Genomic DNA, 72,089 nt, shown 5'->3' with positions numbered 1-72,089 from the left:
AGACATTTCGACTGCAAGCTAGAGACTGTCTTCCCCATCAGGGACATATATCAGAGTATAGGCAAAGAGAAAGGGATAGGGGAATCCCAAGTGAAAGACCTCCTCCTGTAGAGTTTTTTAGATGAATCTAGAGCAGAAACTGTTGCTAAAAAGGGGATAATTGGTAGGGAATATCAGAGGAGGTCAGAAAAAGAATGGGAAGAGACTGGATAAGAAATCCACAATGAAACAATGGGAGGACATATGTATGGCTCCAAAATATGCAAAAGATTCTAGAAGATTCATAGGTTGGTTCTAGGCTATCGGCCCTAGGGCCTATACAAGCCTAGCCATAACAATTCCCTGGCTATTTCTTCCCACACTATTTATTTCCCTGTCTAGCAGGGCGACTGACGTGATCCCCGGGGTGAATTTCCTATCTCCCATCCAATTGTCAAGGTTCCTTTTGAAGAGGGCCAATGAGGTGCTCTGCTTGACATGTATGGGCAGTCTATTCCAGAGTATGGGGAGTCTCTGGGACAGGAACCTATCCCTCCAGCACGTTTTGTTTATTGTGATGACAAGGTTTAGATCTCTGGAATGTGTGGCTCTGAGGGATTGGGATTTCTTTAAGGGTAGCATGTCCAACAACTTTGGGTTTGACATGGCCTTGTATGTTAAGCAGAGATCACCTCTGAGTAGACGATATGCCACAGAGTATAGCTGGAGTTTTTTAAGGTGGTCAGCATAGGGCATCTGCTTTAGGCCTGTGATTCTTTTAGTGAGGTATTTCTGCGGCCTTTCCAGTTGTTGCAGATGTCTTGAGAGGTACATACCAAATGGGGCGCTGTACTCTATGAGGGGTCTAATGAGGGATGAGTACAGTGGGACAATGATCTTCTTTTTTCTGGATGAAAAGCCCTTAGTGATGAGGTGTGCCACACAGAAGGATTTCCTGACTGTTGTGGTGATGTGGTTATTGTAGGTGAGACCACTGTCCACCTATGTCCCCAAGTCTCTTATCACACTTTCGGTGTTTAGTGTACTGCCACCTATGTGGTAATTCATGCATACATGTTTTTCCCAAAGGGGATAACTATACATTTCTTGGCATTGAGCTTGAGCCCATGGCTCTGGCACCAAGTATCTGTTTCTGTAAGGTCCCTTTGTAGAGTATCCACATCATTTGGGGATTCAATAATGGCTCCCAGTTTGCAGTCATCTGCGAACTTTGTTAGCCAGCGTCCCTTAGTGCTGGCCTGTACTTCAGAGAAGTAGATGCCAAACAAGAGAGGTCCCAGGTCTGAACCCTGAGGTACTCCACTTCTCACTTGTCTGGAGCTGGATCTGGAGTTGGCTACTTTTACAGTGTGGGTTCTGTCAGTAAGCCAGTTGGCAACCCATCGAGTGACGTAGGGATTAATGCGCAGCTTAGTAAGTTTATCTATGATTCCAGAGTGGGGGATGGTGTCAAAGGCCTTGGCGAGGTCCAGATAGGCTGTGTGGACTGCCTTACCCTCGTCCACAGCTCTGGAGACTGATTCAAAGAAGTCAATCAATTTCAGGAGACAAGATTGGCCCTTCACGAACCCAAACTGGGTGGGGTCCAGTGTTTTAAGGTTGCCAATGTCTTTGTTTACAAGTTCCATGATAATACGTTCCATGGTCTTGCAGATCAGGCTCGTCAGACTGATGGGGCGGTAGTTCCCAGGATCCAAGTTGGATCCCCCCTTGTGCAGTGGGATAACTGTAGCTGTGGGCATGAAGCCTGAGGTGAGGGTATGATTAAACATGACACTTGGGTGAGGTGCCAGTTCATTTTGCAGTTCATGTAGTATACTGCCCGGGATGTCATCTGGTCCCATGGATGATGTATTCTTAGCTTTGTAGAGTGCGTTTTTTTAACTGTGTGGCCATTATTACCGGAATTTGGCAATCTTCCAGTATTGAGATGGGCCATTTAGGGGGTGAAGTTGGCACTGAATCGATCTGCCAGGATACTGGCAATATCCTTTGGATCAGTATATTTAATGCCATTCTGTTGTAGCTCAGAGCAGATCTGAGCATTGCCATTTATTAGGATTTTTGCTTGAAAGGTTTTGCATAGATATCTTTATACCCCAAGCAGACCCCAAAGAATTCTTTATCAGGTAGAATGTCAAATGTAGGAGGTGTGATGGTGCAGAAAGATGTAACTGGGAATGTAGGTTTTGGGAGTATGATGAGTTGGCAGACTTTAAAAACAGAGTACTTTGTTATAAATATTGGGTGAGATTGGTGTAGCTAAGGAAATATTGTTTTTCTGAGCTGGTATACTACATCTGAATTGCATAAACATAGAAAGGCCTTGTTAAGTTTAATTCTAGCAGCTGCCAAAAAAAGCAATTATGAGAAAATGGAAATCAAAGGTTACACCAACTATATTTAAAGTAGTGAATATTGTAATAGAAATAAAAGAACCAAAGTTGGATCTTTAGAAACAGTAGGAGTGAATTACATAGAAAAAATCTAAATTTTGGGGGATAATACGTGCAGAATAATGTTTTATAGAAGTAGTGTAGTTTAAGGGAAGGCAAGAATAGAACAACTGATGTAATGGTGGATTGACAATTGTATAAAAGAATGCATGTGATGTATAATGTTTGCAATGTAGCATGGTTTGTTTTCTTTTATATAAATGTATGTTTGTCTGTGTTTTTAGTAATAATTCAATGTTGTTGTTGTGTCTTTCGGCTTTTCCCGGTTAAGGGTCGCCACAGAGGAACTCCGGTCCGCTAATGATTGGCAGTAGATTTTTACGTGCCGAGTTGCCAGCCCTGACACACAACCTTCAACGAAGGTACGCCCATTCACACATGTCGCCACACAGAAGACGCTCTAGCTGAGAATCGAACCGGACAATGTCTTACTGTGAGGTGACAATGCTACCGCAGCACCACCACCGCAGTTTTAGTGATAATTCAATAAAGGTTTAAAAACAAGAGTAATAAGGCTGTTTGCCATATTTATATCCATATTGGATGAAATAACTTATGCAATGTACAAATACCAATAAGGGGTAACTTGACACTTTTCCTTTAGTTTTCCTGGAACTTTTTGTTTCTTTTTCAGGATACCAAGGCATTCCCAAATCTGAAATGAATTAAGGAGATAAGCTGATTCAAAGGTAGTGAGATTTGGGGTGTATATTATATCATCAAATGCTTAAAAGAGCGAACAATGAATAATCGACCCCATGTAAGCGAAAGCTTACAATCTCGAAAGCTCAGAACAGCGATTTTTTTCCAAGGGAAAAAAAATCGCTGTTCCAAAAAAAAAAAGAAAAAAGAAACAAGAAATTGAAAGAATACATAAAGTGGGTGGCTTCGCCCCCACACCCCCTACTTAAATAAACCAACTCCGAGATTGCACTACAGTGCTAAAAACGGCAAAGTAATGGAAGCGGCCAAGCAAATTCTTTCCCTGGGAAAGAATTCGCTTAAAAGCCGCTTCGCTATTTTGCCTTTTCGTTGTTTTAATTTCGACCAAGACGCATTCCATAGAATGCGTCTTCGGTCATCTAATAGGAACCCAAGATTTGTACATCATTCCTATCAGTTTCTTCACATACTATATCACGCAGTCATATTCCAAGGGCTTCACCTCACCAAATCTCTAATTAGGCAATCAGAAAATGTTTAATAGTTTTCATTGTTTTTGTGTTGGCTAGTGTTTACACCACTTGAAAAGTGTTAGAAGTTTTTTTCCAAGCTGGCTGATGGCCTGGTAATAAGAACAAGTTATGGAAATGCTATTCTGCTGTTATTTTCAATTGAAATGCTATTTTTCACTTGCTGGTAGTTGTGCCTTTTAGTGATCTGGTTGGTCATTTTTGTGTTGCATTTAAGATATATTCGTAACATAAAAAGTTATCATGCACAGGATGCATGATTTTAGAGAAGAATTTTCTAGACCTACTATTTAGTCTATTGGTACTATAGTTCAAGGTTTGGTATATTCTCTGTATAGAATTTTTCATTTTCCAGCAAACAAAATGGTATCCCCCTCATGTCTTCATTCAGATATAATAAAGGAATGGATAAGATTAGGGGCCACATTATTTCATGGTAATAATCATATGCAAATGTCCATCTCAAGTTTGGCTATTTACTACTGTAGCCTTCCTTATACTTCCTGCTCTGTACTTTAGTTTTATGATTCTACGAGACAAACTTTCTACCAACAGGATCACCAAGTAGAATAAACGGGCTGCTGGAGACATTTTTGTCCCTTAATAGTTTTAAGGGAGACAAGAGCAATGGAAGAGGAAAAATATACAAGATGGGAATCAAAACAGTGTTTTTCAAAGGGTAAAGAAGAATATTGTACAAAATTGTCTGGCAGTTAATGAGGAGGATTAATGCTATGTGATTTTAATGAACTGCTTCCTGCAATCCAGGGTTTGATCCTCAGCCTCCAACTGGCTACGGTGTGACTCTAAGTCACTTAGTCAGTACTCCTGTGTGACCCGGATAAGGGATACTTGTGTCCAGCGGGCTTAGCTAGTTAATCTCCTTCTTCTTTTGGCTTTTCCCAGTTAGGGGTCGCCACAGCGGATCACCTGTCCGCTCATGATTGGCAGTGGAGTTTTACAGTGTCGAGTTGCCAGTCCAGCGCCCAACCTTCCACAGAAGGCACAATCATGCACGCACTCATGCCTAGGGCCAATTTAGAGTGTCCAATCCACCTACAGCATGTCTTTGGGTGGACTTGCCTAGTTAATAAATAATATTAAAATATTAAAAAATCTGCATAAGCTACACAAGGAATCAAACCAAAGATTTTTAATTCTGCTGTTCCAGATGTGTTTCTTTGAGTTTGGTTCATATGAAAACTTTGGAAGTACCAAAGATTTCCTAGAACAACATTTATACATTTTAGAGTAAGCAAAATGATCCACTTTTGCATCCCTCATAAAATCATATTTCTATACAATATAAGTACAGTGTTAGAATAGGTATTTAAATCAATAGTTCCTTTGCACAATGAAAACAAGCTTCAAAACTGCAAAACAGTGTTTTTTATTTTAATTTGTTAATTTGGTAAGTAGGTTGGTCAAGTGACCTTTTCAGCCATATCCCAAGTTCAAATTAGCATCAAACAGAAGGTTAGCATGTTTTTCAATACAATAAGATAACCCCATGTAAATAAATTCAAATAATATCATTTATAAAATGTACATGAGTTAATACTGCTGTGCTAAAATATGTTCCTAACACAAAGGCATACAAAAGTAAATATTTAAAAGATATACATGCACACATTATATATATATATATATATATATATATATATATATATATATATACACACATACATATATATATATACATACATACGTATACATATATATAGGTACGGCTATAGATATTGTTGCAGGAATTTTGATTGCTATTGCAGTGTTGCTATCAACAGTAAAATTGTTGTCACGGTGAATGTGCGAATAAGTAAGTGAAGCAGATTACAGCAAATTAGCCCGTGTCTCTGATATTAGAACTATTGAAGTTTCACAAATGCCATCATGCTCTCCTGTTCATACGGTTCTACTTTTGATTTTTTTCTACTTTAAACAGTGACTGGGTAAATATGAAGATTATAATTTTCATATGTGTGTCAGTGTAAAAACCTTGAGAATATTGCACTGAAAATAATACCTGGTAAATTTCCAGTCATGAAACAGTGGTTTAAAACATTGTGGGATTATATTAGCATTATTCTTTCAGTCTGTAACACAGAAAGTAAAATTGAGGTAATTAACGTCCTTGTGAGGAGAAATTAATTACTTTTATGAGTAGCTGGAGTCACCTATTTAAGACAAGTTGCAGTTTGAGTGTAAGGTTAAACTGGGTCACTAGATGGCAGCATTTCCCTACTAAACAGCCCTTAAATCTTCCCCTAGCTCTGCTGGCTTCATTACTGTGCTGGTGAGGTGTGCTTTAAAAAATAAAGTATATCTTACAGTCGGCTAGCAACTGAAAAAAAAAGTGCTTTGCCCCCAAATCCACCCTTTAGATGATGCATTACAGCAAACTGCGTGATAATAGAAATATTCCACAGTGTGATTCACTTGGAAGTAATGGTGATGTAAGACAAATCACTAAGGCAGTAAGAGAAGGCAACCAGTGATGGCATGCACTGCTGTGAGCAGCAGGGATGAACTTTGGAAAAGAAGCTCATTTGAACATAATCTAGCTGAGAAGACCAGGGAAAGAGGTACTCACTGAAAGCTACCTTGATATGTGGTGGGCCAAGGACATCTGTCGCAGGGTCACATTTATTAATTTACTATATATTAAGCAGGCAGGAAAACAGTTTTTTTTGGCCCTTATCAGCTATGACCTAAACTCTAATATAACAAGTGCAAGTGGTATATATATTTACAGAATAATATACAAGACATACCATCGTGCAACAATTAATATTACAGAATAACATAAAAGTCACAGCATACATGTAGGAATTCAGACACGCTATGAATATATCTATATATATCATGGGATCATAGGATTATAGGAAATCCAAGACAGCTGAGTCTTGCAACCATTTACATCTTACCAGTACATACACCCTTGACACAGCCAGCTTTAGGCACCAGCAAACCCTGTGGACACTGGGGGCCCCCTGGGCATGGGGGATCCCAACCACAGCACGTCATCTTATCTTGATATTTCTACTATAATCTGTCAAACCAACAAAAGCTAGTACACTACTCTTCCATACTTAATAAACCATCTGGGTAATAATTCTTATTTGTATCTCCTTTAAAATACAAAGATATCTGTGGCTATGGTAACAGCGTTTTAAGAAGTAACAGGCTTCACAATTCCATTAAATATTTTACCACTGACATAGTGCTACTGGCTTAGTTAAAGCCTGCCAGTGGACATTCTCTCCACTAAAACTAACAAGATAGCCAGCTTTAGGTACCTGCAGGTTTGATTCTCAGCTGGAATGCCTTCTGTGCGGAGTCTGCATGTCCTCCCTGCATTTGTGTGTTTTTTTTCTGGGTACTCTGGTTTCCTCCCACATTACAAAGACATGCATCTGTGTTTCTCTCCGGGCCTCCACTGAAAATTGGCTTTGTTCCAAGTCGGACTTTCCCAGTAAACAAATGTTAAATAAATACTGTTGCATGCAGGGGGTGGGGCTTAATGATTCTTGACTGTGTGGGAGCTCCACAAAAGCTGCTGATGGTTGGGGAAAATGAGGAGAAAAAATGTACCGATTCCTGATTACACTCTTTAACCTGAACAGGGCTGTGATATGACCCTCTTAGGATAAAGTAAGTAATGAACATAACCAGGGTAAGCACTAGAGATCAGCAGCCCAGAGTGCCTGATCTCAGTGCATTCCTTGGATTTTAAGAAGGGATGCTTCCGATCGTCAGGGATGGTTTTCTCTTTGAGAGAATTTACAAATACTGGCAGAACACCAGATACTGTAACACTCAACTTCTTTGTTGAAGAATTCTGGCAATACCAAAAGTAATAGCAGAATAAAGGCTCAAAATTCGGAACATGTTTTAAGTATTACTCTAAGTTAATAGAATAACACCTTTTGCATCAAGATACATTTTTTGAACAATAAGAAGTTTAAAACTCTAAAGTCTGGATTTATTGTCTAAATATAATGTTGAATGATTTACCAGCAAATCAAACTTTTTGCAAAGGATAGAGCAAAATTATGAGGCAAATTCAGGAAACGTCTCTGAAATCAGAGACAGTTATTGGTATGCATTACTCCTCAATGAGGTAAATAAAAAAGAAGTTATGTATTCTCCATAACATCCATCTGTGTACATTTTCATTCTTCAACAATCTATGGGTTCGGATATGATCCCTCGGATCTGACTCGCCTGTTACTAGAACTCGTGGTAACAAAAAAACTCTCGAGTTCTCCCTTACCCATAATGCATCCTTTCTAAGTACCTCAGATCTTGTTTGCTAATAGAAGTAAAAGAAAATATTAGAAGTATCCAGAGAGACTACATCTGGAGCTCATTACAAGGTAAGATGTGCCCTGGTAAGACTACTGGCTCATCTAGAAGTTCAAAGGTAGGGCGCTGGTGGGTGGGAGTTGAGGAAGAATGAAAATGGACAACAAGGATGGAGCATTACAGTGAGTAAATAACTTCTTTATCTGATGTTGTCAATTTTCATTCTGTCCTCAATATGGGGACACAGTCCCCAGCTACCTTAGATCTTGGGTAGACTCAAGAAAGGATGTTCCTTAGCACCATTGTACAGAATGATGCTCTACCCCTGGAGACCAGATCCAATTTGTAATGAGAAACAAAATTATGAAGAGTTGCCCAAGTTGCTGCTACACAAATGACGTCCATAGAGGCTCTAGACTGGAAAACAGATGAAGTTGCTATTGCTCTAGCAGAGTGAACTTGCAACGATTTTGGCAAGGCCATGCCCAAATGATCATAAATGAAAGTAATACAACTGGTATGCTATCTAGACAAGGTTACTTTAGTGACGGGTTTACCCAATTTAACCTCTGATAAGTCATATTTCCTGAAATCTTTGGTTCTATGAAGGTAAAATGCAATTGTTTGTAAACATCTAACAAATGTAACAAGTATTCAGTTTTGTTCTCAAATTTTGGAAAAAATACTGGTAAACTGATGGACTGACTGATATTTGTTTCTGATACCACCCTTAGTAAAAAGGCTGGATTAGTATGGAGAGTTATTCTGTCTTTTTGAAAAATCAAATATGCTGGTTTGGAAGATAAGGCTTTAATTTCTGAAGTTCTTCTTGCAGAAGTTATGGCTACCAAGAAAACAGTCTTCCAAGAGAATAATTTGAGGTTGCACTTAGCTGCTAGTTCAAAAGGGATGTGTATAATGGCCTGCAGCACTAAATTTAGGTCCCAAGGGGGAGTAGGGTCTTTATAAGGGGGGCTTTAAAAGGAGATTTCCTCTCAAAAATGCTTTGCAGAGTTTATGTGAAGCAACTGAGGAACCTTGGAAACCAATGTGAAAACTGAATATTGCTGCCAATTGGACTTTGATAGTCAAAGAAGGTGACCCTTCTTTGAAAAGCAGAGCTAAAAAATCAAGTATATCATGAATCAGAGCAGAGAAGGAATCACTGGTATTTTATAATGCCCAGTAAACAAATGCTTTTCCTTTACTGGAATATAGTTTATGTGTAGATGGTTTGTAAGCAGACAGGAGTACATGGCACACTGGGGAGGACAGCGTAGGTTTTCTGGCAATTAACAGAATTGGAGAAACCAGGTCATCAGCCTGAGACTGGGAATGTCTGGGTGAATCATTCCCATTGAGAGAGACAGGAGGCCTGGAGTTGGATCGAGAATCCATGGTTGGTGAAGTAGGTGAGGCCACAGAAAGGGAATGAAAATCTGTTGAGGCCAATATGGTGCAATGAGGGTCACTTTGCTCTTCGACTTGGCCACTTTCTGCAGAAATTTCAGGATTAATGGAGTCAGGGGAAAGGCATAAAGGAGACTGGGGGCCAATTGTGAAGAAGAGCATCCCTCGGTGACTCCCCACTGTGGGGATCAGGGCGAAGTAGTTGCTGCACTTGTTGTTTAAGGGAGAGGTGAAAAGATCGCAGCAAGGCTGACCCCATCAATGAAATATATTTTCCATCACATTCGAATGCACCTGCTCAGCTTGTCTGCTATCACACTGGACTTCTCCCGAATATGCATTGCTATAAGAAAGCGGTTGGAAGATATCACCCATTGCCACACTCTGAGAGCTTATTGACACAAGGGATAGGATCTGGTTCCTCCTTGTTTGTTGATGCACCAGACCACTGACATATCTGTTTGAATTCCAATCATTCCTAAGGGAAGAGCATCTTGGAAAGCCTGCAATGCTAAAAGCACTGCTCTTATCTCTAGGATGTTGATATGCAAGTTGGCCTGTGGGGGGACCAAGTGCCTTGGACTGTTTTACCCGGAAAATGCCCCCCCCCCCAATCTGGGAAGCTTCCATGGTCATTGTGGCCTTCAGCTGGGGTAGAACAAATTGAGTGGCCGTGGGCTGGGTAACAACAAACGGGTGACCTTGTAGTAACTGATCTGATTGAATCCACCATTTGAGATCTCTTTTGCAAATATTGGTGATTTTTATTTGAGTTGAAATTGGTTGTAGAAGGATAGACCATATTGCTGATAACAGCCATTGCAGGATTCACATATGAAATCTGACCAGCAGGGCTAGCATTATTGTTGCTGCCATTGATACTAAAGTCTGAAGAACCAGTCGAGCAGAGATTTTGTTGCTGTAGATTATTCTTGTGACTTGCAATCTGATTGTTTCCACTCTCACAGGGGAGAGTGAGGCTATTGTCTCTTCCGTGTTAAGAATTGCTCCTGTAAAGTTTAAACTCTGAGTGGGTTCTAGAGAGGATAGTTATCCGTAAACGTAAACACATCTAGAAAACATTCTCTCTTGACTTCAAAAGTTGATGCCTGGTCGGGGCAGAAATGAGCCAGTTGTTTAGCTACAGAAACACCAGAATCCATGGAATCTCAGGTGAGCTGCCTCTACTGCCATGCACTTGCTAAACACCCTGGAGTCTGTGGTGAGACCAATGGACAATTCTCTGAACTGATAATAATGACTGGCTCCTAGCCAGAAGAGCAAGTACCTTCTAGATAATTTGTTCATTTTTATGTGATAATATGCATCCTGAAGGTCTGTCGAGCACATCCAGACATCCTTTTCCAGAAACAGAAGAATGATGACTTGTTCAAGTTGCTGAGATCCAAGACTGCTCTCCTGTCCCATTTTCTTTGGCACTAAAAAGAATTTTGAGTAAGTTCCAGATCCTCTCTGGTCTGGTGAGATCTCTTGGAAGACTCATTTTTCTATCAGCTTTTGTAGTTGAATAGCTGCTTATTTCCTCTGACTGGGAGAAACATCAGGGATTCTTCTGCACTGGGGAGGAGGAATGGAAAAGGGTATGATATATCCTCCGTAAATGATCCTCTGCACCCATGTATTTGAAGTTATTTTCAAGCAGGCTCTCAGGTGCAGGGAAATCGACTCCTGATTGCCTCCAGAAGTGGACAATCAGGTCTCTATTGAGGAGAGATTGAAAGGTCTGCCAAAGGAAGAATCTCAGGACCCCTGGTTCTGTGGGCCTCCTCTGCTGCGAGGGAGAGGTCAATCACTGGAGTTCTCCCCTCTGCCTGTGGGGGAACTACATCCAAGTGGGTCTTGAAAAGACCCTTGGGATTTTCTGAATAAATTTTCCACTGCTTCGCTGATTTCTGGACAAGGATCTCTGCAGAGTGGAGAAACATATGCCCACTGCAGATAGGGTCTTCCCACCTTTCTCACACCTGGAGAATGTGTCTTATTTTAGGGCCAAATGATGACATGCCATCAAACTGGGCATTAACGAACGTAGACTTGAAAGGCTCCGCAGAGTTGCACAAGCTCATCCATGCATGCCCCCTTATGGAAATGCTTGAACTCGCTGCTCTACTCATTCCTTCAGTACATGTGAAATGAGTTTCATGGAAGAGTTAGAAATAGACTGGACGGTAGCCAACTGGGAAGTGACTGAGGCTCACACTTCCTCAGATACGGATCCTGAGAGGGTATTTGAAAATTCTTTAATAGATCCCTCTGTAATCTAGTGAAGTGTGCCAAATAGTTCAGTGACCATAAGGAGAAGGTTGCTAAAGCATAGACATGCTTCCCCAACCTATTCATTGCCCGAGACTCTTTGTTTGGGGGATGGATAGAGGAACTTTACTCAGCTAATTTCTTCTTCATGGCCACTACCACAACCATGGCATCCACAGGCACACCTTTTATCCAAAATTGTTTGTCCTCAGGAGCAGTAATAATTTTGTCTGGTCCCTGGGGAATCAACTCAGTGGTGTTGGGGGCCTTCCATGCCCACCAAGAGATCATCTCAATGAGCTTGTCAGAGGGCAGTGTCACCCAGGAGGTAGATTGGTGGGTACCAAAAGCATCTAAGTACACAGACTCCTCAGATGAAGGATTGCTGGGCTTTCAAATCACCTCTCTGTTTTAAAATTTTCAGGATATCCCCAAAGGAGACATCATCAGGAGGTAATCTTGGGGACCCTTTGCCCTCTGTGTCTTCGGTGACAGATTCTTCCAGGGAATCCAAGTGCTTTCTCTTGCACAACTTCTTTTTAGGTACCTCCTCAGTGGGATGTTCTGGGGAGGTTGCAGAAGAAATCGGGAATGCCCTGTTGGGAAACTTGGGGTTTTGGCACTCACTGTCCCTGTGGAGATAAAGGTATGCAGATATGACAGGGTGGGGGACTAAAGATCTGAGGATGGAGGGGGCTGTCTGAGCTGCTAAAGCAGATATGCCTCTCTCCAAAACCTCAAAGGCTGACCTTCCCTGAGAGGGATAGGACTCCAGATCCAAGAGATCAAGCCTCTAGCTCTTTGTCCTTCCCTGCTCTAAGAAAATTCCTTCTGAGGCTGAAGCTGGAACTGCACTAACCCGAGCTGAAGCCCTTAAGTGTAGGGACAGCTAAGGAAACTTCAGAATCGATCCCAACACCTCAGAGCTGACTAGTCCTCTTCAGTCCAACTCCTTGAAGAGTAGGTAGACATTAGAGAAGGTGACTTTGGTCTTTCCAAAAAAGGAGAAGGGACTCTTACTAGGACCAGGCCAACTGAAGGAGAGTAATGGGTCCTTGGTACAGCAGGAAGGCTAGAAGTCAAATCAGTTGTCAGATCCGGTGAAGATTTAGTCTTGTCCAATGTCAGATCTGAATAAGTGGATGAATCTATATGTCTCTCTGTCTTTACTTTCTGATCCAAGGAAGTTGTAGGATCTGAAAGCTTTGGTCTTTTAACTGATGGGTCCAACAGAGAAGTCAGAGACAACAGAAGCCTCTTCATTGATTTTTCAGAAGTTTTTGATGAAGAAGATGGACTAGATGAAATTGACTTGCCCTTTTTGTGTTTGTTGCAAGGGGAAGCTCCAGATAAAGCCTCACTGAAAGCTGATGGAAGACCTTTTAGAATCAGCTTATTCTTACGTTAAACCAGAGCTCTCTGGGTGAACACGTGGCAAATAGAGCGATCGTCTTGGAGATGACGGGATCCCAAGCAATAGACACACAAAGCATGTAAATCACAATGAGGCATTTTCCTGACATTTTTCACATTTTTTGAAGCCAGCCGTTCCTATTTCTTTTTCTGCCATACTGAAGAGAAAAAAGGGTTAAATAAAAAGCTTTTTTTTTTTTTTTTTTAAGGAAGATAAAGTGGGGGATACCAACAATGGTGTAAGGGAAATATAGTAAGTGTAAAGGGTAAGAATACTGTCAATCGTACTTAGAGATACTTTCGTACAAAAGGACAGAGAAAATAACAGCATGAAAGTAGTCGTTAGCTAAGGGGTATGAGCTACTGTAGAAGCTAAACAGAGAAAATAACATTTTAAATTCAATTAAATAGTCTTATCAGCTTGACAGCAACTGGTCACCATGTCTAACGTGAATAGTGGCAAATGAGATCTGAGGTACTTAGGAAGGGTGCATTGTGGGTAAGGGAGAAGCTCGAGAGTTTTTGGGTTAGCACTAGCTATAGTAATGGCCGAGTCAGATCTGAGGGATTGGATCCAAACATATGGGTTGAGGATAGGATGAAAATTTACAACATCAGATAGTGACTTAACCCTGCTGCTGTTTTGACAACTACTAAACAACAGTCACTGATCTGGTGTGGAAGTACCAGTGTTGCCCAATGTGTTCCTATTTGTAGAAATAAGTGCAAAACTGCTACTGTTATGGCTTATGCGTGTGTGTGTGTGTGTGTGTGTGTGTGTGTGTGTGTGTAAAATACTACTAATCTTTATCTGTGCACACACCCAATGCCAGGACATGTACATTATTCTTCTGGGTATCAGTAAAAAAATGCAGTTAACAAGTTATTATATTTCAAAAGTAAGGCATAAAATATATCACAGAACATTCAGACACTTAGATCTTCTAGGACTCTGGTGGCCTCCACTCCCCAGACTGTATAAATGGATGCCACAAGGCCCCCTTAATCATCCTTGACTGAGTGGGGGCCCTACAAAAGCTGTTGCTGGAGGAAAAAATTTATTAATTTTTCTGATTACAATCGTTAATCTAAACAGGCTGTGTTATGACCTTGTTAGGATAAAGCTGATAATGGCCTCTGTTCTCAACCACACCCATTCTCAAACCAGCCCTGCTGAGATGGGTGTGTACAGAAAGTTTCTATAGGTTAGGTGTGTCTGTGTTGGGTGGAACTAGGGACTGTGTAGTTATTACTTCTTTAATTTTCATAATTTGGCATAATGGTTAAGCTCATTACCTCATAGACAGAAGGTACAGGATTAGATTTTGACCCCTGGTTATTGTCTAGGCTTGTACTAGTTTGCAGACTGATAGGTTATCACAGTCAAAAATTGGAGGTGTGCACAGGAGGTCATTCTAGCTTGTGTTTGGGCTGGGGACAGCGTGGTCATTGTTTCGTTTACTTTTCTCGCAGCTCTCAGAGATATATTACTATAGCCTGGCTAGGGGCAGAGTACTCTCTAGGAGTAACAAAGCAGAATACGTTACTGCAGTCAGTATTTTTTTCACTTTCCTCTTACGTAAGCTGTTGAAGTAATCAGCTATCCTTAAAAAGTCTGTTGTGAAATTCCATAAGAAAGTCTTCTAACACAAGCTGGACAGATTCATGAAGACTCTAGGACACAGCCCATTTGGTCCTTGTGTGTTAGTCTCCCTATAGGTGGCAAGTACCCCATCTGTCTCCTCTCTTCTATCCTAGTGTCTCTCTATTGTTCTCCCCACTTTGCTCTCCCAGCATAGTATCCTCCCCTTGGCTTCTTTGTAAAGACTACATCAATGCATTTGTTCAGCTTTACTCGGTCTTTAGTGATCTCTTTCTCATCTTTGGTCAGCCTGCCTTCATCTATCTCTCCCTTCCCTCCTCCTGTTATATAACTAAAATGTCAGTGGTCCCTTTCCTCCTCACTTATTGTCAACTCACATTCCTCTCTCACCTTGGTTGTCTTCACTTCCTTTTTTGGCTTGCTTATTGTACTGCGCCTCCCTTACCTCCACACCCTATTCCTTTCCACCCATTGTAGACCGTAGCTTTTGCTCAGTTTGCTAGCTTGAAATCAGATGTAGTTGCATTTGCCTTTTTCCTGTATATGCCTCTTCTTCAAACTCTTATCCATAAACCTGCATAATCAATTTCTCCATAATTTGCTTCTGGTCTCTTAACTCTTTCTTCACCCTCTCCTCAGAGCAGCATAACTCGATTGACAGTAGCTAACCCCCTCTCCATTTACAATCTCAAATAGCAAAGTAGATACTCACCTTTCCTACCAAAAATAATTGGAGTACCCCCAATGCTCATTTGTGGGCCCCCAAGGATCAGTTCAGATATCACTTCTCTTTAACATCTTCATTAATGACCCACACAACACATATAAACATGCCTATATAATTCAGTACGCTAAGATTCAGCCCTTACATGTTCTGCTCAAAATCTGTCCAGTCTTCAGCAAAACAAACAAAAAAAAAAACAAAACAAGAGTCATTCTCCTTAATTTAATTCTGGCCCAAATACTTTTAGCTCCTATTAAATCCAAAAAAAAAAAAAAAGCTACTTCTGTTCTTTCCTAAATTGTGCATTCACGAAAAAGTAACCTTTGCTGTCGAGGTCATCAACTATTGGAGTTTATCACCAATGGCAACCTGAAAAAACTATTAGAGTTTATCACCGATGGCAACCTGAAATTTCACTTACATAAACAAGACTATAAAAAAAAAACAGAAACCTTGGGACACTTTATTGAAAAAAATGTCTTCACTCGCAACAACAAAAAGATAACTGTAGCTGCTACCTACCCATTATTATAAGACTCTCCAAGCCTTACAAATCTATAGTCCATTCTTACATCTAGAAAACACTTTTCTCTCCACTCAATAGTGCTTCAGTCAAAATGTCTCCCCTCATTAGTGCTTCAGTCAAAATAATTTTTAGGAGCATCAAACAAGAACCACAAACAAAATCTTCATTTAAATATCAAATTCATCAACTGAAACCACTCCATTCCACGAATACTTAAAGTGACAGAAACACATAACTTATAAAACGACAGCATGTTAAAGTGTTTTCTACCTTTGTGCCTTTTCTTTTTTGATTGCTTTACATCCTTAGATGTAAACCCCAAGCAATGCTATAATACGTCAAAGTAAGTTTGCAGCCAGCCAAAAACCCAACATTGATTGCATTGTTTTTAAACAATTTAACTGTCTGCAACCACCTCAGTATCTCTCCTATGCTCAGGTACTGGCTATTCACAACATAGTACAGAAACCACAAAAATACCCACCCCTGACAAATATCCTTCAGCAATACTCACCATTTAGATCACTTTGATCACGAGACAAACTTTTCCTGGACTCATATATGTCTCACAATTCAGCACAAGATGCTCTATACTCAAATTCCATCACCAAACTATGGAACTTACACTAAGGCTAACAAATAACCTTGCAACTTTCAAAACTGAGCTAAAGCGATACCTGGCAAGGTGCTGGATCTGCACCTGCATAACTCCTGAAGAATCATCCTATGTAATACTGATATTATAAACCCATAACCACAGCAATCTATTTCTAAAATGTGTAAATAACTAAGCAGTGCCTTTACCTGGACATCCATGACCCCCTCCCCCTTTGCCTTGGTTAGTTGTGATACAGTACTACACTGTTTGGCTGAACTACTCATTGTCCAATGCTTCAGCCACTGCCCACTCCCCCTCAGAAGTGGTGATCAGATTCTTTCAGTCTGTTCCTGGCAGATCCAGCTTCCAACGCATGCTGCCCTATTCCACTACGCCTTCTCCTTTATTCTCTCGTCAAGTCTGTCATTCTCCTGTCTTGAAGTTTCTGGGGATGGTCTACTATATCAATCCACCAGAACTCAACCCTTCTGTCTGCACCAGCCCTTTCACCCTTGGCTTCCTTTCCACTGTTCTCCATTTCATGACTACATCTCCAGATTGTTCTCTTTACCTTACTCTTTCCTCTGTTCCTCAGATGACCCCTGGCTAAGCTCTGCTGTCCTCTGCCCCTTTTTCCATTTTTTTCTAGCCTTTCCTGTCTGCAGGCTTCCCATTTTTTCTTCCTCTCCAGCTCTGATCTGTCCATTCTCATCTTTCTCTGGTCACTTCACTACCATCTCTAGCTCATGCCTTCTTCTATGAAGTTCTCCTTGGTAGTGCAGATCCCACATCTTCTGGTACTCACATATTCCCAGAGTCAAACATTTACTACACATCCTGAGCATCTCACAAATCTTTGCCACACTCCCAGTGGCAACTGCTGACTTTAAAGTGGTGGGGGGCTTCAGGAAGCAACTAAGTGGATGGGGTCAAATGAAATGTGGTGAAGCTCTATTAAAGCAGGTCAATAACTGTTGCCTATGGTCAAACAACATATGTGGTCATTCACTTTTATCCACAGAGTACCTCACTATATACTTACTCATACTATTCACTTTACTGACCATATATACCTTACTTGTCTTGCACTCAGCAAGGCCAGCCTTAGGTAACACAGCCCTAGGCAAAGGATTCTATGGGTCCTCCTGTTACTGACTAGTCTCCCCTGCATCTCACCAGTGTCTTCCCTGTTTTCCCCTCATCCTGGCCTCTCACCATCCACATAGATTACTTCTTTCTTGTGTTTTTATTCTTTGTTTTACTTTTAGTTCCCACATGCTTTTAACATTTTTTAACTGGCCAAGAATCTATTGCAATTTAAGTCTGGAGGAAGTAACTCAGTTAAGCCAGTGGTTTGGGGCTGCTAGGCTCCCATAAGTCAGAGTGTTCTACATGCTCTGAGGTGCATCTTAGAAGTTTTTTTTTTTTTTAATGGTGATGACCTCACGAAAAAAAAAATCACGTGAAAGAAATATATTTAGTCTTATTTTTATATCTAAAGCATAATGTTCAAAGCTAAGAAAGTAGCAGTTCCCCAACAAACAGAAAATAAATGCAATGATACTTAAATCCTTTCTGTGGGTAGTGCCTGCCTTTCTACTCTTCCAAAGTTGGCATAGGAGTCTTCTAAATACCACTCTGGTATTAGATTGGGATGAAAAGTAAAAGAACAAATGGCCAGAGACCTATTCATAAAGTGGACGGTCTGGAAAAAAGAAACATAGCACAAAAATAAATCTACACAAAGACAAGAAGTACATGTAGACCCATCCTAGAAGGAATCGGACAAAAACTCAACTGGGGAATCAAGCACTGTCAGATGCCGACACTGCTCAGTGGAACACTCTGCCGTTTATCATTTGCCATTACAGACATCCTGCCTAGAGCACTACAGACAGCCACGTAATGAGCACAATGCTGAGGTTTAACGAGGATAGAAAGTGAAAAAATTATGCACAGTATGTCTGCAAACCCAGAGTAACGGGTGCTTATTTTGAACAAATGGTAACAATGTCAATTACTTTCATTCACAGACAACCGCTATACCCACCAATTAAAAATATCGGAGATATAGTCAGTCAATAAAGTTATCAGAAAGTAAAAAAACAGAAATAACAATTAGACAGAGTAATTTATTTTAATCCCACCAACACACACAGTCGTGACCCTTAATTACAGGCACTTGTATGACTGTGACTGTACACCGAATATGTTTGATTGCAATCAAATGAATGAATGAATACATACATAAATAACTGCCACACAGGAATTTATGTTTACTGCTGTCAAAATACGGGCAACCAACTGCAAATTTCCCAACCACATATGTTTCAGCTTCTTATTACCATTCGGGAAGAACACTAAAAAATAAAAGCAGACAAAGCACCAAAAATCAGCAAAAACTATTATTTTTATACACTTAGAATTTATTTATTTAACATCCGTTTACTGGGAAAGTCCAACTTGGAATGAGCCAATTTTCAGCAGAGGCCCAGGGAGAAACACTTCAGACACATCTTTGCAATGTGGGAGGAAACCCACATGAATCCAGGGAGGACATGCAGACTCCACACAAGAATTGAACTGGAGAACATCTTGTGTGAGGTGACAACACTAACCACTGCACCATCCATAGCAATGTTCTAGAATAACATGTTTTGCTTTTTTTAAAAGCTGTTAGATCTGAAGGTCAAATGTCTGTTCTCATTATTTAGTGAGTGCAATCTATATTGATTTGCCTGAAAGGACACACAAAAATATGATGTGTAAAATGAGAAACATTCTGCAAACAAAGGGGACAACTGAGAGCACAGAAGCATAGCTGGTTCAACCAATGCCCTGGGCTGGTATTATGAACAAGTGCCCTACCCCCTCCACTCTTCAAGTGAAAGGCAAAAAAAAAAAAAAAAAAAACAGTACTTCGCTCTAATAAGAAAATCCATACATTGTAAGCAATCGGTTTATTACAATTATATCTTTGCACTCCACAGAGGTGGCTGTGGTGGTGCAGGGGTTACTGCTGTCGCCTCACAGCAAAAGGTTCTCCAGCTCGATTCTTGGCTGAGGTGACTTCTTTGCAGAGGCTGCATGTCCTCCTTGCAATCCCATGGGTTTCCTCCGGATGCTCTGGTTTCCTCCCACATTCCAAAGACATGCAGTAGGTGGACTGGACACTTTCAATTGGCTGTAGGTGCGAATGAGTGGTATGGATGAACTACCGTGGCAGGGCTAGCCAGCCAGCAGTGGCTCCAGATGATTGTCACTGTTGAAGTGACACCCTAACCAAATGTCCAAAAATGGGAAAAAGGGATTGAGGATGGATGGATCTTTGCACTTTACAACTCTTACTTTGAAGAGCTAAAAAAATGACATTCCTTTTGCTGCCAGACCAACTAGCTGGCCAGATGCACGCCAACCCCCCCACCATTCAATCCCGATTCTGTGCCCTGTCCCCAACCCTTGCTCTATATTATGTCTTTTAAACTGTAGAAAACTGTTTGCTACAAATGTTTATACCTTGCCTGCACCGAGTGATACAGTGCTAAGGTTTTAGTTAAAACAAAAACAGATTTTTAGTAAACTGCTTGCAATGTAATTGCAATTACATTGTAATGCAGCAGCTGCTAAGGTTTAGGCCAAACACGGAGTGCTATTGTGCTCAGGTTTGATTCAATACCGGCTTTTAAAAGCTAGTATTGCATTAACAAAAGATCAGGATTGGCTAGTTGTGTCGCACCCCAACACTTTGTGCCTGGGGTGGTTGCCCCCCTTGCCCCACTCTAGCTACGCTACTGTAAGTGATCAACAAATGAATGAATAAATAAATGTATCTATGCCCCCCCCACACACACACACACACGTGACCATTGATTAAAGCCACTTGTATAACTGTACTCCTCAGATCTTTGGAATCAAATAAATGGATAAACATACATAAATAACTGCCATACAAAAATTTATGCTGCCAGCTCACTGCTGTCAGAATAGAGTGTACAGCTCACTGCACCTCCATACCACTCATCTTTTTACCCCATGAATCAGGGAGAGAGCTAAAATAATGACTGACAATGGCTCAAAATCACAGACAGCTACATATATTTGTAAAGCATAACAGACTTTACACTCACATACTTTTTTGAATGCTGTTAAATTTGAAACTCAGATGTATGTTACCACAATTTTCAGAAAATCCACAAACTTTAGGAGAAGCAGACCAAAAATATGAGGCAAAAAATCAGAGACATTCTGTGAAATCAGGATTAGTTGAAAGCATCTTCACCCTCTCCATATACATACATACATACATAACATACACACATATGCGAGTGCATGTATGTGCATGTGTGCACAAATGCAAGCACACAAACATATGTATGATTCCATGATAACACCATAACAGGTTGACAAACAATTAGAAAAATATAAATGGACATATACACTACTGGTTCAGCTTGAAATAATTCTGCAAACAAAATCTGTCTTATTTGATGTTAAAAATGGCCATGCAAAAATTGAAAAACTGTGAGATGTTACTCTCATTTCTGAGGTATTTTGACTTTCTTTTATATATTAAAATCAAATGATTGGTCAGTCTCAGGTTCTAAATGCCTGAGGGAGTTTGGAGTAGACTGAAAGTAACAAGCAAACACTATCAGGAAAAGCCACGCTGCATTCATATCATTCCAATGTCTAAAAGGGATGTGGGTGAGGTTTGGTATACAAAAGGGATGTGGGTGAGGTCTGCTATACAAATAACTTTCTGGTGTCAACAACCAATGGTGATATACATATTCAGAAACAGGAAAATATACTCACAACATATGAATGATACTTTACCATAAAAATACCCTATACAACTTCATGTATTCTTCTTTTTCAGCTGCAAACTGCATTATCATATCTTCTTTCAGGCCTGTTGAAGGTCTGGTCACCATCTATTCAGCAATCTCATCTTCTGCATCTCTGTATAGTTTAGTTTTCATCACTTTTTCTCTAATTTCTTGATTTAGACATGCCAAACCCACCGAATGCATAGCTCTCAGCTGTCCCTCATTTTGCCTTATCTTTTTGTCCTTTACCTCATAAAATTTGTGAATTTCTGGTAAATCACTTAGGATTACAGTCTGTCAATGATGCCAGACATTATAGATTTATGATTCTTATTCTTAAGATAATTCATGTTGATGCAAAACCTGTTCTTTTAACTTTCTGTGTGAATTAGAGTTGTTGTTGTATCTTTCGGCTTTTCCCAGTTAGGGGTCGCCACAGCGGAACTCCGGTCCGCTAATGATTAGCAGGAGATTTTCACGTACCGAATTGCCAGCCCTGACGTACAAACTTCAATGAAGGTACACCCATTCACGCATGTCTCCACACAAAAGACGCTTTAGCTGAGAATCGAACAGGACAACGTCTTACTGTGAAGCGACAACGCTACCGCAGCACCACCACCGCAGTATTCTGTATTTAAAATCCTGTCTCCAATTTTAGGTTTTCCTCCCCCATTATTTTAGCTCTGTCCGTGATCCTTCAGCTTGGAAGTTGAGACCTAATTCCCTTTCCGATAAAACTATTACTTAGGTTACAGGAACCCTAAAGCAGTGAAAAAACAAAAAAATCCTGAAACAAATAATAAATAAATAAATAAAGAAAGAAAGAAACTAACTTCTAAAAGATGTCTATATCTTCTAATTATACAAATATTTCCACAAAGTGACACAGATACAAATGTACTATTTTCACTTTTAGAGTGCATACTAGTATATGCCATGGTCACATAACCTTATTCCTTGATATTTTAATTATTTCAGCACTAAGAATTCTAGAACAGCAGAACCTGGCAGTACACCTTATCAAATAAAACAGGCAACTGTAAATGAACTATAACCTCTTGACAAGCCTGATTCCCACAACTGCTACATATACAATGCATGATGCTGGAAATATGTCATTTGTAATGCCTTTAAAAATAAGAAGCTCGGTCTAACCAATGTAAACAAGTGAAGGCAGAATCAGAGAAAGAAAACAGGAGCGTGAATATAAAATCAGATAATCTTCAAAAAAGTAGTCACACAGGCAGACAAAAGAAACTGCAAATGCCTCTCTGCAAAATGCCACAACACTGGACAATTAATGAATTGAGACTGCATTAACTGTACTATCTTCAATGAAGCATTCACTAAATATTCTACAACGGAAAGTCTCTGAAATGTTTTAGGCACTACTGCACACAGATACATCTGAATTAAAACTGCACTGCAGCAATAACTTATAACACATATAATGGCACTGCTTTAGTCTGTAATGCAGCTAAAGCTACTTATGCACTTGCTGGGTTACTACCAGGAGTAGCTTGTGGTACACACACACACACACACACACACACACACACACACACACACACACACACACACAGACACACACACACAGACACACACAGACACACACACACAGACACACACACACACACACACACACACACACACACACACACACACACACACACACACACACACACACACACACACACACACACACACACACACACACACACACACACACACACACACACACACACACACTTAAAACTAAGTACTTACATTCTTAAATGATGACCAAATCCAAGGAAATTCATCCCTGGCTTGGCACTTATGTCTCTAAGAGACACAGGCATCCTGTAAATGGTTCATCTCCCAGGCCCCTGCTTCTAAATGTTTGGTCTCCCAAGCCCCTGCTTACACTTATCAAGGATACCAGAACTTGTTAGAGATTTGGGATGCATGGCTAGGTTTAAAAAGGCTCTTGTGGTTGTTAGCCTAGTAAACACCTATGAACCTATGGGGAAAAACTTACAAAAAAAGACCCTTGCACCCACACTTGCTCCCAGGTTCCCTCTTTCTTTTACATTTGGTCCCAGGCAGCCTAAGGCTGTCTAAGTCACCTGAAGGAACCTGAACAGATAAGAAGGGTTCCTCAATGGTTTGTGCAGCATTCTGGTAAGGGGCTTGTTGAGCAACGTTTCTGATGTCCTAAATAAGACTGCTCATCAGAGAATTGAGTTTAGTGCCAGCCATTGCCAGGCGGTTTTCAAAACAGCCCAGCAAGAGAATGAAGCAGCTTTTTTCCCTTCTGTTTTGGATATCCTCCGAATTCTGTGCACACGAGAGAAGTTTCAAACACCTGGAAGAAGACAGAAAGTCGACTTTCATTTTTTAAATTAAAAAATAATAGTCGACTTTATGAATTCTTCTGAATGTAAAGGTTGTTTCTTTTTTGTAACTTCTTGTTTAATAGAGGTAAGGCTGATGCCCAGCAATCAGTGCTACAATCTGCCACTGCAGTTCTCTTCTACTCCAGCCTTAGTTACTCCTTTCACGTCACCCTCACTTTTTTCTCTGTGAGGGTATCTGTGTGTATATACATTTTCACTAGGGCCACTACTGTGTGGTGCCTTAAAAGGGATTCTAAATTTAGAGCCAAATGTATGAATGGCCACTAATCGTGGAGCATTTTGTGACTGCCAAAAGGAGTATTTTCTAATGATATGAAAATGCGCTTTGTTGCTTGTGTAGCATATAGGACTTACAATGCAGAATTATGCCACAAGGATCTTGGTTGGCATTCATAAACAGTGTGTCTCGTGGATTAAAGCTGTTACACACTAGAATGGCATAACAAAGCTCTTTAATATTCATAAAGATAGATACATTATGGAGTAGACCTTGTACTGAGTCATTCTCCATTGTGTGCATGGAGCACATGACACCCTTCCCCCACAGGACTGTGCATGATTCATAGACAACATGAGCTGTGTACAGGTTGTCTCCACCTACATAAGTTATGGGACCAGAAACACACACCTACAATTGGTTATGGAGTCTGACCACACCAATCCCACTTCCCTACTGATGCATTGTTCAGAATACAGAAATGAACAGGAACAACAGCACACACACACAAAAAAACTTTGTGTGGATGGACTTTCCTGCAGTGCAAGTAATCCTGCCACTACAACCAAACTTGCCCATTCCCTCTTAGGAATGCAGCTTAGTAGTGACAAATGGGAGCTCACACAGCACTAGATCCCTTCATTATTATATTATGGTGATAACTGTACCTTCCCATCATGTCTAATCGTTAAAGGTTTTATAAATCACTGTGAGATGACAGCAGAGCACAGTGCAGCAGGTAATACCTACTTAGTGTGATACAATTTGACATATCTTACTATGTAGCCATTGCCTGCTGTGGTGTATAGCACTACCATGTCACACTGAGTTCCTCCCCCATCTGTAGCACCAGTGCACATGCTACACCACTGTGTACTACATGCACTTGTATGCTATTCAAAGACCAAAACAGTTTTTGTTCCCTGATCTAGGTAAGTCTGGCTTCCCCTAAGATCAGGACCTTGTAATACCCATTAAAGCTTGCCCTTGGGCCAGGAATAACATAATAAAAAAACCTGCAGAAGCTTTGTTTCATCTAGAATGTAAGCTATGAGGACATATGTAGCATGGATCTAACCCCAACCAGTGATGACTGCCTGGACAGCCACATCACTGTGGAAACTTCCTATGCTCTACCCTAAATGTGTGCATGCACCCACATGCGCATCCCATGACTGGGTCATTAAGTCCATGCTCTCTTCTGGTACACTGCCATTTCTTGCATACATGCTTCCAGATGTAGGAAAGCAGATGGCTGAACAGGAACAACATCTCCTTTCCCCAGCACAAGTACGACAAAAGAGCACTCATTTCCCATCTTGTTCTGCCTTGCTCTTCCAGCATCTGATTCACTACCCAAACTTCAGTCCCCTGGGTTGTAGTCATGGCATTATCCCTCTACATCTTAGAGCTGAGCTTCAGCAATCAAGACAATCATATGTATGCCACCCAACATTGCCACAGTCCATATCTCTGAATCACAGTAATGACATTTTATGTATCATGCTAAACACAGTATGCAAAATGTATCTATGCAACTGCTTACTATGTCAATGAATACAATGTCCTATCCTGATTTGGTTAGCATTAGGTCCATCATGTCTCAATCAATTTATGTACCATTTCACTGAAATTATATTTTTAAATAACAAACAGAGCTGGAGGATGTGGGAAACAAGTCCTAGTACCCATCATGAAGGAGTTTCACCCCCTGTACCACTTTGCTTAATGCAACATCCTCTGAGGTTGTACAGCATCTGGAGAAGTTGCCAAATTTTGATGAAACAATCCAAGTGTTCAGGACTCAATGGACTGTTCAGATCACCTTGAGTTTCTCTAAGGACAGTCTGGAAGAATCATATGTTAGGTTGTACACAGAGTTCACAACTCAGAACTTAGGAAACTTAAAAAGGATATTTCTGTCCTATTTTTGTCCTGATTTTGTACTGGGATGTTCAAAATGGATTCTCACATCAGCAACACAGTTCAAAATTAAGCAAGTATATCTGCCGCTACCCTGATCTCCTCTCACAAAAAGAGATCAGTTCTAAAGCATAAAACACCTGTATTATACTGAACTAATATGGCATCCAGACAGTGAGCTGTGTTGTGCAAACTAGGACCAATACAGTTTTCAGAGGAGTTGATTCCCTGGCATACAGGGATGGAGTCTTATTATGACCCAGTCACCCTGAGTTCCAGTAATGGCATGGGTTATGTAAGGTCCAAACAGGGAGGGAAGAGGTACTTCCTGTTCATCTATCACAGGGGAAGATGATGAGTGGCACGTCCCCAGTGAAGAATTTCTGATGGAGGGGGTGAGGGGATGGCTAGCAGGACATAACTGCTTGAGAAGGGAAGAGGTGGATGCCTGGGGAAGTTATACCATGGAAATGGATGATGCCCCCCCCCACTGCACCAAAGAACTTGTGTCACACAGAGGGGACTTAGGGCAAAGAAGCACTAAATCCCTTATAATGGCTTGATAGATGATGACTGTGCCACATCTGGCTCTCTCTCCTTAGTAAACAATGGTTAGAGCCATGGCAATTGGCCAGATGGTTGTCAGGCTCTGGGGGGAGATCCAAAAATTAGACTAAAAATACAGCCTCCAAATACTGTTTTGTGCATGGTAGAATTGCTACATACAGGGGACAGGACCCTAATTTTATCAAGACTGATTCATAGGTTGAGAGGTTATTATCAGGCAAGTGGTCTGGCAGATCACTGAGGAGACTAGTTAGTGCAAACTAATAAGGCAGCAAATAAACTGGATGCCCCAATCATGGAGAAGATATATTGCTTACTCTTTTGGATTTACTTGTTTGTTCTATGGCTTCGGAGAGCCTTTCCAGTCCTGCTATCTCTAATCTGTTTGGGTCGGGTAATACCGGCCTTGCGGACATGTCTGCTTTATTACTGTCCATTTCACAGAGACTTGACTCTTTAAATCAACGGTTGGACTTAATTGAAAAAAGGAATTTCCAACTTCCTTGTGATGTCAGCTATGGTAATGCGAATAGTGGAATTCAGGAGCGCCCAGGAGACACGGGGACGTGTTCCTTGCCAGCGGCTCAGCCTGTGCGCTCCAATGGGACTTTAAACATACAAAAAGATGCTCGTTCTTTAAATGCGAACAATTCTACTAATTCTGGATATCAGGAAGGTGCACTTATGGGCGTGCCAACACTATCCGAATGGATTAACAACACAGGTGATTTTTTTGCCTTTTTAAAACCCTCTGTTGATGACCCGCCGGTGCCGACTGTTTGTAGTACTTCTGTTCGCAATGATGACATTAATGTAAAATTAAAGTTGTTAGACAGTAAAACTCTGAAGCTTCGGAAGCTTCAGCTTGAAGTTGCTTACTTCAGGCAGTGCCTTAGTGAAAATTTGGTGCCAAAAGGTTTAAGGAACAATTTTTCACCATCTTCTTTGATACCAGGTGCAGCGTTTTTAACTGATTTGCATGCGCTATTCCAAATGCAAGGCGCACAATTGATCGATTTAATTATTAAACATTATTCTTTGTACATTGATGAACTTATTCAGGAAATCAGCCTTCTTGATAATGAAATAAAGGCTGATCCTAACTTCAATAGAATTAAATTTGATTTTACTCGTATTTTTACGAGTATTGATTCTTTCATGACGAAGCTGAAGGCCAACAAATCAAAAAAACTGTTTCGGGATAGGGCTTCTTACCAAAATAATAAAGCCTACCCGAAACTGATTTTTATAGAGAAGACAAGGGAGAGCCAAGATTCTACAGAAGTCATTTATGACAACAATGAGGACGAAGTTGAACAGTCTGTGGTGAATTCAGATTGTGTAAATGGTGACAATGTCAACGGCCCTAGAAGGAGCAATAGGAATCGGAACAAACAGCAGGAAGTTGCAAATAGGGTTGCTGGTGGCAGTAGTGCCAATAATGCTTCTTCAAAACCATCTCAGGATAATTTTTTAGGGAACCGTGGGAATCAGCAGAAAGGGCCCAAGGGCAGGAATTGGAACAGATGGCAAGCCCCCTGAATGTCACGAACAATATTGAGTTTCCGATAATTTTGTATAATATTAAAGGAGACTTTACTATTTACAACTATTCCTCCTTGGAGCTTGAACCAGAACTGATCGAACTGTTGGCATTGGGGAACACCTTTGTTCCTACTAGACATTGCGATGTTGCCAAGGTGTTAATTGACCTGAAATGCTATGTTAGAAAGCTTAATTTAAAGTTATTATTCCATGACACTAATTACCATCCTAATGAGAGTTTAAAACTATCTAGTATTTTCAACCCACCTATACATGTGGGGTTAAGAATTTTTGAAAATGCATGTGAATTGGATATTAGGCACATAAATAGGTCAAAAACTTCCATTTGTAATACCTTTAATATTACCAAAGAGCAAATGGAAGCACTTAACCACTTACGTGAATCTTCAGTCAGGGTAATAAAACCGGACAAAGGTGGTGGTTTGGCTATTTTTGAAAAAGATGATTATATAAAGAGAATGTCACTGGTGCTTGATTCCCCTGCTTACGAAGTTTCTTCGCTAAATGCCATGAATGTGTGTTTTAACCAAATAAGGGGTTATTTCAGAGACTTGTTCATCAATGGTAGGATTGATATGGATATGTATAAATACATCGACATTTCCCAACCGAGGGTTCCGATTATGTTCGGGATACCAAAGGTCCATAAAAATTGTAAGGACCCACCACTAAGGGCCTTGGTTGATGGGAGATGTTCTATAACTTACCCATGCTCAAAATATATAGATTTCTTGCTGTCTAAATATACAAAATTCATTCCCAGTATCTGCAAAGATTCTTGGACTTTTTTATCAAACATCAATGATATTTGTTTTGACGGTGCTTATAATTTTCTTACCATCGATGTAGCTGATTTATATACCTCCATACCTCATCAGGAGGCAATAGAATGGATTTCGTTGTTATTACACGATCTTAAAGCCCCTAAAATTGAAATTGATAACATCACAGAGCTCTTGGATATTGTGCTTGCTTCCAATTTTTTCTTATTTGACAATAAATATTTTGTTCAAAAAGAAGGGGTTGCCATGGGTTCTCCTTGTGGTGCCAATGTGGCCAACATGGTTATGGCCTACTGGGAGAAACACCACATTTTTGACAACTCCTATTGGAAGCAATACATTGGTTATTACACCAGGTTCTTGGATGATGTGTTCATTCTATTCAAAGGCGATCAACAGGTGGTCCAAGATTTTATTGATTACATCAATTGTACAACAAACTTTCTTAGATTCACATATCACGTTTCTAGTGAAGAGATTGATTATTTGGATGTTAAACTTATTAAAGATAGATCAAACTCCAAATTTCAGTCAAAAATCTTTAGGAAAGAAACATATGTTAATTCCTTCCTTCACTACACGAGCTCCCATCCCTTTAAACAGAAGAGGGCAATTGTCAAGGGACAATTAGTTAGAGCCGTGAAAATGTGTAGTGAATTGGATGACTTTATGGCTGAGTGTTCCCTGTTAAAAAATATGTTTACTAACAGAGGATACCCCGAGATACTTGTTGATGAACTTATAGTGGAAGTAACAAGGAAAAGGAGTATTGGTTTTTACAAACCTCTACTACACCACGTCAATCTGGCCTCATCTGATACATTAACTGACTTGGCAGATTTGAGTGGTGTGGTGAATACGGAGATGAATGATAATTTTAAGCCACTACCCCTTAGTTTTATTACAACATATAATAGCAATTCAAAACAAATCACTGAAATCATTCAAAAAAATTGGTATTTTATTTCCAATAATGCTTTTTTGTATGATAAATTAGGTGAAAAACCCCGAATGGTTTTCAAGAGGGGCACAAATATTAAAGAATTGCTTCAGTGTGATGCTGCGTCTAATTAATTTTCTAGATTAAAAGGTTCTTTTTCTTGTGGGTTATGTAATTGGTGTAATACTATCCGCACTGGTAATTCCTTTAGTGTAAGGGGTTTCAAATATCAAATCAAAACTAAGATTAACTGTGAAACTAAGTCAGTCATTTATATAGCATTTTGCGTTTGTTGTCCTAGTTTTTATGTCGGTAAGACCGACAGAAAACTTAGAGAACGTGTGTACCAACACTGTTATGCAATAAAAAATTGTAAAAATGAAAATGCTCTGGCCAAACATATAAACAAAAATCCAGGGCATAGTTTTCAATTTATGGGTATTGATAGTTTAACGCCATCCATTCGAGGGGGGCCTATATCCCTATTACTGGAGACCCGGGAATTGGAGTGGCAACTGAGATTGGATGCCTTCAATTTCCCGGGTTTAAATGAGTCCTGTAATATTGCTCCTGTGTTAAAATATAAGGCTTATCTTAGGCGTTAATTACAGTACTTCTCTAGTTGTTTTGGCCTTTTGTTTTCTATTTTTGTGGACTCGTTTAACCTCTGATAGGTATTTATAGGCAACGCTAATTGAATATATTTGGGTTGGTTGCGTTGTCATTAGGAGTTTTGCACTATTGGTATCAAATTAGTTAGTTTTTAAATTTATTAATATTTGGTATAGATGTTTTTAGGTATAGGTATACATAGTAACTGTTACACATTTTTTGAATGTCTGGTTACATTGTTTATTTGTATGTATATAACCTATGTATTGTTGCGTGAGACTGATTTTCCATGCACACATATAATATATTTTTATGTAATTTTTATAATAATATAATGTACATAGTAATGGTAAGCGTTGTACGTTAGGGACAACACTTGTTTTGGTTACCATTTCATAAACACAAATGTACATTTATTTTGTTTTAAAATATCGCTTTTTTCAGGAAGTGATGTAATTGGTGATGTATTTTAAGCATTTAAATGCTCAGTAAGTTTTGGCGCCTTGCTGAGCATTTTGTTTACTCTGATGAAGCTTCCGTTTGTTAGAGAAGCGAAAACGCTATCTTATTTTTGTCAATAAATTGCGTTTAGGACTACTTTGGGAGTGCGAGACTGTTTGGCCACCGAATTCTGTGTTTTATGGAGAAGATATATGCAAGATTTTAAAATGATCCTTGGAAAGCATTATATAGCATTATAAAGTTAAGGCAAACATTCAAATACAAACTTTTTGTTTGTTTGTTTGCTCTAAAGACAGCCTCAAGTGAGGTGTTCTCTGCAGAATTAAACTAACAGTGGCTGCAGACAGTGAGCTGCTCCATGTGTGATAGAATTAATGCAGCCTCTTATTACTCCTTTATTTTTGTATATTATTATGGTAAACTAACACAAATGGGAGATGGGATACTGATTTTACTTGAGTTAAGCCGAAACATTTTGCTTTGCACATTTATGATCGCTAGGAAATATCATAAAGCATTTTAAAACGATCACATAAAAGCAATATATATCATTAAACTCCTGAACACAAAAATGGAACAATGATTAACAAAGACGAAAATGATACCAGTTTTGTTTCTGTTCAGCACTGTAAGACACACCTCCTCCATATTACTATTCATAAGGTCATTAACATTATTGTTGCAATGCTGTTATCAAAAGCATATCATTTTGATGTTTTACTCATCTGCATTCTAGTTTGATGTTTACTGATTTACATTCCTTCTTGTTGAAATATCTCTCTGTGTGAAGCAACATGCAATTCTTGTGCATGCGTGCAAACCAACAGTGAAATAATAAAAGTTAAGGAAGAACCAAGAAAGAGGAAAATAAACTAAAGGTCAGCGTATTAAACATTACCATGTAGGCTGAAACTGAATGTGGCTCTTGTATAACTAAAATATTATTTTGAGATGGTGAAACTTACTTTGAGAAAGTATGGCTTCTTAAGTCATTATAATAAAGTAAAATGAAGTATATGGATGGTATAGGAGTTGATGTTAGGAAACACCTTGTCTGATGGAAAGAAAAACTTTGGCTGATGTCAGCCCATTTGCTTGCATTCTATATGGTGATCTATCTATATGCAACTGGAACAGGAAGATGTCAAACACAGGCTCACTAATTGCCTCATTACAGCCCTAATTATATAAGATGAAGAGAATATATAGTGTATTCAGCATACTGACAAAATATAAGGAAGGAGCTGTGAGGCAAAGTACACAGGTACAGGAAAAGAGCACCTTGATATCTCAAAAAAAATTCTCAGTCTGTATGACAAACATGGTAGGATGCTGTACAGAGATTATCTGCTAAGAACTTGGTCTCACATTTCCAAAGTCAGGGGTTCAGTTCTGATCGCCAGTCACTGTTTGTGTGTAGTTTTCTCCACATTTGCATGGATTTTCTCTGGCTAATCCAACTTGCCCCCACCTGCCAAAAATACTGGTTAACTGATTAAACTAAATTTTCAGAATGTGTTGATTTACTCAATTTACAGAAAATAAATGAATAACCAAACAAAAAAAATATGCAGGTGAGTCTGACGGGTGTCCCATGTATCCAACTAGTCTTTATCTTGAATAGATCCTTTCAAGCAGGGTGTATCCACTTGGATAAAAGGTATTGGGCTCCGTTCCATTAGATAAACTTATAAATAAAACAGTGAACACCATTCTGAAAGACAGGATAGTGAAATGGTTTGAATTAAAACGTCAGGCTGGCTATGGCAGTTAATATGGCCTTTCCAAAAACAGTTTGTGTAATAACCAGTTGGACTGGATTTCTAAGTGCTACAAACATGGAAGAAGACATCTCAGCCCATATTGTATAGCTCATTTAGTTTTTTTATACATGATAGGCTCATTTGGAAATGCAGAGGCATGTGGATGGATAGGAAAGTAAATTAAAAAAAAAAATATATATATATATATATATATATATATATATATATATATATATATATATACAATCAAATATAAAAAAATGTAGAGCATTTCATTGTCTAGCTCAATAAGCAGGATTGTCAACAGTGTAGCAATACAGAGTTTTGTGCTTACTTTCCATACCAGTCTGTGCTTTCACTTTTAATACTGGAGAAGTGAATACCATCAGGATGAGCTCATTTGCATATGGCTAAAAGCCAGATGCAGAAATAGCAACGTAGGCTGCATTTTACTGCTAAGAACACAAGATCACTATTTACTACCTAGAGGAAAGTTGATGATTCTAGTTATGTCAGAGAAATATCCTAATGGCACCTGCTAATACCAAAATGAGCTGATCTTTGCAGCACAATGAAGCAACTACAAATGCCAGCATCATGTCAGGCTATTTGGCAAAAGGAATTTAATTCTAGAAACAGGAACTGAATGTTCATGTAACAGGTTTTTTAGGTCTCACCTGTAGAAATTAACTACCAAAAACAAACTGAGAAAGTTGTGTCTAAGGCCATTAAAACACCAAGCTGTATCTTTATGGGAATAAATCAAGAACAGTTCCATTTACAGAGCTATAGTCAAGTCACAGTTGAATTACTGTGTTAAGTTCTGGATAACATACATGGATAGTTATGACAAGTAAACAGAGCAGATACAAAATATGTTACCAAGGTAATAAAGAAAACAGAGGATAAGTACAGACTAAGAAAGCTAAATGCATTCTCACTTGAGAATAGGTATGAAGTGGTAAACATCATATGGGAGTACAAGATTCTTACGTTCATAGAAGGTTACCAGGCTAATGGACCTAGAGCTCTTACAAGCCTAGCCATATTTATCTTGAATTGACCCAACTGTTGGTGGTTTGGTGAGTGAAGTTCACACAGATACGGCTCTATGGTAGCTAATACCAACTTCCTCTGCCCAGGAGGGACATGGGCATCATCCCAGGAATGAATCTGCAGTCACCCATCCATTGATCTAGGTTGCATTTGAAGAAGGTCAGGGAAGGGTCATGTTTCACATGAATTGGAAGCTTGTTCCAGAGAAGTGGCAGTCTGTGGGAGATGTATCTATCTCTCCAGCATGACCTGTTCATATCACAGGCTAGGTTAAGATCCCTGGAGTGAGTGACACTCCTGCAGTTTGATTTATGTGTGTGTGTAGCATTTCCATCAGGACCAGGTCACCCTTAGCAACCTGTTGGAGACAGAATACAGTGACAGGGCTTTTAATCTTTCCACGCAAGACTTGTTTTGTATACTCTGTAATTTCTTGGTGAGAAAACTCTGTGGTCTCACAAACTGTTGCAGGTGTCTGTTGAGGTACATGCAAAAGGGAGCATTGTACTCAATTACTGGTCTGATGAGGGCCAGGTATAATGGAACATCCTTAGATCTAGATGTGATGCCTTTACTTATAAGATTTGCCACATAGAAGAAATTCCTTACTACTGTGGATACATGGTTGAAAAAGTTCAGATTGCTATCAACCTGAGTACCCAGATAATGTACCACTGGGTCTACACTTGGGGGGGGGGTGCTGTCTATAATGTAATTAGCATGGATGTCAGCTTAACTAAAGGAAATAATAATGCATTTTTTTGTATTTAGCTTTAATCCATGGCTTTGGCACCAATACTTTGTCTGCTTTAACCTTGCCTGCAGTATATTAACATCATTGGGGGGGACTCGATGATTGTTCCCAGTTTGCAATCATCAGTGAACTTGGTCAGGCACTGGCTGTCCAAGTTTGCCTAGACTTCTGAGAAATAAATTTCCAAACACCCACTTTGACAGTATGTGTCTCATCAATGCGCCAGTTGGCTACACATCTGGTAATTCAGGGGTTAATTCCCAAATTAAGAGTTTCTCTATAATACCTGAGTGGGGGAATTGTACAAATGCCTTGGCTAGGTCAAGACAGGTGGTATGCACTGTCTTTCCCTCATCCAGGGCCTTGGTGACTTTCTCGAAGAGGTCAACCATGTTTAACAGGCATGATTTACTTTTAATGAAGCTGAACTGGGTTATGTCCAGAGTTTGGAGATTACCTATGTCCTTGTTAGTAAGGTCCATAATGATGATTCTCTCCATGGCACTGCAGATGAGGATAGTCAAGCTTATGGGCCTATAATTCCCAGGGTCGTTTGATGGTCCCCCTTTGTGCAGAGGGATTACTGTTGTTGTCCTCCATTCTGCCAGGACACAGCCTGTTCATAGGCTGTGGTTAAAAAGGGATCCAAGTCGGTCTGCTAGGTCACGTGTTGAGTTTTTTTTATAAAAAGCAACCTGGGATGTTGTCTGGTCCCACTGTTGCTGTGTTTTTTTTACATTGGAAAGTGCCGAGATGACCTGTTCTCTTGAGATAATAGGCTGAGGAATGGTGGCAAGTATACTTTGGGGGATGACTTGGAGCAAACTTCACCGCCCTGTCCCCTCCAATCTGTCAGCTAGCTGGCTCGCTATTACATCTGGTTGAGTATGGGTGGTGCCATCCACAACCAGTTCATCTCATAGCTGGGTATTGCCCTTTTACATTTTGGACATAGCTGAGGAATGCCTTGTGATTATCCTTCGCTAAGGAGGCTATGTTTACTTCATAATTGACTTTAGGACCTGCCAAGCTCTTTAATTTGTTTGTTCAAGCTAGAGAGGAATTTCTTCCTCTGCTGAACCAGTTCCCTCTTGTTCTTGGACATTAGTTTCTTTCTCTTGTTATATAGCCTGTTTATACTAGGGGTCTACCAGGGTGGCTTGTTTTTTGGCAAGACCTGGTTTTAATCCGATTAGGTACAGCAGATTCTATACAACCGATTAAGTGGTTATACCAAGCATTGGTGTACACCTTTGCATAGGAGTCCGTGTTATCTGCATTTGAAGGTGCTTTGAAATTTCTTATACTGTCACTTTGTAGGAACTAATTTGCCTTTGAAAACTTCTTAAGTGTTTTTGAGCTTGATGGGGTATCTGGTCTTATAATTAGATTAAACAAGACTGATTTATGGTCTGATCTTACAAGGGTGGACATCACATGGGTGGGGGGTGCAATGCTGCCCCATGTTTGTGAGGACTATGTCTAGGACAGGTGTGCTGACTAGTTGTTCCAGAACATTTGCATCGACAAAGTCCAAGAACCTCTTGTCACCTTGTGTGTGATCATGTATGCTTCCCAGTCGATGGTAGGATAATTAAAATCACCCATGAGTAAGGTGTTGGGCTGTATGGTTAGTGACTCCAGTAAGCTTAGGTATGAGCTATGCTTTTCCTGTTTAATGGTGGGAGACCTATAGCTAGCTAAGATGTTGTAGCGGCTTTGCCTATAGATAAGTGAACATCAGGTAGCTCAAGAGAGTTATACTGTTTGACCAGTCTAGAGGTGTACTTATCCTTAATGAGGATGGATACACCTCCTCCTTTGGTTCTTTCATGCTCAGTTTGTGGTCTGAATGTATGGAAAGTATTGCAGACCTGCACGGCCGATGTGCTTTCCACACCTTTGAACCTTATCTTGGTGACTACATAGATGTCAGAATCTTCCAAAGTAAGAAGTGCTTCCAGGGAGTGCAGTTTCTTGTTTAGACTCCTACCATTAAGCAGCAGTACCTTGAGTTTATCTAGAGAGGATTTTATGTTGGGAGGTTGGTTATTTTGACACTGCCTAAAAAGGCACAATAGGGGTGGCTAATGCCTTTGCTAGTATCTGAAAGCCTAGAGGGGATAGGTGCAGACCTTCTTTGGCAAAGCACCTTTGCCTGTTGACCATGGCTTCCCAGGCTGACAGTCAGTGGATCCCCTTGGACTGACACTAGAAGCTAAGCCAATTGTTAAAGTCAATCATTTTTTGTTTGTATTGTGGTATCATCCTTAGAGAAGGTAGAATGCTGCTTAAGGCTATGCTTATACCTGCCTGTGACACACATCTACACATCTGAGAGCTCAGTCATGTCTCTCTTCATATAGACCAGTGAGGTACTTATCAAGTCATTTACCCCCATATGGACTATGACGGAGTCACATCAGTAGTTGTGGTTGAGTGACTTGATGGATCCTGGCACCTGACAGGAAGCGAACTGTAACCCGCTCCTTATCCCGCCTGGTGAGGAGAATATCTGTGTATCTCACAGTGGAGTCACCTATGGTCAATACATTAGGTTTTGTGGTGCTACACCTTATGGGCTTATTTGTTGAGACACTGGGGTGTGTGTTATGATGTGTTGTGGCTGTTTTTTGCATTGTTATGTGTGCAAGTAGTTTCCATTTGGGAGGTCTCTGATCTTTTGGTACATTACTAGTGAGTACTTCTGCATATGTGGGTTTATGTGTTGTATCCTTATTTAGTGTGGTAAGTGTGTATGTGCTGCTAACCTCTTTGGCATTTGGTTTGTCCTTAGGTGAGAGTCTTGCCTCCAGTTTCATAGCGTAACTACATCTCTCACATAAAGTACTACTTTGTTTTGGGAGTAAGTGGTTGTCAGTATACATGATACAATTGCTACATTGCCTCAGGATGCCCATATCTATGAAGCTGGCCAAAGAGATGATGGGAAACTGACTGTCCTTGATAGCAAACTCTTACTGTATGTTTTATTAGGGAAGGGGATGGGTTAATTTGACAGGACTGTGCTTGTAGTGTCGAGACTACAAGAGGGACCTATACTTTGTGTAGACTAGAGAAGGTAGAATGCTGCTGAATTGTGCCATCCCAAATAGAACCAAGACGCTCTCCTCCAAAAAAAGGAAGCCAATCTTGTGGTCCCCTGCCATAAACAAACTATACAACAGAAGGAAGAAACTGTTGCAGAAAAGAGGAAAATCCCAGGATGCAAAAAACTCACCAGCCTCAGTAAGAAACTGAGATCCCTCATAAAATCCTCCAAAGCTAGTTACGAAAATAAAATTTCCAAAGACAACCACAAGGCATTCTACAGTTATGTCAAGAATCTAAATGGCAATGCTCAGATCTGCTCTGAGCTACAACAGAAAGGCATTAAATATACTGATCCCAAGGATATTGCCAATATCCTGGCAGATCGATTTAGTACCAACTTCACCCCCCTCTCACCCCCTAAAGGGTCCACCTCAATACCAAAAGATTGCCAAATTCTGGTAATCACAGTCACACAGGTAGAAACCACACTCTCCAAAGCTAAGAATACAGTATCCATGGGACCAGATGACATCCCGGGCTGTGTACTACATGAACTACAAAATGAACTGGCACCTCACCTAAGTGTCATGTTTAATCATAGCCTCAGCTCAGGCTTCGTACCCACTGAGTGTCGCACAGCTACAGTTATCCCACTCCACAAGGGCGGATCCACCTTGGATCCCGAGAACTACCGTCCCATCAGTCTGACAAGCCTGATCTGCAAGGGCATGGAATGCATTATCATGGAACTTATAAACAAAGGCACTGGCAACCTTCAAACACTGGACCCCGCCCAGTTTGGGTTCATGAAGGGCTGATCTTGTCTCCTGAACCTGAATGACTTCATCGAATCAGTCTCCAAAGATGTGGACGAGGGTAAGGCAGTCCACACAGCCTATATGGACCTCACCAAGGCCTTCGACACCATCTCCCACTCTGGAATCATAGATAAACTTACTAAGCTGGGCATAAATCCCTACGTCACTCGATGGGTTCTCAACTGGTTTACTGACAGAACCCAGGTAAAAGTGGCAGACTCCAAATCCAGCTCCAGACAAGTGACAAGTGGAGTACCTCAGAGTTCAGTCCTGGGACCGCTCGTTTGGCATCTACTTCTCTGAAGTACAGGCCAACACTAAGGGACTCTGACTAAAAAAGTTTGCAGATGACTGCAATCTGGGAGCCATTACTGAATCTCCAAATTATGTGGATATTCTACTAAAGGGCCTTACAGAAACAGATGCTTGGTGCCAGAGCCATGGGCTCAAGCTCAATGCCATGAAATGTATAGTTATCCCCTTTGGAAAAACCATGTACCCATGAATTACCACATAGGTGGCAGTACACTAAACACTGAAAGTGTGATGAGAGACTTGGGTTAACAGGCGGACAGTGGTCTCACCTTCGCTAACCACATTGCCACAACAGTCAGGAAATCCTTCTATGTGGCACACCTCATTACTAAGGGCTTTTCATCCAGAAAAAAGGAGGTCATTGTCCCACTGTACTCATCCCTCATTAGACCCATTATAGAGTACAATGCCCCATTTGGTATGCATCTCACAAGACATCTGCAACAACTGGAAAGGCTGCAGAAATACCTCACTAAAAGAATCAAAGGCCTACAGCAGATGCCCTATGCTGACCGTCTAAAAAAACTCCAGCTATACTCTGTGGCATATCGTCTACTCAGAGATGAACTCTGTTTAACATACAAAGCCATGTCAAACCCTGAGCTGTTGGACATGCTCCACTTAAAAGAAATCCCAATCCCTCAGAGCCACATGGTCCAGGGATCTAAACCTTGTCGTCACAATGAACAAAACATGCTGGAGGGATAGGTTCCTGACCCAGAGACTCCTCATAATCTGGAATAGACTGCCCATACATGTCAAGCAGAGCACCTCCTTGGCCCTCTTCAAAAGGAACCTTGATGATTGGATGGGAGATAGGAAATTCACCCCGGGATCACATCAGTCGCCCTGCTAGACAGGGGTCCAGGGAAGTAAATATTGTGGGAAGAAATACCCATGGAATTGTTATGGCCAGGCTTGTATAGGCCCCAGGGCTGATAGCCTAGCACCAACCTATGAACCCAAGGATGATCAATAAGGCAACACTGCTCAATGCATAAATCGGTTTGTTCCTAGAGCAGCAGAAAAGCTTGGAAGGGTTTCACTCACAGCTGTTTAGGGAAAACTGAGCTTCTAGGCTTTTGCATCTATACAGGGCACTGCTAACTGCCACTGCATGAAGTGCAGCACTGCACAAACATGAGGCTTAAATACGAGCAAAGAGAAATATATTTTAAACTAACTACCAATCGGGAAAGCACACAATAAGTCTTCCACTAGCAATCCCCAACTCAGACAGGTTAGATCAGCACACTTCTGCCACAAGGGTGCAGAAAAACCTCCTTCTTAATGTAGAATAGCTGGTTTGGTGCCCAAGTGCAACACTATCACACAAACTATCTACAACAGTCCTACAACTAACAGATACAATGTAATACAGTGCAATTAACTACTCAAAACAGCAGCAGACACTATTTTATTTGAAACTGCTAAAGTACAATCACAATATATAAGTACAAAAATACTTACAGCTGTTTTGTGTGCTTCCCATCTCATATAAACCAGGTAAACACCTACTGCCACTAGATGAATAATCCCAGTCTTCCTAATGTGAAAGCACAGTAAATGAGAGTCTAGAGTGAAATGCTACCATAAACAAAAGTAAAGATACAGATACAGCAGTGTAATTTAAACGCTTGTAAAAGTGTGATTATTCAATAAAAGTACTTTGCTTTGTATAAAAGAGTCAAGAGCCACTCAATTGTACAGAATTTATAAAGGCACTAAAAACAAGATAAGCTGATTAATAATCACTCAAGCCAATAAAACTACATGCAGAAATCTCATGCGTTTCCTAACCTAACCAGACAATGCTACCTCCCAGTGCACTAGACAGAAAATCCACTGACCTATTGATGTAAAAACAAGTGCTAGCTAGAGTGTAAAAATACACTACTTTATCCAACAGCTAGCTTGATAATGAATTCAGATCATGAAAATTACTAGAACAGACAAGTATGAGGCAAAATGCAATTTTTCAATATAAACATGTGATGGCATATAGCTTCACAGAAAAGATGAGAAGGCATACACTTCACATTAAGGGTACAAACTTCAACACAGACTACAGAAAACATTTCTTCACAGAAAGAGTATGGACACATTGAATAGGCTATCAGACTGGGTAGTGGACTATATGACCTCGGAATTCTTCACAGGGTCCTTGCTTGTGCGATGAGCTAAGAGAAGTGGTAAAGGAGGGTGTGATGTTATGAGAACAAAACAAATTATGTCTTTCGTTCCCTAGTTCAGACTACAAGATGTGTATGTTATAGTTAGGTTCACATTCATATGGTCAAGTGCACATTGCTTGACCATACATTTAAATGACATTTCAAAGCGAATCTTGTAACGCTGAATTGTCAGAATGTCGTAAAAACACCAAATTCAAAATTTCTGACCACTCTGCAGCCTAAAACGATTGCTAACATGGGTCATAAAGGGGATGGGATTTTGCGATTCGCAACACTTGCAATTGCATTTTTGTGATGTTGCTGCACTCCTTTCAGCCATACCTGGTCGACCATTCACCAGTTGACTATATGCATGTACACCTATATTTAAACTTTGTAAAATCTGCAACAGAATCTGTTCTGTGAAAAAGCCTTTGTAAGCTAACATTACATTGACAGGACCATTGAATTTGTTCTTTTATGTAATACAGAGAAAAATGTGTAACTCTATTCTGTTGGAAAATACAGGAATAGTGTGACAAAATGCACAGATGTCTCTTGACACAGACAATATTTGTTTGCATGCAATTGCAGTGGAAGTGATAAAAGAGTGGCCAGGCAGGAAACCATCAGCCTAGAGCTATTAAAAGAGTGATATGTAAGGAGTTAGTAGCAATATGTGAAACTACATGTACTTTCATCTGATTTTTCTTTTTTTCTGTATTTAGGAAAATCAGAGTTAATTATCCTATGGAAAATAAATCACAAGGTAATATATTAGGAGCTGAATTAAATATGTAGACTCAGTTTTGCTTAGACCTTTGTATATCACCATTTATGTAATTTGCTGTCTGCAGTCAGCTTGTGCAATATTTTGGTAACTTAGCTCAGCCTGGTTTCAGTATTCTTTGAGGCAAAGTCAGCCAGATAAGGTAATAGTTATTGGATTTTTCTTCTTAAGTATGGTATATATGCAATTAATTAATTTTGTGTTTTACAAATCTGCATATGTAACTTGTATCAGCATTATCTAACTTCTTTATTTTTCTAAACAAAGTTTTTTGTATGTATTCTCTTAAGAGCTTGTGGCTGATTATTTATTATTTATCATTTAAGTACACTATTTAGCACTACAGGTTGTCAGGCTCTTGTCTGTCTCTAATTGGCCCGACCTTTCTGTACACTACCATTTGTATTACTATTATTATTATTATTATATGATTAATGATCAAGAGTAACATAGTAGCTGGTGTATCTCCTGTACAAGATCCAGGGTGGTGACAGAACTACCTTGCTAGGATGAAAGTTGTGCGAGCTATAGAATTCTATCAGCTTTCCCTGGGAACTGTGTATGAAAATAATAAACTGTTTAAATTACAATTACCATGGGTAAGAGAAATACATTTCAACTAATTTGCCCAATAAGTCTGGAAAAAAACAAAAAAATAATGGGGGTCAAAGGCCTAAAATCAAGTACAGTTTATAAATAATATTCTAATTTATGTAAAACATTAATAGAACAACAGGTTTTGCATCACATTTCTGAAGAATTTGAAGTATGACTTCCTAATGCCAGACTTTATTGACTGATAGCAGTCCACAGTAATTAACCAGAAAGTCAAACATTTTATGAGGAACAGGAGAAAACATGAGGCAAAATCAGTGACATTCTGCAGAATTAAGGAAGTTTGAGAGGTATGGTTAGGGGCACTGAAAACACATTCAAAGATGGAGTGAGAAAGAGGCCTGGGGTGCTATGCTCAGTAATTTGTCAGAGTGTAGCCCTAGTGAAAATGTGTGTGGGGGAAGCCCATACTCTGGGTAGTAGTGTATATTCCGTTTTGTTCTTGAGACCAGGTTGCATATGGTTGAATTGGAAAGTGAATCAGATTTGTGTGCATCCATTCCTCTTTAACCTCTGCCAGTGACAACTTGAAAGACAATCCCACTGGCCTCTTTGGTAATCAACAGCCCTATCTGCTCATAGTGCAGCAACTCAGAAGAGTGTAGCTCCTGTCCCGCATCTACATATTTTATACACATACATACACACACACACACACACACACACAGACAAACACAGCATTACGCTGAGTTGGCAGTGGTAGGATTCAAACCCTACCTCTCTGGTAACCAAGTTCACTTACTGTGGCAATTGTTTGACAGAGGTGAGAATATTGGAATTTAACTTATTTAGCAGCTTTGTCACAAATTATGTGTTAATGTACATTTGCAAAAACAGAATAAACATACAGAGGGTTAGCTTTGCTGAGCATTTTTTTTTTAGTTAGAATTAACTTTACGAAAAAAAAGTTAGAAATGAGCTCTATGGATTACTATGCTAAGATGTCAAAACAAAGATGACCAATGAGTGTAAAGCTAAAGGAATTCTGCATGCTAGTATTTCCAAGGAAGACATGATATTAGCTTTGTTGGCAGCTAGAATGCAGCCCATTAAACCTGGAGATAGCATAACAGGTGTGTGTGCAGGAAGCAGATGATGGACAATCCGATTCATCCTTGGAGGACCTCAATAAACTCAACTGAAATTTCTGAGACTTGCACTGGAAATTACATGTCTAGAACATGAAGCAACTGAAAGAATTCAACAGCAGAAGACAGAAACAGAAAGAGAAGGAAAAACAGGTAGGGTGAGATATCTGAAAGAATGCAACAGCAGAAGAGAGAAACAGAGAGAGAAGGAAAAACAGGTAAGGGTGAGATATCACTGTACTCAGTTTCCTGTCTATGCCTAATATAAAATGCATTCTTGAATCCACCCCTGATGGATCTGCTACACATTTAAAATACACACAGTACTAGAATTACTCGATCTAAGGATCTAAACTTCATCTGTGACAGATACCTCAGGCTGATGGACACCTTGGTTTAACATTGCAACATCACAACTATGTTAGATTGACTAGTTTAAGCTAAGCTTTGAAGTATGAAGCAGCATTGTAAACACAGATATATGTTGCAGTTTCAGTTCTTTTTTGTTGATTTAAATGTGCTAGTAATTTTAAGACAGTAAATGCAGAGATCATATATGCAGTATCAGAGATACTGATATACAAAGTACATTTTTTAATTACTTACAGTTGCTCCTTCCTTCGTGTAACTGTTGTGTTAGCAAGAAATTAATGATAATCAAACACAGATGATAGGATTTGACAGCACTAAGTGCATTCCCTTTTATAAAAATTGATAAGTGCATTCCCTTTTATAAAAAGTGAGAAGGTACAGGTTTGAGTTTAGAATTAATGTCAGAGCGGTTTTGAATGTGTTTAGCAGGGTTTTGTTGTGGGTCAGCCAATCACAGAAAATTGATCTTTAAGTAGTTGTATTAGAAAGACTCTAATAAGGTGCTATGGTCAATGATAACTATAATTGGGATTCACGGGAAAATATTGAATAATGTAGTGTTAATTAGCTGCCATGCAAATGGTAAAGGGATTTTAAGGCAAAACATAATGTATGTCTTCTGAGCTGTATCATGCCCCAAAAAAGGAAACTCCCTGATAGCACTGTGCTATGAGTTTCAGCCTTCATCATCACTATACATGAAAAGTAGTCATAACTTAAAGGGCTCACTGGGGACCAATTTACTTACTCATTTACCAAATAACCTACCTATCAGGGGATGGAACATACCAGACATTGTTTGTGTTTCTAAAGAAATTACTGTTACTTCAAGTCAATTATTACCACCACTGATGTGCAGTGATCATGGGGTTATAAAAGTTCATTTGTTGCTAGATAATTCTGCCAAACTGAAATCTAAACCAATGCACAGAAATTTAATTACAGATTATATGGAAGCAAAACAGTCACTATGTAAAACTAACTGGAGTGATGTCTTCAGTGGAAAAACCGCAGATGGAATGTGGAAAGTTTTGAAAGATAAGTTGTTTGTGTGCAAAAAATCAAAAAAAAAGTTTAACATCAGGGGATATATTTCCATAATAACAAGATATCTGATTAAGATGAGACAGAAAGAAATATAAGAAATGAAAGAAAGGTCAAACTACAACTTTGAAAACTGAAATAAACAAGCGGAGCAAACAGATTAAAGTGTAGTGTCAGACAAGATCAAGAAAAAATTGAAGAAAATGTATATAAATATATTGAACATAATAGGAAACTTTTTTTATAGATACATAGGATGTGGAAGGTGTAAAACACACATTGATAAACTCTGTGCAGATTCTAAAATTTATCATTCTCAGACACAACAGATTATAGATATATTTACAAAATCTTACACAAAACAGTTTGGTTCTGTTAAATAAAAATGTATCTCTCATGATTATTCTTCACAAAATGCATATCAACTTACAATTTCTTTACAAACATGTTTAATTATTTAATATTTGTTCATGTAGTATAGATGCATAGTTATGCAAACCACAAATACTTATTGTAGTTCTGAGTGTTTCACAACTGCATTCTAACATCAAGCTGCAAGTGTATTAACAGATGACTAAATGTAAAACGAAAGTAGTGCTGAAGGGGTTAAAGAATAAAGACTGGTTTCTGAAAGCAAGAAAAAACACACTGTATGTAAGCTCTGACCTTCCCAGGCTGGGATGGATAGTTACAAGGAATGTTGGGGAGTTAAAATGTACTGGTACTAAAATGTACAATGTCAGGAAACAAGACTGCTTAACAAGCCAGGTGGCCTATACTTTTCTAAAACATTATTGGTACTAAAAAACATGATTGTTCACGTGCATTAAGCAAGAAGCACGAGGGTCTGCAGAAATCCTTTTTGACCACATCAGTATTCTGCATGCATGTTACTGATAAGAAATTAAATAGTGTGTATTTTTGCTGCTTGGTGAGACTGACTTTAAATTGTGTATATAGTCTCCCAGCACTAACGTATGTGGATTTTATAATAAAAAGAAAATGTTTTGCACATCTTGAAGAGTTATTCTTGACTCAAGACTAAAAGGTAATTAATGTTATTTATGTACTTTTTAAACTGCACTTTAACATTTGGTGTCATGACTCGGATTCTGAATTTTGATCTTGCTGCGGAACACTGTGGAATGAATTATAAAGGGCCCAGCACAGAAAGTTCTTCTGTGAATTCCACAGTTTTGTATGGAATGGTCAGAGCTCGGACCCTTAACTATTCAGGGTGTGCAAACATACAGCTAAAGATAGTAAAATGGCTTTGGGAAAAATTTTTTTTCTTTCTTTCTTTCCTCTTTTTAAAAAAAAAAACTGAAGTTCAAAGTAATAGTGTCAATGTGTTTATTGTGTTGTTAAACGACTGACTGCTTTTAAGTATAATACTGTGTACTGCTTTGTTAAATGACTGACTACTTTTAAATATATCATATGTCCTGTTTTATTCAATGACTGACCTTGCTTTTAAGTACTGTTTTGTTGAATGCCCAGTATATGCGGTTCCTGTTTGTTGAATGACCGAGTTACTTGTTCGGTATGTGGTATCTGCTGCCTTGTAGAATGACAGAAATTTGCTTGTTTGTTGTATGTAAAAGTAATAGTGGGCAGTTCCCACAAGTCTTAACAAAAGGTTTATAAGGTGCCTTGTGGTGAGGGCGGATCCCACAGCAGCTAAGGACAAATTGTTATTGTATATGTGCATCTATATATAAAAAAGAGACAATTTAACACAAGGAGGCGCCTTGTGTCGAGGGTGGTACCCTCAGGTAAAAAAAGGTAAGAGGTATGACTGTTTGCTTTCTGCTGCTTTCATGTATGACTGATGAAAAGTTAAAAGTAGAGTTAATTCAAATGTGCCTACAGCATGTTGAAACGTGTGTCTGTTGTCAAATCAAGTCCAGGTGTGACTGTGTGAAAGTACCCTTAGAGGGTCCAAAAGAGTGGTCGGTTCTGGACTCAATTATCCCAACTGCAATGCTGAAGTTATAGCTCATGATGCAATGACAGTAAGCGGGTGCTGTGGAAAAAGGCTGACCAAAACCTCTCCTCTATCCTATCCTTCCCTCCCTGAATGGTGTGTGGATTGGTATAGGTGTGTGGATTGGTATAGTTATTTTTCTTTCCGCTAAACTGCCAGGATACAGGATCCGTAAGGCAAGTTAAAAAAAAAAAAAAAAAAAAGAGAGAGAAACAAACAAAGATAAGCAAGCAAGACTGAATCCCCTGAAAAGGGTATACCTGCATATTTTATATATCATAGTTAAAATAAAGGAAGTTGTAAGAATTTGCATAACTGATTACAGCTTACTAAGAATTATTCTGGTGGAGTATTTCCATTAAATGAAACTTATGATAGGAATAAATTAATGAACTTAAAAGGTATTAAAGTAAGTGGGTAACAAATGTCAGTATTTTATTCTTGGTATACCGAAGCTCTTGAAAGGGAAAAAGTCAGCATTAAGGGGGTTACAGGATGCTAATAAACAACTGTTGCAACAGGTAAAAAATGTCATGAAAGCAGTACAAACCAGTAAAAAGGGATCCCTTTTATCCTATTTTGGCAGGTTGGGAAAAAAAAAACAAAAAAAAAAAAAAACCTAAGGATGGCCAAAAAGCAGAGACGTCTCAAGAGGATGATAATCCTCCAGTAGCTACTGCACCCCACCCCCATATGTACCGGTACTGGTGATCCCTGTACAACATTCTATATGATAGGAAAAGACAAGAGGCTATTGCCTCTGCAGAAGATTTTTTTTTGGCACCTTAAAAAAATGGCGGGGGGGGGTAATGCTGATTTGCATACTATGTCTAAATGTTTTCAAACTAAAAAAAACATCCATAAAGGTTTAAGATGAAATTTAAAACAAAACATTACAAGCCTACTTTGACAGATTTAAACCAGATGTTTTGGGAAGTTGCTTCAAATGAAATAAGAACACACTTACTTGAAAAGGCTAAAATAACAAATTTCACTCCCACAAAAAAATGCACTGATAGATAAAAGAATAGTATTGTTAGATTACAAAAGTGTGTCAAGCATGTAGGCAAAATAAAGATAATGCCCCTGCAGACTGAGTCATCTTAAAGCAGTGTTTGCCAAACATTCAAAAATATCGGACCCAAATCAACAAGCTAAACCAGCCATTGCAGCTGCCTTTGTGCAGGGTTTGCAAACCTTGTACAAAATAAAATGAAGCAAGTGCTTATAGACTGGCAGGAAAAAGATTTAAAGTCCTTATTAAGTGCTGCAAATCACCATACTGACTATGGCAGGGTAATAAACAAAAATAAAGCTTGACCCTTTGCTGCCACTGGATCAAAAAGGACCCTATGTTATAGTAGAAATAAATACAAAGCCAGTTCTATTCTTGGTGGAACTGAAAACACTAGGTCTGTATTAAAAGTTACTTCAGACAGTTAAATACCAGTATAGGAACAAAGTAAAACCAGTTGGTGTAACAAATGATACTGTTACATATCCTGTTTTAAAACCTATACCCATTTCTTTAGGTCTGATTGACAAGAAAGGCATTCTTTTCCTTGAGTACAACTGCACCAGTGAATCTTCTGTGTGAGCTGAGTGGTACCGTTTGCTGTACACCAGAGGGGGTGTAGCTAGATATTCCAGCAGAATCAGTGGGGAAAGTGGTACAATTCTTAGCAAAAACTGAGGAGCCTTTTTGAAGGCATACAGACAACTGAAAACTGCTGCAGCAGGTACCTGCTAACTTATGGGGTAAACATGATAATAAAGTAGGTATATTAAAATCTGCAAAACCTGTAAAAGTAAAATTGAGTTTATCAAAACCCCTCCCTAAAATTCCATGGTATTCACTGAAATCAGAAGCACAACAGGAAATCAAACCTGTAATGCAGTCTTTGATACAACAAGAAATAAATAGTGCCAGCTAAAAGTCTTTGTAATACTCCTATTCTCCCTGTAAAAATAAAAAATATAATAAAACATATAGGTTTGAGCCAGATCTAAGGTCTGTAAACAACGCAGTATTACCAACTCTTTCTGTGGTTCCAAAAGTAGCAACAGTACTTAGTCTACAGTGAAATATTTTTCTGTTAACACCTCTCTGTTCAGCGTTCTTTTCTCTACCTATCCATTCTGAAAGTCAGTTTCTGTTTAATTCGACTTATAAGGGACAGTAGTACACATGAACACGGTTGCCATAAGGATGCACTGTATCTTTCATTTTTTTTCTTTCCTCAAATTCTAAAAAAATATATATATTTAAAGGATGTGACATTTCCAGGTGGGTCTGTGTTAGTGCAATATGTAAATGATTTACTAATAGCATCTGATTCTTTTCAACAGTGTTAGCAGAATACCCTGCATCTTTTAACTATCCTTGCAGAAAAAGGACACAAAGTGTCAACAGAAAAATTACAGCGGTTACTTCAAGTACGTTATCTTGGTCATTTAATATCTCAGAGTAGGATCTTACAGTAGCTATCCCTCACTCTGAATCATCTTTATTACTTAAAATGAAACTCCGCCCTTCTTGACTGCACGCCTAACTAAATATAAATGTGCACTTTTTCTTTTCTTGATCCACCTGTTTCTCTAATACGCTGTTCTGTTCTAAATCCTACATCTTTGTTATCTACTGCTGAGAATGATAAAGAGCATGATTGTGTGTGCGTCACTAATTATCTGCTTTCTTCTAGAAAGGACTTAAAGGACATTCCTATCCACAACACCAGATCAAACTGAAGACGTACCCACTCAAAATGAAAAAAAAAAGTTTTTTTTTTTTTTGCTGTTAAAAATTTTCATTGTATGCCTACTAAAAGGGCATAGATAATTTGGCAGATTATGTCACCAAGTAGATTATAAAAGTAATTACTCATGTAATACTATTGTAAAACTCTAATAATGACATGTCTGATTTTAATAGTGTCAGCTTTCAAGCTGAGGCATCACAGGGAGAAGTTCAGAAGTGGCTCAAAGATGGATATATTAAATCCTCTAATGGAGTATTGCAACATCCAGACAGCCGACTGGTGATGCCTGCCTCCTTACCTGGTAAAGGCATATCTTTTACTAGCCCATACAGGTAAGGCAGCTTTATTTAATCAAATTACCCAAAGTTGGTATACCACTCATGTCTCCTCTTTGATACTTCAGTATGTTAACAGCTGTGCGATTGTTTAAAATACAATGTTAGCTACCACCACCTCAGGGACCTTTTGTTAATGTAGAGCTGGACTTCGTCCAGATGACTAAAGTACATAATTTAGAATAATGTTCTACAAGTAATCTGTATGTTTTGTAAAAGCCCACCCATGTCACAAAGCAGATTCTGTAATTTGGTGTACCTTGTACTAACGTTTTTTTTTTTAATTTTAGACTGTCCCAATCATCTGCACTAGTAGAGAGGGTTAATAGGACTATTAAAAAAAAATTTTTTTTTCTTCCAAGATTTGTACTAAACAAAATTTAAATGATCAAAGACACTTTGAATTCTACAAGGAAATTGAGACCCTATGGAAATTAATGGGAAGACCCATAGCCCTTCCATTTGCTCCCCCTGTGTCAAATGAAAAGATTAACTCTAATGGATAATACAAAGAAAATATTGATTCTTACAGCAGTATCTCTTCCTCTACGACCCTACTAGCCCCGTCACCAACTGCAGCTGGGTGACTGGGTTTATCTGAAAACCTTCCAAAGAACAAACGGTTTGAGCCAGAGGTGAAAAGACCCTTTACCTTGTAATCCTCACCACCCTGACTACCGTCCACTGTGCAAGACAACCAATCTAAATTCACTCATCCCACTGTAAGAAGAAGACCTGCTGTGTGCTCCAGACAAATCATCATTGCTGGCGAAAGAAGATAGAAGTGTGAAGGATGAATCATCTGCTCAGTGAAACATATAAGGAGAAAATTCAACTAAAATAGCACCTCATGACGACTCCAATGACAACAGGTACTTTTGCTCTGTTTTTGTTGCGGTTTCCTTTAATAACCTGGTCGAGAGAAAATCAGTTTCCTGTTGGTTCTTTGACAGTACGCTGTGACAAACTGTTGTGTGTTCATATATTCCTCAACATTCTAAGGCAGGGATTCCCAGGATTCCAATTCCTGCAACACAGGTAACATTTGAGAAAGAACTTAGTGACACTGATCTAATCTAATGTAATCTGACTATTTTTTTAAAGTTGTTTCACTTCAGCTTGCCACCACAAATTGTGGGTACACATGTTATTCCAGAAATGGGACTGTGCCAGTGGAAATCAGCAAATACAATGACACTAGACATGAAAGTGTGTTAAACTCTTTAGTTAAGATGCTATGACTGGGGGCATGGCATGGGCATGACAGAGGATCGTTACTACATCTGTGGTGATCATGCCTACCCCTGGTTACCCACAAACTGGTCTAGATGATGCTTTGTAGGCTATATTACTCCTGCTATTCAACCTTTCGAACACCCACCAGCAGGTAGACTGAGAAATAAGCGAGTAATCTACTGGACAGAGCAAGTATTTTCAGTTAACTCCTGGGTATGGAATGCAAAGGACAATGCTTGAAATCACCGCTCTTGCTCAAATTATTCAGGCGGTAGCTAGGCATACTTCATATCACAATGACAAATGGAAAAATGACTGCAATATGAACTGCAGTGTTACAGAACCAATTGGCACTCAATATAATGCCTGCTAGAAACGAGGTGTCATGTGCCCTCATAAAAATCATTGTTGTTCTTGTATTACTGTCTACCATAATAAACAAGAAAAGTTGGCAAATGTCATGGAGCAGAGGGACAGACATTTAGATGGTTGGGCAGTATATTTGGTAAACTGGAAAATGGTATATTACAAGGTATAAAACCTGGTATTATTCTTTTAATTGTCTTAATATTTTCTGTTCTAAAGACTGTAATCACAAAGTCTTAGATCGCACCTACACGTGAAATACCACTTACACCTGATGAATGAAATCTCGATCACTACAGCTGAAGCGTATTTATCAAATTAAGGAAAATCAAAATATAATTGTGTATTTTATGACACTAGTAGTGTCAGAGGAGGGAGTCTGTTAGAGAAAAAATGTATCTCTCATGATTATTCTTCACAAAATGCATATTAACTTACAATTTCTTTACAAACTTGTTTGATGAATTATTTAATATTTGTTCATGTTAAAAATGATATGTAGTATAGATGCATAGTTATGCAAACCACAAATACTTATTGTAGTTCTGAGTGTTTCACAACTGCATTCTAATATCAAGCTGCAAGTGCATTAACAGATGACTAAATGTAAAAAGAAAGTAGTGCTGAAGGGGTTAAGAATATTATAAAGACTGGTTTCTGAAAGCAAGAAAGAACAAACTGTATGTAAGCTCTGACCTTCCCGGGCTAGGATGGATAGTTACAGGGAATGTTGGGGAGTTAGAATGTACTGGTACTAAAATGTACAAGGTCAGGAAACAAGACTGCTTAACAAGCCAGGAGGCCTGTATGTTTCTAAAATAATATTGGTACTAAAAACATGATTGTTCACGTGCATTAAGCGAGATGCACAAAGGTCTGCAGAAATCCTATTTGACCACGTCAGTATTCTGCATACATGTTACTGATAAGAAATTAAATAAAGTGTGTGTATTTTTGCTGCTTGGTGAGACTGACTTTAAATTGTATAGACAGTCTCCCAGCACAGACGTATGTGGATTTTATAATAAAAAGAAAATATTTTGCACATCCTGAAGAGTTATTCTTGACTCAAGACTAAAAGGTAATTAATGTTATTTATGTACTTTTTAAACTGCACTTTAACAGTTCCACAAAAGGGATAATAAGTTGTCCTACTGATATCCAGGAAGCCCCAGATACTGGAATCAAATTAGATTATATTGAAAAAGAACTGCGCAAACTGGATCCAAACAAAACACAGGAGGAGACAGAATTAGTAACAATGACCTGAGATCCCTTCAGCAAGAACTTACGGTACCATTATATCTATTATTCACTAGGTCATATAAATATGGAGAGATTCCTCAAGATTGGAGAAGTGCATATTAAACTCGTCTTCAAGGGAAAGGGGAGTAGGACAAACCCAGAGTCATATAGACCCTTAAGTCTACTTTCATGTTGAGGAAAAATAATGGAGAAAGTAATATTGGATAAGTTATTGTCAGAACTGGATAGGTTGGGACTTGAAGCCATATATCAGCATGCATATGTTGAAAACAGATCTATTGCCACCTGTAACATGATGTTGTATAACAATATAAGAACAGCTATGAATGAAAAATTGTGCTGTGATGTAATTTATATAGATTTACAGGTACCACCAAGGATCGAATACCAGCAGTTTTCTTTGAAACCACAGCTTTAAAGAAAATCAACAAAAAAACACAAACACTTCAGGCATTAAAATCTCCTACCCAATATGTTTTCGTTTGCAAGTTACTTCATCAGATACGGACAGACTTACGAACCATTCCTTTTATACTCCCTCTACTTGGAGGACTGAATCAATTACCCAATGAAATAAAAACTTTGGTGCCTTGGTGAATATTTTACTTTATATAGATTTAACTTCAGCATTTGACAGGGTCATACACAAAACACAGATCAATAAATTAGCACAGCTATGTATTGATGTACTCTTGATAAGATGGATAGCTGCATGACTTACAAATAGGACATGGCAAGTATCATACAGCAAAGGGACAGGTGAAATCCTTGGTTACAGTCAGGGTGTCCCACAGGGCTCTGTCCTAGGCCCTTACTTGTCTAGATTGCATCTTTCAGATCTTACGTTTTCATCTGAGGTGTTCTACTGTCCATATGCAGATGACCTGAAATTGGGTAAACTGATTATATGTGTTACAGATGCATTACTAAATTGACCATTTGGGTACAGGAGAATAATATGCCGATAAATATATCAAAAACTAAGCATATGAGATTTGTGAGACATAAATTGAAAGGTGAATATTTAATACAGCACACAGTGATTGAAACTGTAGACTCATTTAAGGACTTGGGTATATGAGTAGATTCATCTATGAGTTTTCCTAGTCATATCAACCAGTTGGTGACAGTTATAGAACTATAGGTTGTATAAAAAGATTTATAAAGTCTAGGAAATCAAAAATGATGAAGTCATTGTTTGTTAGTTACATTAGACCTAAACTTGAGTATGGAATAACAATATGGAAACCCTATAAAAAACAAGTATGAGTAAACTGGAAAGAGTACAGTGGAAATATACCAAGGGCATCCATGGATGTGAAAATTTAAGTTATTCTGAAAGATTAAAATATCTGAACTTGTAGTGTCTCCTATAGATATCTAAAAGGAAATCTTATTCAAGTATATAGGGCATTTAGAGACAACTACCTCTGGGAATGTTTGTGGTTATCAAAACGTACTAAAAAATCATCAGACAACCTATGTAGAAAATTCTACAGGAATGAGAAGTGTACTAATTGGTTCTCTGACACAGTAGCTGATGCATGGAACAGACTACCAAATTACATTAAAGCAAGTGCTAGTTTAGATATTTTTAAGAACAGCCTGGACACTTATTATGGGAACAAGTGTTATGGTATATTGGCAGACTAGAAGGGCTTTCAATGCCCATGCTTGAAATATTTGTATGTATGTAAATAAATACACTAAAAATAATGTTGCATATTCAAGGAGAAGGTGATACCACTTATATAGAAGGGAAAACAAAAAATAAGATAACTAGGCATGGAGCTTCGGGGAACAACCTCAGTTTTAAGAGAGTTGAAAGAAGGAATATTTTTAATTAGCAAAGCCCCCCCCCCCCATAAAAGTAACCTCTGCATATCTCTGACCTTAACTATTATACTCTGCCCCATCTATACACCTTCAGCAATCTCTACTAACAAAAATTGAACAATGCTATAGGTTCATAAGTACCTACGTACAAACTAGGCTAATGACCACCAGGTTCTTTATAAGCCTAGCTGTGCAACCCAGTCATTGTGTCCCCATGTAACATGGCCATCTATTTCGAAGGGTATGTTAGGAGGTTGCTAAAGGTTTAGTGGAGTGGGTATGTTAGGGATTATTTATTGTCTGCCTCTGTCTATTAGAAAACTGGGGGCCAGATTGAGAGCGATTTTTTGATTTCCCATCCAATGGTCAAGGTTACATTTGAATAGACTTTGGAATGGACTCTGTTTCATATGGATGGAGGGGTCTATATTACATCGTCAAAATGCAATTCCAGCGAACACCTATTCATCGACACCTAATCAGTGAAACAATTTGCTGAATTTAATAAGGGCAAGGAAATACTTGCCCACAGCACAACATACCAACATCTATGTGAAATTGAACTCACATAAGTGGGGATCTTCACCCCCTAACTATATATACCAACTCTTGAGATCACACTACAGTGGAGAAAATGGCAAAGTTCTGTTGTTGGCCAACTACTTCTTTGCCCTTATTAAATTCAGCGAATCGCTTCACTAATTAGGTATTGATGGATAGATATTCGCAAGAATTGCATTTCGGCAATGTAATATAGACCCAGATGGAGAGGCTATTTTAAAGTGTTGGAATCCTTTAAGACACACATCTGTCTCACCAGCATGTTCCACTTATGTTGCAAGCAAAGTTTAAATCCTTGGATCTAGCATTTCTGGTTATACTTGTTTTATGGATGTGCAAAAGTTCCATCAGGGCTTGATCAAAGAATGCCTTGTATGTCAGGCATAGATCGCTTTCAGTAACCTGTAGGAGACTAAGTACAGAGTCAGAGATTTAAAGTGATCTGTATATGACAATGTGTTAATACCCCGGATTATTTTGGTTAGGAACCTCTGTTGGCATTCCAACTATTGCATACTCCAGGTAAGGTACATGCCAAAGGGGGCATTGTTTTCAATAGTGAGTCTGATAAGAGCTGAGTATAGCGATATTATAACTTCCTTGGACCTGGATGCCGTAACCTTACTTCTAAGTTGGGCCATATTGAATTATTTTCTTACTACCTAGGCTACATGCTAATCAAAGGCCAGAATATTTTCTAAATATATTCCCAGATACCTAACTACTGGGTAAACTCTTACAGGTGTCTTAGCGATGGAGTAATTAACCTGGGTGGACTTTTTCCAAAAATGCACTATAATGCACTTCTTGGCATTTAGTTTTAATCCATGGTTTTGGCACTAGTCATTTTTCTGTATTAGACCTTCTTGCAGGATGCTAGCATCATGGGGGAGATCTATGATAGCTCCCACCTTGTAGTCATCTGCAAATGTGGTGAGCAGAGGCCCTTGACATTAGCCATGACCTCTGAGAAGTAGATGCCAAACAAGAGTGGGCCCAGCACTGAGTACTCTGCTGGTGACCGGTCTCATGGTGGTGATGGTCTCTCCTGTCCTGGCTTCTTGGGGTCTGTGAGACAGCTGTCAATTGTGGGAGTTATATAGGGATTTATGCCACGTTCAGCGAGTTTGTCAACTATACACAAGTGGAGTATTGTACTGAATGCCTTAGGTAGGTGTTATGCTGAAATTGTCACTCATCCATTGCCTTGGTGGCCCTCTCAAAGAATTCTACCAGGTGAAATAAGAATGACTTACCTTTGACAAAACCAGCTGGGATGGGTCCAGGGTCTAAGTTGCCAATGTCTTTTTGTTGAACATTTCCAAGATAATTCATTCCATGGATTTGCATATTAGACTAATAGGTCTGTAGTTTCTGGGGTCGGTTTATGGTCCACCCTTTTGAAGAGGGATAACCATTGATGTCCTCCGTTCACATGGTCTATAGCCTGCTTTGATGCTGTAGTTGAAAAGTAACTCTCATGGTCTTGATAAGTCATGTTCCAAGCTATTTAGGAGGCAATGCAGGATATCATCATGGCCAACTGAGGCTGATTTTTTGGCCTTAGCAAATACTGCAATGACCTGCTCGCTGCTAATAGCTGGGGGTTATGTTAAGTAGATATTTTAAGGGGTTAGGCAGAGGAAGAGTGAGGAGTGAAGTTAGATTTGAATTTCTCAGCCACCATATTTTCTACGTTACTCTACTTGATGAGGGTGGTACCACTTACCATCAGTTCGTCACACTGCTGTGTGTCACCTTTAAGGTTTTGGACATATCTGTATAAAGCCTTGTGGTCATCTTTACCCTGAGAGGTTCATAATTGGCCTTGTTGCATTTAAATAGCCCTCCTAGTTTTCTGTTTAGTTTAATTAGTGAGCTCTTGCCATTATGAGAGTTGTTCTTTTTGATTTTGGCCTTGACTTTTCACCTTTGGTTATATAATCTGTTATGGTTAGGATTCCACCAGTGTGGTTTGATTTTGGGGTTTGTTTTGGCTTACTTCTGGTAGGTACAGCAGCCTCTATGCAGTCATTTACATGGTTGTAGGGAGTCTCTGTGAACAATTCTGCCCAGGTTGCTGTAAACTCAGGGTTAAACTATCACTTAATAGGATGTAGTTTGCTTTATAATAGTTCCTCTCAGGTTTTGCTGGGTTTTCCTGTTGATTTTTATTTCAACAATACCCCCCAGTAAGGAAACCTCCATAAAAAACTTCTCCAAAGCCAACTTCATGCTACTCAAGTCAGAAGTTACAAACTTCATGACACCCATGCAGATGGGAACTGAAAGTTCGACTGCTGAGTCCTACACTAAGGCACTCTACGGGCACATCCACTCATGCATGAATCGTGCCATCCCAAACAGAACCAAGATGCTCTCCTCTAAAAAAAGGAAGCCAATCTGGTGGTCCCCTGCCATAAACAAACATTACAACAAAAGGAAGAAACTGTTGCAGAAAAGTGGGAAATCCCAGGATGCAAAAAAACTCTTTAAACAGCCTCAGTAAGAATCTGAGATCCCTCATAAAATCCTCCAAAGCTAGTTACAAAAATAAAATTGCCAAAGATTCCAAAGACAACCACAAGGCATTCTATAGCTATGTCAAGAATCTAAATGGCAATGTTCAGATCTGCTCTGAGCTACAACAGAATGGCATCAAATATACTTATCCCAAGGATATTGCCGATATCCTGGCAGATCAATTCAGTGCCAACTTCACCTCCTAAATGGTGCATCTCAATACTGGAAGATTGCCAAATTCCGGTAATAACGGCCACACAGGTAAAAAATGCACTCTCCAAAGCTAAGAATACAGCATCCATGGGACAAGATGACATCCCGGGCTGTGTACTACATGAACTACAAAATGAACTGGCGCCTCACCTAAGTGTCATGTTTAATCATAACCTCAGCTCAGGCTTCATGCCCACTGAGTGTCACACAGCTACAGTTATCCCACTCCACAAGGGGGGATACACCTTGGATCCCGGGAACTACCGCCCCATCAGTCTGACGAGCCTGATCTGCAAGGCCATGGAACGTATTATCATGGAACTTATAAACAAAGACATTGGCAACCTTCAAACACTGGACTCCACCCAGTTTGGGTTCGTAAAGGGCCGATCTTGTCTCCTGAACCTGACTGACTTCTTCAAATCAGACTCCAGAGCTGTGGAGTCAAGGCAGTCCACACAGCCTATCTGGACCTCGCCAAGGCCTTTGACACCATCCCCCAGTCTGGAATCATAGATAAACTTACTAAGCTGGGCATTAATCCCTACGTCACTCGATGGGTTGCCAACTGGCATACTGACAGAACCCACACTGTAAAAGTAGCTGACTCCAAATCCATCTCCAGACAAGTGACAAGTGGAGTACCTCACGGTTCAGTCCTGGGACCTCTCTTGTTTGGCATCTACTTCTTTGAAGTACAGGCCAATACTAAGGGACACTGGCTAACAAAGTTTGCAGATGACTGCAAACTGGGAGCCATTATTGACTCCCCAAATGATGTCGATACTCTAAAAAAGGGCCTTACAGAAACAGATGATTGGTGCCAGAGCCATGGGCTCAAGCTCAATGCCAAGAAATGTATAGTTATCCCCTTTGGGAAAAAACATGTACCCGTGAATTACCACATAGGTGGCAGTACACTTAACACTGAAAGTGTGATAAGAGACTCAGGTGGACAATGGTCTCACCTTCAATAACCACGTTGCCACAACAGTCAGGAAATCCTTCTATGTGGCACACCTCATCACTAAGGGCTTTTCATCCAGAAAAAAGGAGGTCATTGTCCCACTGTACTCATCCCTCATTAGACCCATTATAAAATACAACACCCCATTTGGTATGTACCTCTCAAGACATCTGCAACAACTGGAAAGGCCACAGAAATACCTCACTAAAAGAATCACAGGCCTAAAGCAGATGCTCTATGCTGACCACCTTAAAAAACTCCAGCTATACTCTGTCGCATATCGTCTACACCGAGGCGAACATACAGGGCCATGTCAAACCCAGAGCTGTTGGACGCGCTACACAAAGAAATCCCAATCCCTCAGAGCCACACGCTCCAGGGATCTAAACCTTGTCAACACAATAAACAAAACATGCTGGAGGGATAGGTTCCTGACCCAGAGACTTCCCAGACTCTGGAATAGACTGCCCATACATGTCAAGCAGAGCACCTCTTTGACCCTCTTCAAAAGGAACCTTGATGTCTGGATGGGAGAAAGGAAATGCACCCCAGGGATCACGTCAGTCGGCCTGCTAGACAGGGGTCCAGGGAAGTAAACAGTGTGGGAAGAAATAGCCAGGGAATTGTTATGACTAGGCTTGTATAGACCCTAGGGCTGATAGCCTAGTACCAACCTATGAACCAGAGACCACTTTGTGATCCAACTTCACCACTGAGGACATGACACAGTGGAGGGTGCAGCACTTTCCCATATTGGTGAGTACTAGGTAAATTATGTTTGAACCTTTGGTTGGGGTGCTCACTATCTGGTCACAGATGATATTTGTGTTAAAAGTCCAGGAAATTTTGTGCTTGCAAGTTAGAGGAAATGTAGGTTTCCCAGACTATAGAGGGGTAGTTGAAGTCTCCCCTGAATACGGTTTTTGGCTGGATAGTGAGTGCCTCTCATGGGTCTAGGTATGATTATGGGATTCTTGGGGCAAAGATGGTGACCTACAACTTTCTAGGACATAAGGGGCTTTATCTATGGTAATCTGCACATGGAAGAACTCCAGGACATCATCTTGTCTAACCAACCTTGAGGTAAATTTGCTGCTAATGTAGATCAAGACATATCAACCTTAGTCCCTGCCTGTGTGAATGATAGTCTAAATGTGGGGAAGGTTCGGAAGACTGCCAGAGTACTGCGAGACAGTTTAAATCCAGCGAAAGTAATGTCAGAGGTGTCTATTTGCCAGAATGAGGAAAGCTTGTAAGGTGCAGAGTTTCTTGTTAAAGCTCACAGCACTGAGCAGTAACACCTTTATGTTCCTTTGGGTTTTACTTGCCAAACTGGTAGTTTTGTCAGTTTGGCATTGTCTAAAAAAAGGCTCCAAGGGGTGGATAAAGTTTTAGCCAATATCTGGCAAAGCAGAGGGACTGGTGCAGACCATCTTTGGCAAAGCAACGTTGTCTATTATCCATGTCCTCCCGTGCAGACAAATACTGAATCCCACTGAAATGACACCAGAAACTAAGTCAATTGTTAAAGTAAATCATTTTTGTTCATAGATTATTACTAGACTAAGTGCCCTTGTGGGCCATTTTAAGCCTAGCCAATTGCCCCATGTCAGAATCAAACTCTGCACCTTGTGTTTGCAAGGCAGACACCTTAACCATTATGCCAATCTCATACTGTGGTATCATCCTTGGTGAAGGTAGAATACTGCTCAATGCTAGTCACATACCTGCCTAAGTCACATATTCAGAAAGATCCATCAAGTCTCTTTTCATATAGTCCAATGAGGTACATCTCAGGTCATTTACACCCACATGGACTATAATGGAATTATTCTGGTACCTGTGGTGCATTGACTTGAGTGCATGCATAACCTGATGGATCCTGGCTCCAGATAAGCAACTAACCGTTATTTTCTCCTTATCCAGTCTGGGGAATGGGGCATCTGTGTGTCATACAATGGAATTCCCTATGACAGGAGTCCTAGGTATAGTGTTTCCTTGCCTTATGAGCTTTGTTCTTGGGGATCCATTGGATGCTGGTGTACGTGTGGTATTTGGTATTGCTTTTGGTGTGTGCTTTAGAGATTGCTGTGGAAAGGTGTTGCCATTTGTAGGCTTAGGAGGTCTTTAGGGTTTGGGAAGGCTGCTTTCTAGTGCCTCAGCGAATGATGGTCTATGTGTGCGGTGGACACTTTGTGTGGTGGCTGTAGTTTGTGTGTTCTTCATAACCTTGTTTGTACCCAAGATTTTTTCCAAGGAAATTGTATATGTATATCTCTTGCATACTGTGTTTCTTTAAGGATTAAATGGTTGTCTGTGAACATGTAACAATTGCTACATTGTCTCAGGATGCCCATATCCTCTGAGATGGCTACAGAGACATTTGGAAATTGTATATCTATGCTATCTGGACCAGTGTTAGGGTAGGCGATTATGGTTTGATGACAGGGTTATACAGAGGTTTCCTAAGGTGGTTTCTACAGTTAGGGAACAGAGATAGACAGTGCTAACATATAGCATTTAGTGCTGTTAGATGCACAAGTTAGCTGTTCTAAGTTTAACTACAGTGGATATAAAAAGTTTACACACCCCTGTTAAAATGTCAGTTTTTTGTGATATAAAAAATGAGACCACAAATCATTTCAAAACTTTTCCCACCTTTAATGTAACCTATAACCTGTACAATTCAATTAAAAAAACAAACAAATCTGTTAAGGGAAAAAATAAAAAAATGTACAATAAGCTGGTTGCATAAGTGTGCACCCTTAAACTAATACTTTGTTGAAGCACCTTTTGATTTAATTACAACATTCAGTCTTTTTGGGCAGGAGTCTATCAACATGGCACATTTTGACTTGGCAATATTTGCCCACTCTTCCTTGCAAAAGTGCTCCAAGTCTGTCAGAGTGCCAGGGCATCTCTTGTGCACAGCCCTCTTCAGGTCACCCAACAGATTTTCTATTGGATTTACGTCTAGGCTCTGGCTGGGCCATTCCAAAACTTCAATTTTCCTCTTGTGAAGCCATTCTTTTGTTGATTTGGATGTATGCTTTGTTTCACCGTCGTGTTGAAAGGTGAAATTCCTCTTCAGCTTTCTAGCAGACCCCTGAAGGTTTTGGGCCAAACGTTACTGGTATTTCGAACTATTCATAATTCCCTCCACCGTGACTAAAGCCCCAGTTGCAGCTAAAGAAAAGCAACCCCAAAGCATGATACTGCCTCCACCATGCTTCACTGTGGGGATGGTGTTCTTTTGGTGATGCAGTGTTGTTTTTGCGCCAAACGTACTTTTTGGAACTGTGGCCAAAAAGTTCAACCTTGGTCTCATCAGACCATAACACATTTTCCCACATGCTTTTGGGAGACTATGTATTGTTTTGCAAATTTTAGCTGGGCCTGGACGTTTTTCTCTGTAAGAAAAGGCTTCCGTCTTGCAACCCTACCCCATAGTCCAGACATATGGAGAATACGGGAGATTGTTGTCACATGTAGTACACAACCAGTACTTGTCAGAAATCCCTGCAGCTCCTTCAGTGTTGCTGTAGGTCTCTTGGCAGCCTTCCTGACCAGTTTTCATCTTGTCTTTTCATCAATTTTGAAGGGACGTCCAGTTCTTTGCAACATCACTGTTGTCCCATATTTTTTCCACTTTTTGATGACTCTCTTCACTGTGTTCCATGGTGTATCCATTGCTGTGGAAATCTTTTTTGTATCCTTCTCCTGACTGATATCTTTCAACAATGAGATCGATCCCTTTGCTTTGTAAGCTCTCTGTGAACCATGGCTTTTGCTGTAGCAGGCAACTTTGTAAATGTCAGGAAAATCCTACTAGGACAGTTGAACTTTATTTGGGGTACATCAGAGTCTCTAACTGATGGCAGGTGTGTACCCAAGAAGACTGAATGATGTAATTAAATCAAAAGGTGCTTCAACAAAGTATTAGTTTAAGGGTGCGCACACTTATGCAACCAGCTTATTGTACATTTTTTATATTTTTTCCCCTAACAGACTTGTTTTTCAACTGAATTGTACAGGTTATAGGTTACATTAAAGGTGGGAAAATGATTTACTGTGGTCTAATTTTTTTATATCACAAAAACCTGGCATTTTAACAGGGGTGTGTAAACTTTTTCTATCCACTGTACATGCAATGCCTCAATAAGTTACTGGTTATCTATATAACTAATATTAGGACTGTAAAGTCTACTGTCCAGGTGTTTGCATCTATACAGAGCACTGCAAATCACCACTGGGAAATGAGCAGCTCCTCACAAAAGTGTCTAATTTATAGCTACAGAAAAGAAAGTGAAATCCAACTCCTGACCAGTCTGGCTTGTAAATGACTTCCAAACTCAGAAAGACCAGGCAAGCATCTTCTGCCACAAGATGGATGAATATAAAAACACAGCAAGAAAGGAACCCTCAAGTGCAATGCAACAACAAAACAACTTATTCCCTGTATAGATCGTCCTACAGCAAGGTGATTTTTATGCAAACAGTTTAGAAAGCTACATTTAGATTTCTTCACCAGAAGTACTTCAAAAGCTCTTTAGATGCTGTACAACAGCAGCGGTCAGTTAAATAATGAAGGGAAAGTCCAGTAAATCAAGTACAATAAAAGCGATTTCTATGCACATTAGCAGCAGCTACAGCAAGTAAAAGCAAATATGCTTTATATTGAAAAAGTGCAGGAAAAATGCAATAAATAATTTGAAAATATGGTAGCAGTAACAGCCTTCTGCTCAGTTTTTCAAAAATAGGAGCATCAATTCCAAGCATAGTTAAATTTGCCACTAACCAAGCTGCTAAATCACACAGAGGCCTGGTCTTAAAATGGTTATGCTGGCCACATTCTCTCTCTATCACCTATTTGGCAACTGTTAATAAAATAATATACAGACTTCAAAACAGTCCTGCAGTCCAAGCTGCAGTGGAACCTTACACCCTTTCATGATCACTATGCTTGAAAAACAAGCTCCTATTATAACCATGACTAAAACCTGCAACTGCTAGCCTGTTCTTTTTGACATTATACATTGTTTACATGTATTTTGTTTCATCCCACATTTGTAATAACCAATTGTTGAACTGATTTGTTTGAAATATCACCTGCGTTTATATCTGTTCTAGTTTGGATGATAGTTCAGTAACCAATTATGTGAGAATCTTCTAGCAACAAATGACCATAAAGAGTCTTGACAGAAAGGACTAGGAACTGCAGGAATTAACAGATGAGGTATAGACAAGTGGTCTATTGTTAAATAGACAGTAAATCCCTGACCTGACAATATAATTACTATGAGTGAACTTCAAGTTTATAAATGTAAATAACCTTCCAAAGACCATGCTTGGTTAAGTAAAATCTTATCTACAGGAAACACTGAGTAGTCAAAGATGGAATCTGGCAACACAGTAGAAAATGAATGCTCTGAAGATGAGATGGGAAGATTGATTCAATGACAACCTTAGACTAGAACAAGTGGGCAGTGCGTTGAGATGCTGCAGGGTAAATGTCTAAGAAACAAATCAGAATTATTTTACTGGGTGCCCAGGCAGTTGATATTAGCATCACCTGGAATTAGTGAGTCAGTATATCTAGGTACAGATACTGAAAAATGTTCAGAAATTATCTTAGTCTTTCTTTGGAGGACTGTGGGAACATGTAAAGTATAATTCTCAGTGCAGTTATGGGGCTGAGACTGGGATTTCTAGGGATATGCTACCTGAAACAGGCTGTAGGGCTGGGCAAAATATATTTTTATAGCAGACAGCAACACTGTTGCACTGCGTGGCATTACATCTACCAAGCCTATACAAGTAATAATTTGAGATGAAGCAAAGGACAACAGAATTGGGTAGGGGAGGTGATGCAAAATCTACTAGTCACATGTGCCTGCTTTCAGGGTAACCTACAAATTTTGGTTTGGTCAAGTTACATGTTGAAATTCATACGGTATGTAAGCAATAAGCAAAATCTGCAGGATTTGAGCTTAAGTCAGCAAGTCCCATTTAACATGAACGTTGTTGGCTTTACCATTTAAGCCATAATACCAGACCAGGCATCCTTGCTATTGTTACTTGTCTGCTAATGTAGCAAGGGTCTTTTAAATGCTTTGCCACTGGCATAGAAAACTGACTGTGAATAAAGAGTGCTTGGCTGACTTCTCTTACAGTTTTTGACTCCGATATCAGTTAAGGGTGATGCTATCATTCAGCACATTTTTCATTGCATGTTTCTTTGTGTAACTTGAGATGTCCTGTTATACTGTGCCCTCTTCTTCTCATATACGTTTTTTTTTTTTCTTTTAAAGTGACAGAAATATACCACTTGGACTCTGTTGCTTACCTTATGCCTCCCCAAAATACACACAGACACACTAAGGAATTATTTTTTAAAAGTATTCAGGTTAAGATTTTCTCCGTCATAGCACACAATGTTCTGGCTTCCAAATGAGGAATACTGGTTTTCCTAGACACATGTAAATGTGAAACAGCTGTTAATGTGCTGTAATTGGATATTCTCAGCCCTATGAAGCTAGCACTATGTAAGGGTATTGCCTACGGATGTTACAAATAAATGGAAGTATATATTGAAGTTCTGTGCTAGTGTTGGAAATAAAAGCTTTGTTCGTGTTACCTGTTCCCATCACAGAGGTGAATCCTTTATAAGCCTGGTGGGTACAACAGTACTAGAAGTGCTGTGATTGGTTTAATGAAAAAGGAGACAAAAACAGGCATATGAAAGTATGGCCTGAACTTTGTCAGTACGGCGCTATAGAAAGACCATGAATTATGTAGTAGTACAGTAACACAGGCCATGACCTGAGCACTACGTAAATGTGCTGCCAAGCACATCATTCACAGCATAGCCATTGCAACCATTCAATTTTGGGAAAACAAAATAGTGGGAAAAGTGGACAAGGAGGATTGAAGGATTTTGCCTAGCAAGTTTTCTGCATACTTTCTTAAAAGCAAATTAGGTGAAAGGTAGATGAATGGGATGATGTGATGAAAGGCACAAACTTAAAAAAAAGGTGAAAGGCAACAATAAAAGGCAGTAAAACTGAGACTTTGAAGACAGTCTTTATCCTGACAAAGAATATAATTTACAAGAGTGAGATTTAACTTGAGTGTAAAGGACTGCAAAAAAAAAAAAAAAAACAACCTTGTATCCTTTTACCATTGCATTGCATGCTTTGGTGGAAAACTGCATCTAAGGCTGCCTCCATGATGACCTAATCTATGATGTATATTATTGGTTGGACTGAGTGACTGTGTTGTCAGAAAGAGTGCAGGTGGGTAAAGGTTTGATGCTGAAAAAAATGGACATGGCAAGGCAGTCTGAGATAGTCAAAAGACAGCAAACAGACTTGAGGCAATGGGACTGGGACTTGAAATGTTCCAGAGGTTGGCACAATTTCTTTTAAAAGACAAGATATGAAAGCCTGTGAAGCAACATAAAGAAATAGAGCACAGACAAATTGTACTAACTGCATAGAAACAGCCTTTACAGTAGTCTTGCTACTGGTGAGACATCAGACTATACAAAATGGCAGTGCCCAGCCAAAAGTGTCACTTGCTGTTCCTCTAGAAAGAGGAATCATTTTAAGAAAGTTTGCAAAACAGTTAAAGAAGTGCTTGTTGTGGAAACAGATATTGAGGGCCTCTGACTTGGAACAGTGAACGCAGGATGATAACACTGCCCAATATAATAGTTTATCAAAAAATCACAAAGTGAAATTCAAGACTGATACATAGGCTGAGATGCAACATTCATCCTGTAGCACATTTATAAAGGCACTGGAGGACAGAACAGTCCAGATATACTCACTAAAGCTAAAAAGCCTCTATTTGGTCTGTAAGGTATACCACTTTTTGTCTTAAAGGTGTCAACAGATTTGCTAGGAAAGGGAGAAGCTGCTCTCTCAGAAGATATTTATGTGGCCAATACTTGCATACTGCTTTACTGGGTAGGTCAGCCATAGCAAACCTGAACCTAGTATTCAGACATAGCAGTACTGATGCTGAAACAGTGAAGCAGATCTACCCTTAGGCATGGTATACAGGACCCATGCACTATAAAACTCGAGGATAGTATAAAATTCTACTTCATTGTGACACTTGATGAGTTGTTATACCCTTGCAAAGAAAAACATGGAGAGTCTGGGGCTCATAAAGTGGAGAAGTTACAGACTGATGCTCAGATGGGGTACCTATGCCCATGGGAAGTGGAACAGTGCATATCAGTGCTGACCCAACCACAATCAATGTTGTGTGCAGAAAAAAAAAACATTTTTCTTGGCTGTAGAGCAAACACAAGGAATGTTATATGGAGTGCAACTGTTTGTCTAGCTAGATGCCAATACGAGCTTTTGGCAGGTCCCTCTGTCAGAAAAAGCTGATCAGCTCCAAAACTTTTCCAAGTCTGGATGTCAATGGTCTTGGCTATAGTTTGTCTTATGGATAATATCTTCATCTTGGGGAAACATATGCCAGACCACATACTATGCTAAACAGGATCCAGAAAGCAGGTATCACACTGAACACAGAGAAGTGTGAACTGAGTAAAAGTGAAGTAAAATTTTTGGGTTGCATAATATATGTATGTAATGGAGGCGAAATGCATCTCACAGAAAAAAACTGAAAAAAGCAGATCCTGAAAAAACATGAGCCATCCAGTGTTACTGAAGTTTGGAGCTTCCTTGGAATGGTTAATCAGTTAAAGATATCACTATCTTCCTTCACAGAACAGAGCCTGCGGTCACTACATCTGACCTCGATATTGCAGGAGCTCTGTTACAACACCTTACACCTACAAGTTTACTGAGATTTCTGTAATTGTTTCATAGCCTGCGGTCACTACATCTGACCTCGATATTGCAGGAGCACTTCAATATCTTGAAAACTTCAGAATGCTTTGCAATCATACTAAAAAGCAAATAACTGAAGAATAAAATAATACTATAATAACTTTCAAAATAATGCTAAACACAACCCTAAAAAATTGTGGACATCCTTTAAAGAAATCTTACACCCCCAGCCAAAAATTCAACCCAAACTCCTCTCCCAATAACTCACCACTCAAAACTGCAAAACAGTTTAACTCTTATTGTATAGACAGTACAGCATCTCTAACCAAGGATTCCCCAACATCTAATCCCAACCCTGCCCAACAACCACATATCACATCCACTTTCACCTTCAAACCTGTGACCACATCCTATATCTCATTCCCTCCAGTAGAACTCTTTTGAGTGCGTACCTTTAACTCCCAGTGAGTGTGGCTTCAGCCTTTAAAAAATGAAGTTATCAACTTACAGTTCTAACAAATACTTATTGACAGAGGTCATATATCAATATAATTGTGTTTGCCATCATATATGCTTCAAGATAAAATATTCTGATACCTTGTATGTAGCATGGTTTTGGAATTATTAATGCAAATATGAACAGAAAATATTTGATGCCTAGAGGAGCAGTAGGAGGTAACTGCAGAAACGCCTGTAGACGTTACTCGGCTGTAATGAGATATAAAACTACTTTTAAACAAACAAACTGTGGTCTTCTTCAGCTAATGACAATGAGCATCTAAAAATAGCAGCCAATAGCATTGATTATCCTGCCTCAATCCTTCTAAATAGGTCAATTCAGGAATCCCACATTACCTATCTCTGTAAAAAGTCACAAATGTTCTCCTTTGTGCAGAGGGATAATGTAACAGACATGAATAACTTTAGACCTATTGCAATCTTATCTCCCCTTGCCAAAATACTTGAAAATGTATTCATAAACAATTGCTAGACTATCTCCTGCACGAAGAACTCCTATCCCCTACACAACATGGCTTCCATCCTTCCCACAGTACTAGCCACTGCCCTTCTAACCTATATAGATCCCGTCAATAAAGCTAGAAATAATGACAAACTAGTCTATTCCTTATTTCTAGACTTGTCTAAAGCCTTTGACAGTTTGTCACAGCAAACTTCTTCAAATGTCCTCACTAGGTTTCTCTCAGCCGACCCTTGTATAGTTCAAAAGCTACTTGCCCAATAGACATCAGTTGGGAAAATGGCACTCTATGCTCTCTCTTTACCTCCCAATCACCACAGGTGCACCACAAGGTTCTACCCTTGGTCCCCTCCTCTTTAACATTTTTGCCAACACACTCTATACTTCCAAACAGCAGACCACCCTAATACAATACACAAATTATTCCACTTTCATTTGCACATCTGACAACGTGGTCCACCTCCAAAAAATTACTCAGGAAGCTTTAGCAGCCACTGAAACATGACTTCGTAACTCAAAACTCATGCTCAACCCAAAAGAGATCAAACTACTATTTTCCCTAAAAACCTCTCTCATGAAAAAAATATAAAGTCCCCACTCTTGAAAATACAGCCACTGAAATCACTTCTCATAGCAAACTATTAAGAGTGATAGTGGATGATAATTTTACATTCGACCTGAATATACAAAAATGCATTTTGAAAAACTAAGGATGCTTTACAGAGCCAAAAACTCTTTCTCATTGAAGCAACTAAAACTACACTTTCCATTACTTATCTCTTCCCGACTCCTCTTTATGGTGGTCCCATCCTTACCAACTTCCAGGCTTCACAAAAACAAACTTGAACAATGCTATAACAAAGTTGCCAAATTTGCAGCACATACCCCCCCTTTCAGAACCCAGCACTGTACAGCACCGAAAAGCCTAAACTGGCTATAACTGCCACATCAACCAACCTATAAAATTATCCAGCACCCATCTGCCTATCTAGCAAAAAAAAAAAAATTCAACACAACTATGTTCCCAGTCGGTCATTATGAGCCAGTGACCAAAAACTCCTGTCTATAAAACTACAAACCTGCTGGATGCTGTCTACACTTGTACCAGGTTACGGAGGCCTGGAACCCCTTACCGCTATCCATCAGGTCAATACACTCCCTCCTCCCTCCCATCTTTCAAAACAACTCCGAAAGACTTCCTAGCTAAAATCAGTCTCTGTTCTTGCTCAAAACCAGAATAACCTATATCCCTAAACATGAATAAGTACATTTTCATTCTAGTCCTCCTTTCTTTCCCTGCTTCACTTACTTCCTTACGTTTCTCTAATTATCTTGTCTGATTTTCTCTCTAAATATACCATAAGCCTGTTTTATTTCATTTCATATAGCAATTCCTATTTCTGTTAAACTAACAACTTTAATTTCTCTACAAACTCCAAAAACCACGAGCAAGGACTGAACAAACTGAGAAAACAAAATTGCAACCTTGTAGTTACGAACCCAAACTGAGTAATATAAAATCCGTTTTATTAGCAAATGCTTTCGGAGAAACCAATGCCCCTCCTTCCTCAGACAAAAAATGACAACATTTCTTGCTATCCTTATATAGGGTAGCAATCAAACAATTACTGTATGCTTAATTAACCAATTATGACAAAATTATTGTAAAATGTCCTCAAACATGCTAAATCTGTCCGTTATTAAAATACAAAAGCCAAGTGTAATTTCATTCAACACCCCGCCAACTTGTATTACAAAAGTAACCACATTTAAATTATACTAAAATAACTTTATACATAAAAATAGATAAATAGATAAAATTAAGTTAAATTAAATAGAATAATAGGGCTAAAAAACATTAATTTCACCTTTTCATTGAATAATATCTTAAAAAGCAAGTGATAGAAACATGATCATTCAAGCCCGGATATATATAGGCAGCTGTACGAATTTGCCAAATGAGTTCATCCATTTCTAATTTAATTTGCCATGGACCACCTCGAATCCCAACATTTATTTTTGTAAGGATAGTAAATTTAAAAAAATGATCAGGGAAATCAATTGTGTGTCTTGCAAGAGCATTGTTAGAATCATGCTTATTAATTGCATATATGTGTTCATAAATGCGCTGCTTTAACTTCCTTTCGGTTTTGCCTATATAAAAAGCAGCGCATTTCTGACACAAAGCCACGTAAACCACGCTGCTGGTTTCACAATTAAATTTCCCTCTTATTTTAAACATTTGATTCCTAATCTTAACCAACGAGTCCGTGCATATGAACTTGCATTGTTTACATGCACCACACTTTGAAATTCCAGAGGAATGGTTATTATTGTTGTTCATACAACCTTGAGATTTTCCCTCAAGCAAAAATTTCAAATTGTAGCCTCTCCTGAATGTGATTTTTGGACCATTACCCAATTTACTACTTAAACAGATATCCTCCGTCAACAAAGCCCAATTTTTACTAAGCAGCCTCCGTATCTCTAAATGATCTACACTAAAGGTGCACAAAAAGCTGGTGCCATGACAACTATTAGATGTACTTGTGTCGTGTGTGGAAATGTCACAAGTGTGGTTGTCATCCATAAAACCACCGTCGCCTGACAAAATCGGTGTATACACACCAGCATTTCTCTTTTGCATCACTTCTTTCTTGATATCCAAAACCAAAAAAGATGGATATCCCCTGTTAATAAACATTTCACATAGATGTTCACATTCTGTCATGAAATCATACAAGTCGGAAACCATCCTTGCTGCCCTAACCATCTGCCCTTTGACTACTGCTTTCTTTTGGTGGCTAGGGTGGCAGCTGGTGAAATGAAGGAAAGCATTGGAATATGTAGGCTTTCTACAGATGACACTCTTGTATCTCGTATTAACAATATCCTTAATTAGAAGAATATCTAAATAACTAATACTTGTTTCCTGTAACTCATATGTAAATTCCAGAAAATCAGTTGATCTGGAAATGCTTTCCAAATATGTTGGAACTTCAGTGGGGGATGACTTCCAAATTAAGAACATGTCGTCCTGGTACCTAGTGTACCAGGCGACGTTCTTAACAAAATGTTCATTAGTGATAGTTAATAGTTGTCATGGCACAACTCAAGGTTGTATGAACAACAATAATAACCATTCCTCTGGAATTTCAAAGTGTGGTGCATGTAAACAATGCAAGTTCATATGCACTGACTCGTTGGTTAAGATTAGGAATCAAATGTTTAAAATAAGAGGGAAATTTAATTGTGAAACCAACAGCGTGGTTTACGTGGCTTTGTGTCAGAAATGCGCTGCTTTTTATATAGGCAAAACCGAAAGGAAGTTAAAGCAGCGCATTTATGAACACATATATGCAATTAATAAGCATGATTCTAACAATGCTCTTGCAAGACACACAATTGATTTCCCTGATCATTTTTTTTAATTTACTATCCTTACAAAAATAAATGTTGGGATTCGAGGTGGTCCATAGAAATGGATGAACTCATTTGGCAAATTCGTACAGCTGCCTATATATATCCGGGCTTGAATGATCATGTTTCTATCACTTGCTTTTTAAGATATTATTCAATGAAAAGGTGAAATTAATGTTTTTTAGC

This window comes from Protopterus annectens, chromosome 1.part0, assembly GCF_019279795.1.
Source record: "Protopterus annectens isolate FY-2018-M chromosome 1.part0, PAN1.0, whole genome shotgun sequence".
Classification (NCBI taxonomy): Eukaryota; Metazoa; Chordata; order Ceratodontiformes; family Protopteridae; genus Protopterus; species Protopterus annectens.
The sequence above is the reverse complement of the archived record's forward strand: the minus strand, read 5'-3'. Positions refer to the sequence as shown.